This window comes from Protopterus annectens, chromosome 13.part0 (genome assembly GCF_019279795.1).
Source record: "Protopterus annectens isolate FY-2018-M chromosome 13.part0, PAN1.0, whole genome shotgun sequence".
Classification (NCBI taxonomy): domain Eukaryota; kingdom Metazoa; phylum Chordata; order Ceratodontiformes; family Protopteridae; genus Protopterus; species Protopterus annectens.
The window spans coordinates 1,039,907,714-1,039,979,802 of record NC_056747.1 but is presented as its reverse complement, the minus strand read 5'-3'; the positions used below and the strand labels follow the sequence as shown (position 1 = coordinate 1,039,979,802).

Sequence of the window (72,089 nt, the reverse complement as noted above, 5' to 3'; positions counted from 1 at the left end):
AAAACAAATAACAAAAGGAAAAGAGGACATCTCTGTCTGGTTCATCTCTTCAGACACAACTTAGAGAGGAACCTTACCACTTTAATTTTTGCCTCAGAATCCTCATTTATCCTCCTAATTCACCTTATTATTGTATCAGTGATTGCAAATGCTTCCAGTGCCCTACTCATGAAATCCCAGCTTACTCTACTGAATGCTTTCCCTGCATCAAGACCTACCAACAACAGTGATATTTTCTTCCATTCTGCTTCCTCCTAGATCATCATCATTGTTCTGTTAATGTTGTCAAATGTTTGCCTTCCCTCCACAAAACCACATTGATCCACATCTATTAATTTTGGTGACACCTTTGCCATTCTTTTAGTTATTATAGACATAAACATTTTATAATCATGGTTAAAAATTGAAATGGGCCTGTATGAAGCTGGGTCTGATACAGTAGCATAGCTAGGGCAGAGCAAGATGGCAACTGCCCCTAGTGCAAAGTGCTGGTGGGCACAATCAGCTGTTCTGGATCTCTCTTTTTTGCAATACCTGCTTTTATAAGCTGGTATTGCATTTGCGGTCAAACCTGAGCACTGTAGCTCTCTGTGTGTGATCTAAACTGTAGCAACTGCTTATGACATTGCAGCAAGTAGTTTGCTGTAGTTTAAAAGTGAAAAAAAAGGATTTTTTTTAATTAAAATCTGGACAGTGTAGCTCTCTGTGCAGTCAGGGTATAGAATGTAGCAACTGTTGCTACAGTTTAAAGACAAAATGATTTTTTTTCAGTATAATGTGAGGAAGGGAGGTTTGGGCACTGCACAGAAATGGGACTGGAATGGCTGGGGCACAAGGGGGGGAGAGGGTGTGTTGTGCATCTCATCTGGTAAGTGTGCCAGTAGAAGGAATGGTTTAAAAACCTGGTTTTAGTTTTTATTTTTTGCTCTTCAGTTGGAAAGCTAGGGAAGAGCTTGGGAGTGGAGTATGGATCTGACAAGCCATCAGTTTATTACAGTAAAGAGCTGAAGGAGTAGGATGCTGGTTTGTGGAACTGGCACAGGACACTGGTTGAACTAGTGACATTTTGTGGAACTGGCACAGGGAGCTGGTTGAACCAACTACACCTCTGGTCTGATGGGTCTTTACTTTCTTAAGATATTACAGACACCACGGCTTTCTTCAAGGATGTTTGTGCTTCCTGGGATGTGAATCTATTTTTGATCAGATTAAAGAAAAGGGGTTGATAAGACAGTGGTGAATATTTATTTATTTATTTATTTTCATGTCCATTTTCAGCGGAGGCCCGGGGAGAAAAGCTCCAGGTACATAACATTCATGTGAACATTGTTAATGCAAAAAAGGAAGATAGTTGAGTTCTAAATACAATATAAAGATACATCACATCTTGGGAAAAAATAACAGCAGTATATAAAAAAACATAGGTCAGTTACAAATTAAGGATAGTAAGGTAAGAGAAGGGTAAATGATAGTGGTTAATCAGGTTTGGAACAGGGACATTGCCAGAGAGTATTGAGATGGGGTTTAAGCTTTTTGAATTGTAGGAGTGAAGGTTCTGAGGTGAGCATGGTGAGTTCCACATTTTACCTACAAAGTTTGAGAATAGAGAATCCCCAGCAGAATTATTGGCTTTGGTAGTTTGAGCTAATATCTTATTGGAGGAGATTGCAGGTTAATATAGAGGTGAATGATGTTTTTCAGAGCTGGTGTTTTCTCTGGGTGATACAGTATCTGGTGAGCCGTTTGAGTTGGTTGAAATGGAGTTGGCTGGAAAACTCTAACCACCCTAGTTGCTTCAAGTTAGTGCAGTGGTGCGTTCTAAAGGTGGAATTTGTGGCAAATCTAGCTATGTGATTGTAACCAAGTTTGTTAAGGGTTGTCTTGTTTAGGTTTGTAAAGGGAGGCATAGAAAAGAGTTGATAGTAGGTGTGTGCTGGCAATTGTAATTTTAGCGTGAGAAAGTGTTTTACTTTATAAGAGAGACAAGCTTTTATTGACGGTTTTGATGGTTAGATTGAAATGGGTGTCAAATTTAAGGGAGTTATCAATGGTAACACCTAATAGCTTTGTGTGAGCTTCTGGTGATATAGTGATGCCATTGGAGGATGTAATAGAAGGTGGGGGGAAGAGTCTTGTTAGTGGGTGAGAAAGTAAGTAGTTTTGTTTTGTTGGGGTTGAGAACTAGTTGACGACTTGAGAACCATTTTTCTATTAGGTTGAAGGTGTTTTGGGTTGAAGAAGTGAGGTCTGCCAGGTTGGAGGCAGTGCTGATGATAGTCGAATCATCTGCATATTGAATGCATGTGGCATGGGGGGTGATTGTGGGCAGGTCATTAACAAAGATGGTGAAGAGAAGAGGGCCAAGAATAGATCCTTGGGGAACTCCAAGTGTAACATGTAGGCATGTGGATAATTTGTTCTGCCATAGAACAGCCTATTGCCTATTGGACAGGTAGGATTGGAACCATTTCAGCGTGGAATTGCTGAGTGATAGTTGTTTTAATGTATGGAGGAGTTGAATGTGGTTCACCATATCAAAGGCCTTGGAGAGGTCTAAGAAAAGAGCAGATGATAGTTTAGTATTGTTTCTGAAGTTATTGATGGTATTAGAAAAGGATAGTAGGGCTGATGTGGTACTGTGATTTGGCCTGAAGCCATGTTGGGAGTTGACTAGAATTTTATTTTTGGTGAGGTGTTCCATCAGTTGTTTGTGGACACACTTTTCCATAATTTTGGCCAGGGGTGAGAGTATAGCTATAGGTCTGTAGTTGGTTAGCTCTAGTGAGCTACCACCTTTATGGAGAGGAATAATGTGGGACATTTTCCATATGGAGGGATGAAGGCTTCTGCCAAGGTACGGTTTATCCTTATGGAGACCGGATAGGAAATGGCCTCAGCTGCTTTTTGCAGAAACTCAGCTGGGAGAAAAGGTCAGCTGCTAGCTTAGTGGGTTTTAGTTTTTTAAGAAGAGATGTTATAGAGGATATGGGTACTGGATCGAAGGTAAATAGATGATCTGATGTAGTTGTAGTATTCTGCTGGCATGGGTAGTGGAGTGGGGCTGGTTGTTTGTTTGAATTGTGTGGCCAGGGATTGTATAGTTTCTGTGAAGAAACTATTGAATGTGTTAGCAATGTTTACAGGGCACTGTTGTTTGCAAGTTGTTGGAGTGGGGGTGGTTGCCTGGCCTGGGTGCAGGAGCTTGTTTAAGCCTGCCCAGAATTTTTGTGGATTATTAAGGTGTTTGTGTTGAAGGTGGAGGAAGAAGTTTTTTTTATCATTTAAGATCATTCTTTTAGTTTCATTTCTAAGTTGCCGGAAGGTTTCAAAATATTTCAGAAGGTTTCAGAATATGGAGGGCAAGCACTAGGGCAGGGCACTGGGGGAAGAATAGAGAAATATGCAGGATGGTGGTGGGAGGGCACCATAGCTATCCATTTCTTCACAAGCTAATAATATATTTCTACAGAGAATTTGAGAAATATGTATGGGGCATTATTTTTTGACAGGTGCCCTTTTTACACATTTTTGAGAGAGAGGAAAGTTGTGGAAGGTAGTTAGGAATAAGAGGAATAGGTAGGCAAGGTAGGTTATGTAGCAGGTCCAGATGTACAGGCCATAGAAGACTTAGAGGGATGGAGATGACATAAACGGGTGGGGGACACCATGATTGGAGATAGGTAGGGACTTCAAAAGAGCATCCTCATCCAGCATGTGAACAGTGAGAATCAAAACCTCACTCTCTGAACTATCAGAACTGTCTGCTGTCACAGGCACACTGGACAGTGCCAGACACGGCATTGGTTTGGCTATTCTATGTAGGATTTTTTCTGTTCTGTCAATGCTATCGCTGAGGCCCATCTCCATTATCTCCTGTACCAGTCCTGACAGCTCTTGATGCATGATGTAATTGCCACCTCCACTGGCCCTACTTCTGGTGGGTACCAGTGCATGAGCCCTTGGGCCAGAGTTACCTAAAACAGTTGGTGCAGATAGTGCAGGAGTTGTGGAGGCAATGTTGCTAGGTTGTGACCAAGAATCATAGCACAACTGCTTTAGCTGTGTTCCTGCAGACCCCACACATAGTACACCTCACATTGTCCATGCCATCTCTCTCTCTCTCACACACACACACACACACACACACACACACACACACACACACACACACACACACACACACACACACACACACACACAAACAGTTATTCTTCAAAACTGAAGTTTTGATCTACTGGCCTTGGCAGTGCATACCTACTCTGACCCTCATTTCTCTAAAAAAAAAAACAAACAAACATGCACACACACATACACACTTCTTTTGCATCAGGCTTGCCTTCCTGTAAACTCCACCCTGTGCAAGAGGTGATGGCTGTGCCCTGCCCTTTGTATATTTCTTGTCACTTAAGGTTGCCTATGCCTGATGCGTAGAGTGGACAACTAATACTTTCTAAGTCAAATGCTTGATTTCATTAAGATATATACTGAATTTCAGTTTGTTTTAGTCTAAGTTCAACAGTGTTATTAGTTGTAGTAGTAATAGTAGTAGCAGTAGTAGTACTACTAGTAATAGTAGTAGTATAATATTATTACTTATGATTTACTGCTTTCTCTGCCCCTTGTTCAGATGGTGCTGAAATTGCCCTGATCCCTGTTGGGGTATAACAGTAGTAGTATAATATTATTACTTATGATTTACTGCTTTCTCTGCCCCTTGTTCAGATGGTGCTGAAATTGCCCTGATCCCTGTTGGGGTATAACAGTAGTAGTATAATATTATTACTTATGATTTACTGCTTTCTCTGCCCCTTGTTCAGATGGTGCTGAAATTGCCCTGATCCCTGTTGGGGTATAACAGTAGTAGTATAATATTATTACTTATGATTTACTGCTTTCTCTGCCCCTTGTTCAGATGGTGCTGAAATTGCCCTGATCCCTGTTGGGGTATAACAGTAGTAGTATAATATTATTACTTATGATTTACTGCTTTCTCTGCCCCTTGTTCAGATGGTGCTGAAATTGCCCTGATCCCTGTTGGGGTATAACAGTAGTAGTATAATATTATTACTTATGATTTACTGCTTTCTCTGCCCCTTGTTCAGATGGTGCTGAAATTGCCCTGATCCCTGTTGGGGTATAACAGTAGTAGTATAATATTATTACTTATGATTTACTGCTTTCTCTGCCCCTTGTTCAGATGGTGCTGAAATTGCCCTGATCCCTGTTGGGGTATAACAGTAGTAGTATAATATTATTACTTATGATTTACTGCTTTCTCTGCCCCTTGTTCAGATGGTGCTGAATTGCCCTGATCCCTCTTGGGGTATCTGGCTTAGTATGTATAATATTATTGAGCAGGATTACTGATTTTTTGTTTTTGTGCAATACATTTTTCTTTCTTTCTAGAGTTATATTGCAACTCCCTCATTTGTGTCTTAACTACTTATCCTTTTCTTTTTCACTTGTGGGGTTCTATAACTCTGCTTGATCATCTATCTGGTAGATGATGGTTATAAGGTTTGACACCCTTTCGTTTGTCTGAAGTGAGTCTTCCTTGATTTGACATACAGGTTGCATACATATACAGGAGAAATTAATTTTATACATTTTATAGCTTCATAGTTGTTTTGATTTGTCTAGTTTGTTACATCACTCATATAGGTTACTGCTGATACTCCCATATAGTTGTTGAAACCTTGCTTTTACTGAAGTACATTGCATAAGCATAACGGTAAGTATAGCAGTTTTATCACTCATGTTTGTTACTGCTGCTGATAATGCTGTGGACTAGGGTTACCTATGTTAAAATGCTCATAGTAGTCATTCAGTACATGGCTATGTAAATGCTGATAAGTTTGCATGCATCACTGCTACTGTTTGCATGTGTTTAGCTCCTTTTGTTGTTTAATTAAGTAGTGGGTGTGTGCACTACCTGCAGCATTTTAGCCAGGGTCATAGCTTATTATTCACACCTCCATCTGCCATGACCACTCCAGCTGCTGGTTTCTCAGTCATCTGGGTCTGCTGGCTCTGACTGTGGTGTTGAGTACTGTAGTCCTTGTCCTGGGTCTCCCTGCTGCAAATGTTTCCTTTAATATGGCACAGACTGCCACTAGTTTGTCAGAGGTGGCAGGGTTATACTACAGGGCACCTCCAAATGTATCTTGATATTGGAAACATGACTTAAGTACACCAAAAACACATCCTATAATATCCTTAGTCTGAATGTGTTCATTGATGTAACCTTGATCAGTGGGGTTGTGTGAGTTTCTCATGAAAGCCGTTAACCAAGGTTCAAGTGTATATCCTGCATCCCCTGCTATATATCCTTGTGGAAATTCACTCCTAGAAAATCTCAGATGCAGATCACAGATCTGCCATATATGAGAGCTGTAGAAACTACCAGGGTTACCTGCACACACATTATAGACCATACTTTGTACATTACTGACCACCTGACAGTTGATAGACTGATAGACTTTCCTGTTCGTGTACCTCCTTCCCAGTTTACCAGTTGGAGCTTTTATTTGAATGTAGGTGGAGCATATGGCCCCCAGAACCTCAGAAAATATTTTTATGGCATAGCAGTTTTGCATGGTGGTAGCTCTTTATTCTGAGGTATGTGGAAACCAGATATGCCCCCCCAAATGTAGCATTTCATTGAGAAACTAGTGGCATATTCATGAGGTGGAGTCCTGTGAAACTTCCAATGTGTCTTCTGTGCTTCTCTGAAAAGTCCCTGTAGCTAGTATATGCAATGCTACTCATACCTTGATTTTCACTGGGATGGTTTCTTCATGATTCCCAAGGAGCATCATGTGAGGATGGCAGATGTTCACTATTTGCCCAATGGTATCCCTGTCCACCCTGTAGCGCTCTATTATTTCTGTGTCATAAAGGCCATAACAGGTCAAAAGGGGTTTGAACACTCTAGACCTTCTGGGCAGAGATCTGGCAACAGCAGCAACTTGTATTAAAACCTGTAGCACATATAGATTTATGAAGACTGCTGCAGCAACCCCCAACATTTTTATACTTTCCTCATGGCTGTATTCCAGCATGTCTTAGAATTCAGAGTTAAAGGAAGCACAACATGTCGGCACTCATTTCATACATTCCTGAATCACTCTGTCATGTTATTTGCTTCATTAGCATGTAACTCAGCTAGCTCTTTATTTTCTTATTAGCATATTCTGCTGCTAACCATTGTTTTGCAACCAGCTGTGAAGTGTAATGCTGTTTGCTGAACTGCACACAGCTCAATCATCACACAAAAAAATGTAGAGCAATGCATGGGCATTCATGAATCTGGGCCAATGTTTTTTTGAAAAGGCATTTGAAGATGCAATCCCTAAGTGCTATAGCTATCTCTAACTAGAGTTAACAGCTACAACATCTAAAGCTTTCTATTTAAAGGCTTTTCCATTTCCACGTAAAAACATCAAATTTGAAAAAATACCACAAAAATGTAGTGGCCAATGCCAAAATAAGAAGCACATCATTACACTTATTTTTTGGTGAGATGTTCATGTCAGTCTGACATGCCAGTATGTCTGAAAAGGAACTGCGTAATGCTTAAGCTGCTGGTGAAAGGGCCACCAGAGAAAAGCTATACTGTTTTCTACCTCTGATGAATTAGTAGCAGCTATTGCCAAAGTAGCACTCAATGTTATTAAAGGTATCGTGTCTCCAAGTGCTCAACAAATTAAAATGCTGAAGAGGTGTCACAACACTGTAAAAATCATGGAATAGAAGAGTCCTGCTTAGAAATAAAAAAGGATTATAGTGCAGTCTGGTAGGGGATTTATAAGTACCTTACTCAGTATACCATTACCATTTATAATCATTCTTCTGACTAACATATAATTGGGTTCTGAAGACATTAAAAATTGTATGTTTTGGAAACAGATGGGTTTGCTAAGATGCCACATGCTGTCTGCACAGCCACTGTGAAGTGTCATTGAACAATGACTAGATGCTGAAATGCAGGCAGTTTTCCAAAGGGATGAAGTAACTGACTTTGAAAAGGCTAAAATACATGCCCAAATGCTCCAGAGCTCTTCATACTTGCACAGCAGCTTTATTTATGGCACCACATGAAACAAAATCACCACACCACTGCTACCACCATGCCAACATTAGCATGTTCTGACAGAGATAACATTGTCAAATGTATAGTGAAATGAAAATCCACACAGGTCAAGAAGCACTCCAGCATGCTGCTGGATAAAATGAAAAGGGCTGCATATGTAACAACATGAAATGACTACGGTAAACTTATATACCCTGACATCCCCATTGAAGGATCTCATGTGTATGACCTAATTAAGGCCCTCCCTGAAATAAATCCTTCTGAATTACTTCTACCTAACATTCAAAACAGGGGGCTAATTAAAGCTGTTAAGTACAAACTATCTGCAGTAGACAGCAGCAACAGCTAGTGCTAAGATGATAGTATCTGAAACCCCCCAAAACTTGTACCACCATGTAGGGCCAAAAACTCCTCCTTAAAGCAACCTGAATACTTAAAATGATATAAATTTGCATTTGTAATGTTTCATTGTGTATTATTTTTAAATGTGCATCTTTTACAACTCATGCAACTATTTTCTATTCAGTATTTACTAAACATTAAAGTTTTTGTGAGTTCCGTAAAATAAATATTTTTTAATCAGCAGTGCAAGTTTCATTATTTAAAATTGGATCCATCACTCAGAGACTCACACAAATAAATACCTGCGTATAATTAATGAGAAGACATTGCACAAATGTTCATACGTTAAGTATTTTTGCATTTAATGTCACTACAGGGCACTCAAGAAACAATTATAATATCATTTATATTTTTGCCCTGGGATTCAGATGCTATTGCATGTCACAGTAGATGAATTTGCGCAAGGAGTGGCCACATGCATGGAGGATGATAGATTCAGAGACACACATCATCATTATCTATACAATATGCAAATTACACTGTATTCAGATGAAAATGAGCAACATAAATTAAAAGAGCGTAACGGCAAGTCTAAATGAAGGTAAACTATATAGTGGTGTGATGCTACTGCTAAAGTCACCTTGACACGGTTATTAATAGGACGTGCTGGAGGGACAGATTCATCACCTAGAGACTCCCTATGCTGTGGAACAAAATCCCGGTACATGTGAGGCAGGCACACTGGCTGGCCTTGTTCAAGAGGAATCTTGACCAATGGATGGGAGATCGCAGATATACCCCAGGGATTACTTCAGTGTCACTGCTTGACAGAGGCACAGCAAAATAATAGGCATAGTTTATTTCAACTAAAGGGGTGGCGAAAGCCCATATATATATATAGCTAGGCTATAAATGCCCTAGGGCAGATAGCCTAGTATGAACCTATGAACCTATGATAGTATACTAATTCATGAAGTCAAAGGAGACAGATTACAAAGACATGTACAGGTTAACTGCTGCTTTTGTAAAAATGTGTCTGCAAGAGGATATTCTGTCTGCTAGTAATCACAGAGATGTGCATCATTGCCCTCAGTGTCAATACATCATCTGCCTGCACCATGTAGATAGAGGCATCATGCAGGACCTGGTTGAGATATGCAGGCATATGGAATACATGGAGAACCCATCCTCGTGGACAACAAAGTATATGTGGGTTTGAGAAGTCTGGCTACAGAGACCTTTCAATGTCAAACAGTGGACATGGTAGGCATATCCCAGGCATCTGCCTCAAGGATATTCTACCAGTTTCTCATTGTCTTGCTATGGCATGTGAAGAAGCATGACTGGTTCCTCTGCACTACAGAGGAAAGAACCAACATCATGCGGACATTTTGTGACATAGTCCATTTCCCTGAGGAGGCATTGACCATACCGACATTGCAATAAAGGCCCCACCTGAGGATCAGGGATAATGGTCTGCGATCCACAGTGTACTATATACAGAATGAGGCAGGGATACAATTTATGGTTCAATGTATATTCTGACTGTTAAAGGCCTGTTTCCACTGTCTACATATCACATGTGGAGCCCTGCAGTATGACCTTGAAACATGCAATAAAATATTTGCAGCGTGTGCACGATTACACATTATGATCATTTGTAAACAGATACAACAAAACAGAAACATTCAGGAAGGGAAAGCTCCAGAGGCAGTAGCAGAGGAGGTGACTAATTAGGAGTCTGTGCAGGAGGTAGCTAACAGGAGATAACGATGCAAGGCGGAGGTGGGAGAAATACGCCATGGCACTAGCTAAGAGGCAAATTCTGGTTCGTAAGTATGGGCCAAATTAAGTATACCATACAAAAGTAAATATAATGTATGCTCTAATACACCTAAGCTGTGTTATACCATGCATGGACTGGACAAACTCTGCATCAAGCACAGGCTATCTTTGTAACAGAGTTCTGAAGGGATGTCATGATTGTCATCATATGATCAGAAGAGAAGGGCGACTGTGGCAAGTGTCAACAATGGAGAGTGTGTGTGTATGGAGGCAGTGTATGTTAATGCAGTGTGTGGCTGTTTCAGTCATGGATGGGTGAGTGTGAAGATCTAGGGAGACTGAACAAAGAAGAGATCATGTCTCCATTGTGGTATGGCTGGGCAGTAGCGGACAGTGCTGATGTTATCAGCATAAACACTCTATCTGTGACTGCATCCGTGGCATCCCACAGTGCCCTCAACTCTGGATGGTGGTGTAGAGGTGGAAGTGGTGTTGTTACTGGTCCTAGACTATGCCCTCCTCCTGCCATGGTAGACTTCCTCAATACAGATGGAGGTAGACCAGCCATGTTAGAGTGGTGATCATAACTGATAGCTACAGAGGGACATCTGCAGCTTACCGGCTGCCTATGTTGGCTGTCCATAATGTTATACACATGGTCCAGGAACTCCCTCAAGTCAGCATGCAGACCATATGCAACCCTAACCAGCTCAGCTATGGCTGCATTGGTCTCCCCATCTCCATTTACAATGACCCTGCACAAATGCTAAGTAGCGGCTATACAGACATTCAGATTGGGGTCAGAGGATGATACCTATGACCACTGACCTCTGCTATCCTTCTCACCCTCAGTAGAGCTGGTAGCAGCTGAGGTTGACTCAGTCATTGGAGATGAGGAGAGCTCTCTGTACTAATGTTTTGGACACATTCTGTCCTACTCTGTCACCCTGGGTCTGAAGGGTGGTTTTCAAAAACACAGCAGCTGTGCCAATGGAATGGGGAGGGGATAGGTCTGTCATATTACCCACATCTTCCATTGTCTCTGTGACCACTGAATGTGTCATGATTTGGTTGCTATCATGCCCAGATGGTTCCCCAACATCAGGCATGTCTATATCCACCATGGAAGATTAACTACACATAAACATAGCCAAGTCTAGGACTGAACCCTTCACCAACACCCATAGCCCAGTGTAAGTAATCCTATATAACAGATTGCTACCAACCATCTCTTATTAACTTATCTTGAACAGACTGATAGTGGACCTGATGTTTCTAGAACAACAAAGAAGTCTTGCTCATTAGTTATATCACGCTGATTTACATGGATAGCATGGATTGCACCACATGACCACATGATATGATATTTCCACCTGGGACATCACCAACTGATTCTTAAGGCACTCAGTTCAGTTCAGTACCCAAGTCAACTCCATCATGAATATGAGAACTGTCTGTACCCCTAGACGAACTCTGACATTCATGTCCGTGATGAACAGCCTGCAGCAGGATGTCATTCTCTGCCTGGGTGAATTTTCCCTTGTGGTACTATTCACTGTCAGCCATGACAGATTATATTATCAAAGAAGTATACCAGTTTGCTGGTGCTGTGTCATACACAGTATTCCTGTACCTCAGCAATACATAAAAATGCCCATTATTGACTTGACCCACTTTAATTGCCACCCATAATGTGGAACAATCCAAGTGTTTGACTTCCACCTATCTGGCAGCATTATGAATTGTATGCTTCTGGGTGTTGCTTTGACACATGGTGGGAGGGGGCACACTACCCTGAATAGGAAACCTTTCAGAAACACAGGCGTATAAAGCACTGATCATAATTGTTGTGTGCCTGTGTGCCACAGTGACCATTCTCACTCTACATAATTTTTTTATGGATACAAGTTTGGTGAAATGTATCAGTCCCCTGAACTCTGGAAGTGCTACACACCTAATGATGGATTTCATTCTCATTCTTCAACAACTTCCCTGACAATGACATACACTGTAAATGTCAACTACAGTATGTTCACATGCGTGTGTATGCGTGCGCGTGTGTGTGTGTGTGTGTGTGTGTGTGTGTGTGTGTGTGTGTGTGTGTGTGTGTGTGTGTGTGTGGCCCAATAGTAGGCTGAGGCCTACTCCAGGGCATCCCTCAGGACATGTGGGCAATCCCCTACTATTATCCACATAAGTCCTCTAGTCCTTCTTGGGTATGTGTGGAGGGCCCCCCAGTACCATCACAACTGACACAATCCAGATATACAGCACCATATTAAAGAAATAGGAACAGAAAGCCAAGACATGTTACAGAGGCCTTAGGATAATTCTGTATCCTATGATAATCCCTGAAGCAAGCAAGACATTTCTGTCTGCTGCAAACCCAGTGGAGCATTAGTAGGCCAGCAGACTTACTCACTGGTAAACTAACTGGTAATATAATCCCCCATTCTCCTCCATCTCCAGAGGCAAACACACTCTTCCCTACATCTGCAGTCCATAAGTACAAGGTCCACTGCATGTACATCCCTTAGAGGCACAAGTGACAACCTCCCTCCAACCTCTGTCACAAAATTGCAGAAAGTACAATTAATCCGTCAGTACCCCATCAGCAGATGAACATGTTACTACATGGGTTTACACAAGTAACTGCCCATTTGACAAATTTAACCCTCCCTTACATGACACCTCAGCATATAGGGCAGTATATGTGAGTTACACAGAATCAAACAGAACACTTCAGAAGACTTCTGTATCAACAATGAGTGAGACATACACTGCCCTCAATCTAAATAAGGACTTATGTCTCCAGCAGAGTGTAACCCACATAAAATCTTATTGTTTTGCAGTTAATCACACCATGGCATAAACTCACACATGTTCACATTACCCCAGTAAGTATGCAGCTGTAGTCAGCTGAACCCAGTTGCTTAACCATCTACCCCAGCACAGTTTAGATAGTTTGGCACAAAACCTACAGCATATATAGAAAAATAATAAAAAGTAATACCAGTCCCCAGCCATTTACCACACTTGAATGGTTGGTTAAATGACAAAGACTTCCTGCTTTCACACTTTTCCAAAATGGCTGCACATTGATCAACAGCTTAATTTCAGCTCTTCCAGTGTGATAAAAATAAACTGATAGATAAGGGCCAGTAATTTTGCATGTTTTAATAAGATTCAGTTACTGGCTAGTAAGTACACTGCCTGAATGCCTGTAAAGTAGAAACTTAGAAAACCTGAGATAAAGTCAACTAGAAAAGGTGAAAAGAAAACACTTGACTGGGCAGAATCCTGCAACTGTTCAGAAAAAATCAGATCCAGCTCCAGCTTTGGTACAAGAGATGGCTTCCAGTAATTTAAAGGAAAAAAATAGTCAAATGTGTTCAGGACTGATTAAAATAATCAAAATATTGAAGGAATATAGTAACTCAAATAACAAAAGGCTGGAAAATAGAAGAAATTTTAAACATCTATTTAAATGAACTGATAAAACTGCAAACATCAGAGGTTGAAATAAAGAAAAGGGTGACTGAGTATGAGAATGCTCTAGAACAGCTGTTTCAAAAAATACTAGAGTTGGAGGACAGAACACACATAGAAAACCAGAGATTTGTTTGTTGTACCAGAGAAACTGGAAGGATTAGACTAATTAATTTTATAAAAGCACAAATAAGTAACTAGACTGACATTCCACATCGGTATTTGTTAATTGAAAGGGTGCATAATATTTATGCTCCAAACCTAGCCATGAGAAAGCAGACAAGGCCTGTATTAGTAAAGATGCAATCATACCAGCAAAAAGAGTAGATCTTGACAAAAAAAATTGTGGCAGAAGGCTAATGTTTTAAAAATTGGAGAGAGTAGTGTGTTTGTGGAAAAATGAGTAACCACTGTACTCCAGGCAGAAGAGAAGCAAACTTATCCCAGCAATCAGGGAATGAGTGTGAGATTTAAGCTGCTGTGTCCAACTGCCTTCAGAATATTTCTTCCTGGATGATCAAAGTCTTTTTTTTTATTTCAAATTTGTTGAGGGATATATAAATGTTTATCCAACAAAAAGTTACCCACCAGATAAAGGGGACTCTTCTTCTCATTCTTTCTCATGATAATGTCCATAAAGAGACCTTGTCCGTGAAACATTTTATAATGTTCCAAAGGGAAATGCTTGAGACACTGAAAAAAAAACACAGATGTTGACTAGAAAAATCAGGAGTACCTTGGATTTGAACTGGAATCTGGTGTTGGGAGATGAAGATAAACAGGAAAAAGATCAGAAACACTGAAATTAATGAATAAATGCGAGACTTTAAAGCATCAATCACATTTGTGAAATATGGCTTTACAAAAAAAGTGTGGAAAAACTATATTTTTGTTGACCTGTTAAACTTGTTGAGTGAATGACAGGCATATGCCCCACTTCATGTAATTAATGTTTGGAGGTACACTAAAAGATAAAAAAGAGAAACAAAAAAGGTTACTGTAATTAAAACATTTTTTTTAACATTATTTGTTTAAAATATGTTATTATATAAATTGCATGTTATATAGTAAAGCATTTTCAGTGATTGTTCTTTGTGATAAACATACTAAAGTAAATAGGTTTTTTTAGAGTTTTAAGAAATGTAAGCAATATGCTGTAAAAAAAGAAGAAAAGCTGGACAAAAACATATTTAAGTCAATGGGTCATGATGGAAACAAGCTAACTAAAGGTGAAGGCAATAAACTGAATGGTTGGACATTGTTTACTGAGAGAAACATAAAATTAAAAGTTGCAAGGGCAAGCAGTTCAATAAAAAATAAAGTTTGAAATTATTGGAAGTGAATAATAGCAGCTTTTCCAATAAATAAATATGTTAATGCATTTATTTCAACATTTTATTGTATTTAAAGATAGACAGTGTACTTTTTCTTAAGACTAAAGCTTAATGTTTTCTGAAAGCATAAAAGTTACATTTCACATCAGGAAGAGGCTAAAGATAAGACAAGATCAGATAGCAATTAGTGTAAGTAGGAGCATAAGCTGCAACATGCATCTTAGCATGGATAACCTTAATTTTAGGTTAATTAATGCTTGTGGGTGTAGCTGTCAATTTGGGACAATTGTTCCTATCAGGAGGGTTAAACTTCATTATTAGAAGATGTACATAGTTCAGTGTATTTGTTTTTAGTTAATAGGTTCTGGGGGTGTTCTGGGGCTGTGCTTGTCTTTTTGTTTGAGGGTTTTCAATAAAAAAAATCTTGTAAAATGTGACATAGGTTCAAATGGAGATGACAGGAAGCAACTGTGTAAAATATCAACCTTCCAAACATTAGTGAGTGCATATAACACAAAAGCTAGAAATAGACATCTAAAAACTGTCATATATAATAAGTGGAAATAATAACTTCTTATCATAATGGCTACACTAAGCATATTGTTTTGGAATGTGAATGCCTCACAGTTATAGACAAAAAAGTAAGAGTACCGAATTATATTAAAAAATACAGAGTGCAAATACCAGTGCTACATGAGACAAATCTGGAAATAAGTGAACACTTGAATTTGATAATGAAAGGATTTCAGGGCAGCTATTCAGCAGAATATCAGGGCAAAGGAAAAGTGGAGTATTTATACTAATTGACAGAGGAACTCTAATAGTGATAGAAGAAAAAAAAATATATAGTAATGGATGATTTGTAGTAGTAAAAGGCTACTGGAAGGGAGGACAATTACATTGGCATGTATTTATATTCCACCTAAAACTGCTATTATGAAGCTTAAGAAAATTTTAGGAGAAATAATAAGCTTTCAGTAGGGAATATTACTCATAGGTGGGGACTGGAACCTGATTTACAACATTGAGGAGGCATCTGGGGACCTAGAATGGAAAATATAACAAAGGATGGTAGATTTCTGAAGACATTTATGAAAATATTTAATATGGGAAATGTGAATTAAGTAGTAGGAACTCAAGAGAACTTCCATATTATTACCTAAGGTACAATAACTGGGGTAGACTATATATATATATATATATATATATATATATATATATATATATATGGCTCTACTTCAGAAACTGACACGCCAAAACACTGAAGATGAGAACACCGAGACCGGAAGATCGACAACTGAGATGACTGACAGTTTAAGAGCACAAAACTTCATATGCCCGACAAACCACAATCCCGACAATCAACAAAACAAAACAAATATCTTTTCCGAAAAACACACATACAACACAAGCACACCAAAAACCTTACAAACCTACACTAAACCTTACATACACAACTATCTATGCACTAACCTTAACCCAAACCCTAACCCTAAGGTCCGTCACTATCGCAACCACACCTAACCCGCGCCCTAACCCTAACTCACTTAACCCGCCCCTAAACCATAAAGTCTGTCACTATCACACACTTACCTTACCTGCACCCTAACCCTGACTCACTTAACCCGCCCCTAACCCTAAAGTCTGTCACTATCACACACTTATCTTAACATGTTGGTGTTCTCAGCGTCGGGCTTTTAAACTGTCAGTCATCTCAGTTGTCGATCTTCCGGTCTCGGTGTTCTCATTGTCAGTGTTTTGGTGTGTCGGTGTTTTCAAGTAGACCTATATATATATATATATATATATATATATATATATATATATATATATATGTATATATATATATATATATATATATATATATATATATATACATATATATATATATATATATATATTTATATTTATAAATCCCTGTAATTAAGGGACGCAAAAATTCAAGGATATAATTGGTATGGTAATCAACAAACGTTTGCTTTATTTGCAGATATCATTTTGTACCTGATAAAAACAAAAAAATGTTGTGGAACATTCTGAGACAGTTTCAAGCTTTTGGGGATATAAAATTAATGAAGACAAACAAAGGCTATAGCTGCAGCCTATGTACCCACACACTAATTGGTTCAGCAATAACTATATTTATGGGGATACAATAAAATGAAGTATCTTGGAGTATGGGTTAAACATGATTGTGTTGTGGCAGCTAAGGATACATGGAACAGACTAAACAAAAGATAATACAAAAACTGATCAACTGGAAGCTCATGTTTATGGATATATATAGCAAGACATAAGCAATGGAAATGTTTTTCATCTCTTTAGTTTTATATACATCAGGCATATTTTTATTAACCAGAGGAGAAGTTATGGACAGTAATTAAAAAACAGCTGAAGGATTTTATCTGGATCGGGAAGATGGCAAGGGTCAAGTGGGATACGTTGATCCTTCCAACAGATCACGGTGGTTTAGAATTACTTGATTTGAAGGTATATTTTAGAGCTCCACAATTAAGGCTCATACACATAGCACTAACAGAAGGCTAAAATTCATAGTGAAATGGCATGATTATGAAGCATGAAGGGTTCAAGAAATAAGGAGAGAGTGGGATTTTGGATCTAGATCCTTAAGGAGAATAGCAAAAGCCATATAGAATATTATATTTATAAAGTAGCAGAAAGTATTCTAAGAACAAAGCCAACACAAGAATCAAGAAAAGAGATTCGGCCAATAGGGATGACTGAAATTAGGGGTACAGAGACAGGCAAGAGAGGGCTAGAATTTACTGGAGAAAACTGGCAAAGGAACCATAGTATTGGGAGCAAATTACAAGATAGCAAAGTTGATAGAATGGGAAGACACTAAGAATTTATTAGGACTGCATGTTAGAGATTGCCTTCCCTATCAGGGATTGATATCAGAGTATAGGCAAAGAGAAAGAAATAGGGGGTCTTAAACAAAAGACCAGCATTGGTAGATTTTTTAGTAGAATCTAGAACAGAAGCTGCCATTAATAAAGGAATAATTAGTAGAGCATATAAAATATTGCATGATAACTATAAGAATCAATCAGAGGAGGTTAGAAAGGATTGGGAAGAGAGACTGAATAAGCAATTATCAAAGAAACAATGGTAGGATATATGCATGTCTCCCAAATATGCAACAAAATCTAGAAGATTTAGGATTTGTGTATTTTTTTGCATATTTCTTGTATAATCTAATATCTTGAATTTTTGATATTTTGCTAAAATTTTTAATCTCGTTAGTAGTATTGTAGTGGAGCTTTTCTCCTCGGGCCTCCACTGAAAATGGACATGTATCCAGTTGGACTAGCCCGGTAAACAAATGTAAAATAAAATAAAATAAATAAAATTTGGAAATGTTTGCATAGAAATTTCCATACCCCAAATAGATTCCAGAAAATGTTTCCTCTGGCAGACAGCAAATGCTGGCAGTATAACAGGGAGTAGAGAGGTAACTGAGAACATATTTGCTGGGAGTGCAGTGATTTGGTGGACTTTAAGGATTTCCTGCAGAATGCACTGCTGGAGATGTTGGGTTTAGATGATTTTCCTGAGCTATGATACAGAACTGGAATTGCCTAGGTATGGTAAGACCTTTCTTTGTAACTGGGAGTGTGTCAGTGTGGTTTGTGATGTATGCTTGCAACAATGATTATGTCAGTGTGGTTTATGAAGTAAGTGATGGTTTAATAAAGATGTTTCTTGTTTAAAAAAGCAGACATTGAATAATGTATGTAATGTTGTTTAGGTTATATGATATGTATCAATATATGTGAAGTAAAATGTTTGTGTTAATTACAGTGTGATTACTTTTATATGAATGTAAATTTGTCTATGTCACAAATTCAATAAAGGTGCTTGGAAAAAAAAGAGGGAAAGGTAAAAGAATGGGAAGAAGCTAAGAAGACATTTGGACTGCAGGCCAGAGACCGCCTTCCCTATCATGGATTGATATTAGAGTAAAGGTAAAGAGGAAAGACTTGGGGAATCCTATGTGAAAGACCTGCTCTGGCACAGTTTTTAGTTGAGTCTAGAACAGAAGCTTCTGTTAAAAGGGATAATTAGCATGGCATATAAAATATTGCACAATAATATAGGAATCAGTCAGAGGAGGTTAGAAAAGATTGGGAAGTGTGATTGGATAAGCAATTCACAAAGAAACAGTGAGAGGACATATGCATGGCTCCCAAATATGCAACAAAGTCTAGAAGATTTAGGATTTTTGCTCAGAAGTGTTTGCATAGGTATTTTTATACTCCGAGTAGACCCCAAAGATTCTTCCTTGGGTAGATGGCAAATGTTGGCGATGTGATGGAGAAGAAAGTGTTAACTAGTCAAATATGTTTTGGGACTGTAATGTGTTGGCAGATTTTAAAAAATTCCCTACAGAGTACTCTGTTGGAAATATTGGGCAAGAAATGGGTGCAACTAAGGAAATGATTGTTTTGAGCTGGGATAATAGATTCTCTGAATTGCTTAGACTGATAGTAAGGCCTTGTTAAGTTTAATTCTAGTACATGCCAAAAAAACAATTACTAGAAAATATAAATCAAAGTCTAAACCAACTGTATTTGAAGTAGCAAATATTGTTACAGAGATAAAAGAACTGGAAGCTGGATATTTACAAAAGAGTAGTAGCAAATGACAGAAAAAATGAAATGGAAATTGTGGGAACAATATATGCAGAAAAATGTTTTGGAAGAGGATCTAGGTTTAAGGGGAGGCAGGAACTAAGTAATTCATGTAATGTTGGATTGATGATAATTGTATAAAAGAATGTATATGATGTATAATGTTTGTAACTGTGAACATGTTAACATGGTTTGTTTCCGTTTATATCAATGTATGTTTGCCAATGTCTTAAGTGATAACTCAATAAACGTGCTAAAAAAGCATTCCTGCTTTGACAGTGTGTACTCATGGTACAGGTTTCTCAACAGCAACCTTCACAGCAATGGCAGCAGCTGTTTTTTTATGCAGTTGTGAGGTTCATAGCTCACTCATTATGCTAATGAGACTATTTAGAGTGAATTCTATTAAATCATACATTAATCTCATTGTACACTTCACCTAGCCTGTGCTGCAAGTCTTGCTCAACATCATGCATTTGCATGAGTACCTACAAAGCAGTGGGTGTAAGCTTGGGTAAGTCTATGTTCCCCACAAGAACAAAAAGCAAACAGTTGTAATATTATGGCTTGTAGAGGTGACAATCTGCAGAAATGGAAACATGTACGTGTCATGCTGATGTTGCAGTCCTAATGTGCCATAGTTCACACTTTAACACCATTCTGCTATGCCTTCTATATTACTGCTGCTGCATAGTAGCACTGCAACTTGTCACACTAATGAGATGCTGACAAATGTGTCATATATTGCTACTATTAACATGCGTGAATAAGAGTGGGCTACTATTTTTCTCTGGATGTGACTTGCTGCATGGATATAGCTTCAGAAGGTACTGAAAGTAGCCAGGCTATCAGGTAGTGCAATAAAGAGAGTAAAATATTCCTTTGCCTGATGAACAGAGACTGACAGGACCACCTGCTGGGGCCTCTAATGAGAGTCACCAGTATAAAGTCAATGCTTGGTGCAGTCTTTCCAGGCCAGTGACTGTTGCTACTGGCATCAACTGCTCTGGTGAGCAGTGCAGGCACCACTATAGTGATCTGAAAAGCACTAGCTTGAGCTTCTATACCAATACACTATTATGAAATTATAGTTTTCTCTTCCACTCATTATAATCTAAAGATATGAGTAGGCGTGCATGGTGCAGAACCTTATAGATGGCATTAGTCACATGATGAACCATATTATAATAACTTCTAGAAATGTACAGTTTACACAGTGATTCAACCATTTCAACAGCTTGAAATGTACTGTCTGTCTGTCTAATGTCATCCACCGTAATAGGATATTATATTTCTGACAAGTCAACTTCCTGAAGTCCTGTTAAGTGAACAACTTTTGTTAAATTTACAGTATGCTCTGAAATGTTATTTTTCATAAACATTTGTAAAGATGCATTGCTAGACAGTGTAATGTAAAACCCATTTTCATTCATCATTTTATTACTCATGTTGCATGCCAAGCTGTTTTAACAAAACTCCAGAGAGTTAGGCAACCAGCCATTACTCTGCTGTATTCATCTGTGCACTCCAAGGAATCTGTTACATTCTGCTAAGCATAAGTACAATTTTATACTACATTTTGCACTTTAAAACTGCCTGTTTGCTATATTGCTGAGTTTTTAAAACTGTTTTTGCTGATTTGCTGCACTTTTTGTCTGCTGTAACATAGACTAGATTCAGACCTGCTGAATCTGGTTCTGTCTGTTAAATTGAGCACTAAACCAGCTTATCTTTTATTGGAGAGGGATTCCTGCATTCTTGTGGCAGGAGAGTGGAGTTAGGACTCATCTGATTGAAGGTTGCTGGCACAGGGCTCAGTTTTGAATTAAATTTTGGGTTAAATTGTTTAATACAATTTTTACGCACTGTTGCTACATAAGCCCCATTTTTGCTTGGGTTTACACTTGTTTTAACACAGCTCCACAGAGTTAGGCAACCAGTCACTGCTGTGCTCTATTCATCTGTTTACACATAATGCATCTCTGTAGTGTACCGCCATGCAGTGGGGGTAACCATTGGCAGTTATAAACGCAAAAGCTTCAGTGGAAAACTTTTCCCTTAGTAGCTGCCTGTGATCCAGCAGCGAAGTCCTTAAAGTGCACTTAGCTGCTCAGAGAGCACCTCAGCTGCACTTTTGCCCCTTAAACAGTCCCAAAACCACCAAATCTACAATAGTCTCATACCATTTAGAGAACCTCCACTAGTATAGACCCTTCATAGAGCACCCTATTAGTATAGACCCCATTTAGAGCATCCAGTTATACCACACCCCTCCATTTTCTCTCCCCACTGTGAAAACAGGATTTAACCTTGCATTATGGATGGTTAGTTTCCTTCTATTTCTCCTACCAGGCTGGTTGACTTGGGTATCCTGAGGCACTGTAGCAATTGCCTAATGAACACTGACAACCCTCTACTCCTAAATTACCAAAGTACAATTTGTGAGAGATGCATCGACACTGAGAATCCTTCTTGTCTTTTGCACAGAACAGTAACACTGAACAGGTCAGCTCACATACTACACCTCCTTTCCAAACCACACACTCAACACATAAACCATCATATGTGGAGATACTCACCAGAAACCTACCTAAACACCAGAGATCTTCCAGTCACAAACATGCAGCACCTAATACAGTACCTACAGCACTCAATACACATAAAAACACAAGCACCAGTGTCTCACCAAATAAGCCCCTAAGGCAAAGCACAGCTAAACCAAATGTTTAGTTATAGGTGACTCCATTGTGAGACACACAGATGTCTCACTCACTAGGCTGGACAAGGAGAAGGTTATGGTCAGCTGTCTATCGGGCTCCAGGATCCATCAGATCACACATGCACTCAAGTCTCTCAACAACAAGTATTGTTATGACTCCATAATTTTTCATATTGGTGTGAATGGCTTGACGTACCTCACTGGACTATATGAAGAGACAGCTGATTGTACTCTGTAAATATGTGTCCTAGTCAGGTACATCCCTAGCCTTGAGCAGCATTCTACCCTTGCCTAGAATGATACCACAACATAAACAAAAAATGATTGATTTCAACACTTGGCTTAGTTTCTGGTGTCATTCTAAGGAGATCCAGTTCCTGTCAGCCTGGGTTGACATGGTTGATAAATCATGCTGCTTTGTCAGAAATGGTCTTCACCTATCACCTCTAGGCTTTCAGTTACTGGCTAAAGCACTTGCCTCCCCTTTAGTGCCTTTTTAGGCAAGGTCTCAAGAACAAAATTTCGGATGTGAAAATATTCCTTAGAAATAAATTAAAGGTTGTGCTGCTAAACACTAAGAGTTTAAATCAGAAACTGCACTCTCTGGAAGCACTCATCTCCCTGGAGGATGTTGACATCTGTGCAATCACAGAAACTTGGTTCAGGGCTGTAGATCAGATTGCAAGTGAAATGTGCTGTATCTTTAAGGAGCATGTCAAGGCTGTACGTGCACATATAAATTTCAGGTACATGCACTCCCTAGTGCCATTTTGTAAGAACAGCCACATTGAAAGCAAGTGTGACTGCAGTTGTTAGTTTGTATATAAGTTACTTAAGTTAAAGTCAGTAAACCTTTATAGTGATGTGTTTGTATAGAATAAAGCTGCTTGAACAGAACCTAAGAAAATTCTTCTACTGTGTCCAAAATAGGACAGCAACATGGTGTCAGAACGAGGATCAAAGAAAATAAAATCCTGAGCCATGAGGTGCAGAGATGACAGCAAAGGTAAAAATAAGAGAAACAAGCACAAAAAGAGTCGGAAAAGGATCAAAGATAATGGGAATGAACTGTTTATTTGATAAAATAGATAAAACAGTGCATTACAAGGGCACAACTCGCATTACTGAGCAAGCCAAAGGCACAAAAAGTTTGTTGGCTAACAGAATGTTTAAAGTAAAGGTATTTGTTGAAACAATTAACAGTAAAGCAAAATGAGCATGTTTAAAGCAAAATTAGTATGTTTAAAGATAAAATGAGCATGTTTAAAATAAAGTGAGTGTGTTCAAAACCAAACTGGGCATGTTTAGAGTAAAACAAGCACAAGAAAAGTATGTTGGGCATGAAAAGGGCTTAAACGAGCAAAACTAATATAATAAGGCAAAATGAAAAAAAAAAGGCACATTAATCAAAAATAAAGCAATGCAATTGCATGCGTTTTGACAAAGTGCTATGTTTTGGCATAACTATGACTTTGTATTGTATTAAAGGCATAACTAAATTATTCGAAGTATCTCAAAGTGTGTAAAAGTGTTTTTAGTGTGTGCTTATTACTGTGCATGTGTTTCAAAGAGCTTATTGTGTGCAAAGTGCAACTATTTCATAAAATACAATCAGAGTATAGCCATATCGAAAAGTTTATTGTGCTGGGTGTGTCTATTCGCAAAGTGTCACCATTACAGAGTGTTTCCTGAACTGTAAAGAATTGCATAGTAAGGTACCGCCATTTTGGGGGCATTTCAGTGTGCTGTATGCAGTTATTTGCAAAGTGCAACTGCTTCAAAATGTTATTGAGTTTTGGACAAAAGAAGTCAGTTTATTTGGATCCTGCAGTTATTTGATGTTTCTTACACTGATAAGAGGTGATTTATTGCAAAATAATATTATAAGAATATTAAAGTGCCTGAGAGTTTATTTCATTCGTATTGTAAGGTTGTTTGAGATGTTTCTTAAAATGATGATAAATGACTTTAGCATTTAGCCTTCTAAACAATATTACAAGAGTGTTAAACTGTCCGAGAAGTTTATTTCATAAAGTCCAGTTATTTAAAGGTACTACGAGTTTGTTCATTAACATTATTTCGAAAAGCCCAAAAGAAATAAATTCAGATGCAAGTACTGGCATAAGTTTCTGGCATATGTGCATGAGTATATGTTTGTGTTTATTTGCAAAACCCTTCCGATATGTGTTAATATGGCAGATGGACTTCGAAAACCCCTACAACTTGTGTTTGATCAGAATATTGCAGAGAATTGGAGAATATTTGAGCAAGAGTACAATATTTTTATACAAGCAGCTTATGCAGATAGAGATGCATGCACAGGGGCATTCATTTTGCATTAATTTGCTAAACCTGTGTATGCACCTGCAGTATATGAAGGGGAAGATGAAAATCATCATTTTGTTGTACAGGCTGAATCAAGGGAGGACCCAGAGTGTTTGTAGAGCAAAATCAGAGACATGTGTAACCCTCAAACAAATATTACATTAGAGAGGCATTTGTTTCATACAAGAGATCAGAAACCAGGAGAAACATTTGCAGCTTATATAACTGACCTGAAAAACAGAGCTAAAATGTGGCAGTTTGGTGACTTAAAAGATGAGATGATAAAGGACAGGCTTGTGTGTTTTATTAACAGTGCTGCTGTGAGAAAGTTTTTACTTTGCGATAGTGATTTAGCATTGAGTAAAGCCATTGAGATTTGTCAAATCCATGAGGTGACAGAAAAACACACGAGTATACTTGCAAGTGACAAGAGCATGGGTTAAGTTGGCTCCAGAGCAAATGCAGCTAGTATGCAACATGTGGCAGACAAAAGTAGGCCCAAGCACGTGGCAGCTACGAGAGATTCCCAAGGAAGACATGTAGCTTTCCAGCAAGTTCTAAGAAAGGAGTATGCTCTAGCTCAATGCAGTACAAGCATGAATCAGTAAAACCCTAGTCCAGCTTTACTGTTAACTGTGGCAATTGTGGTGCAAATCATGAGTCTAAAAGAGAGAAGTGCCTAGCATATGGTCAGCAATGCTACAAGTGTAAAAATTGGAATCACTTTCAAAAGTTTTGTAAATTAAGTAAGCCTCACACAGTTGTAAAAAAAGGACACACAAAGAAGCAAGTTGATCAAGTAGAGCCAAAGCAGACAGCTTTCTATGTAGATGATGTAACAGTGCTTGATGAAAGAGTTGAAGCAGTGAATTTATTAACAAGAAGTGAGGTGTTTTGTACTGTCTGGAGTAATGGAAAATCCACAGAGCTCAAAGTAAATACAGGTTCAAAGTGTAATGTTATATCAGCAGATGCATTTGCTAAAGTGAGAACTAATGAACAACTCAGCCAGTAGTGCGAGACTTGTTGCTTATGGAGGTGAGGAAATTCAAACCGAAGGTTCAGTGATGCTCTCATGTTATTTGGCTGAGAACTGTTACAGCTTGCTGTTCTATGTAGTATGAAGACCAGTGCAATCTTTACTGGGTCTCAAAGATAGTTTAAGACTGAATCTGCTATCTTTTGCTAAAGACATTCATCATGTAAGTGCATTTCTGAGTTCTAATTTTTCTGAAGACATTTTCTCAGAGTATGCTGAAGTTTTCAATGACAAGTTAGGCAAATTTCCAGTTGTATATTCCATGAAGTTAGATCCAGAAGTCACTGCTGTACTCAGACCAGCAAGAAGAGTTCAGATAGCTATGCATGATAAAGTTAAAACTCAGTTGGATAAAATGGTGAAGCAAGGTGTGATTTGTCTAGTCACAGAACCAACTGAATGGGTATCGTCTATGGTAACAGCTCACAAAAAAGACTCAGACAAAATCAGAATATGTATTGACCCAAGCGATCTGAACAAAGCATTAAAGAGACCGTATCATCCAATGCACACAGTTGAAGAGGTCGCAGCCTTAATACCAAATGCCACTGTTTTCTCTGTCTTGGATGCAAAGAGTTCATTTTGGCAAGTGATGCTTGATTGCAAATCTTCATTTCTACTTTGATTACTCCATTTGGCAGATACAGATTCCTAAGAATGCCATTTGGAATTAATTTTGCAAGTGAAGTCTTTCAGCATGCAATGGAGCACATTTATTCAGGTTATCCTCGTGCCATAATAGTAAATGACATATTGGTAGGAGGCAATGGTGAAGCAGAGCATGATAGAAACCTCAAGAAAGTTCTAGATAGAGCACGTGAAGTAAACTTGAAGATCAATCCTCTGAAGTGCAAATTCAGACTTCCAGAAGTTACATATGTAGGACATTTGTTCATGAGTACTGGCTTGAGACCAGACCCAACTGAGCAAGCAGCTATTCTTGAGATGTCAGCACCAGATAATGTGCAAGCTCTACACCTAGGCATGGTCAACTATTTAGGCAAGTTTATACCAGACTTCAGTGAGTCAACAGCACCTTTAAGAGAGCTAACATGCAAAAATGTTGCATGGTCATGGTTAGGACAGGACCAGAATGCACTTGAATACCTTAAGCAGAAAATTGCCACCCCACCTACATTAAGATATTATGATGTAAAGAAACCAATTATTCTTTCCTGTGATGCTTCAAAATTTGGTCTTGGCACAGTTATACTTCAAGAGGGCAGACCAGTAGCCTATGCATCTAGAACACTAATCCAAACTGAGATGCAGTATGCTCTTGAGAAGGAGCTTCTGGCAATAATAGTTACATGTTCTAAGTTTCATGATTATATTTATGATTAAGCTATTTAAATTGAAACTGGCCACCAACCTCTACTTACTATTCTAAAGAATCATATGTATTCCACTCCAGCGAGATTGCAAAGAATGTTGCTTAAATTGCAAAAGTATAATTTCAAAATGGTCCACAGGAAAGGCAAACTGCATTATTTGGCTGATACCTTATCCAGATCACCCAGAAATATGACAGTACAGCTTGAAGCAGAGAATTTTGACTTTGATGTGATGGCAGTGCAGAATTTTTCTACCACTGGACTCGATGAGTTGAGAGTACACAGTCAGATTGATCCAATTTTGCAGAAGCTCACTCACTACATTAATGTTGGATGACCGTCAAGACAATCTAGTGTACCACCTGAAGTGCAAACCTACTTTCCCTACAGCAATGAATTGTTGATGGAAGATGACATTATTTTCAAAGGTCCTAAAATTGTTGTTCCTGATTCCTAACAACAATATATCCAGATTTTGCAATGTGGTCACCCAGGTTCCGCATCCACTAAGTGAAAAGCAAGATAATTAGTGTTTTGACCTTCATTACCAAAAGACATTCATAAAGTACTTTCATCTTGTTCAGTATGCAGTAGTACTAGACTGCATTTACAAAGAGAACCACTTCAGCTAAGTCCAGTTCCTGGACTACCATGGTCAACAGTTGCAGTTGATATATTTGAGTGGAACAATCAACACTACTTAGTTTAGGTAGACTGTTATTCAAATTGGTTTTAGATTGATCTACTACCTAACCTAACATCCACTACTGTTGTTACTAAGCTGAAACATCATTTCTGAGTTCATGGTAGTCCACACAAACATATTTCTGGCAATGGTACTCAATTTACTAGCCAGCTGTTTCGGAAATTTGCAAAAGACTGGGACTTTGTACATGTCACTAATAGTCCTGAATATTCTCAGTCAAATGGTCTAGCTGAACGTGCAGTATAGAGTGCAAAGCAGTTACTTGAAAGGTCAAAGCATGACAATACATATGTGTTCTTAAATTTGTTTAATCTCAGAAACATACCTTGAGATGATATTCTTGGCTCACCTGCTCAAAGACTGCTTTCCAGACAAACTAAAACTACGCTACTGAGAACTACCAGTTTATTGAAGCCTAAACCTAAGAACAGTAAAACCATCAAGGCTCAATTGGTTAAGAAGTATAATATCCAGAAATCTAGTTACGACAGATGGAGCAGATTACTTTGTCTGTGAAGGGAAGGAGAGATGGTATGAATCCAGACAATTAAAGGTTTTGATTGAATTGGACAGATTACAGGCATCTGTGCTGAGCCAAGATCCAACCTGGTAAATTCAGAAGATGTAGAATATAGGAGGAACTGGAAACATCTTCTTCTTGTATCAGAACCATCCTCACTATCACAACATTGTTTCTGTGATGCAAACTTCAAATCTAAGAGTGAATCAGACACTGTTTCCATACTAGAATTTGTTCAAAATTTAGATTCCAATCCAGAAAATGTTCCTGACATTCCACAGGTCAAACATTTTGCAGAGACAGTTCCAGTTGCTAAATTTAATTCCCAGTTTTATGTCACATGATACGGGTGAGTGTCAAAGCCTAGTCGGAATGTGTTGGCTTTCGCCGCACCCTTAGATTAGTTCCCTGTGCCTCTGTCCAGCAGAGTAACTGAAGTGATCTCTGGGGTAGGCTTTCTGTTTCCCATCCACTCATCAAGGTTTCTCTTGAAGAGTGTTAGTGAGGAGCTCTGCCTAATGTAGATTGGAATCTTGTTCCAGAGCATGGGAAGTCTCTGGGACAGGAATCGATCCCTCCAGCACGTCCTATTTATTCTTGTGGTGAGGTTTAGATCCCTAGAGCATGTGGCTCGAGGGAATATGGTTTTCTTTAGGGTGAGCATGTCCATCAATTCTGGGTTGGACATGGTCTTGTATGTCAGGCAGAGATCACCTCTGAGCAGGTGGTATGCAACTGAGTACAGCTGGAGTTTCTTCAGTCGAGCTGCATAGGGCATCTGTTTGAGGCCAGTGATCCTCTTAGTGAGGTACTTCTGTGATCTATCCAGCTGTTGCAGGTGTCTTGTAAGGTACATCCCAAATGGGGCATTGTACTCTATGATGGGTCTGATGAGTGATGTGTAGAGGGGCACAATGACCTCTTTTGATCTGGATGCAAACACTTTTGTGATTAGGTGGGCCACATAGAAGGATTTTCTAACCACTTTGGCAATGTGATTATCAAAGGAGAGATTACTATCTCCTTGGTCCCTAGATCCCTTATTTCGTCTTCCGTATTTAGGGTGCTACCACCTATGTAATAGTTTGTGGGTACTTTGTTTTTTCCAAAGGGGATGAATATGCACTTTTTGGCATTTAGCTTGAGGCCATGGTTTTGACACCAGGTATCTCTCTCAGTGAGACCCTTTTGGGGGATGTCTACATCAGCCGGAGAGTCAATTATAGCCCCTAGTTTGCAGTCGTCTATGAACTTGGTCAGCCAAAGTCCTCCTGTGCTTGCCTGTACCTCTGAGAAGTATATGCCGAACAGGAGGGGCCCTAGGACTGAGCCCTGGGGAATGCCACTTGTAACTGGTTTAGAGTCATACCTACCTCCCACAACTCTTACCATGTGGGTTCTGTCCATGAGATAGTTGGCAACCCATCTCGTGCCATAGTGGTTTATGTTCAGGCTGGTGAGCTTGTCTATAATACCAGAATGGGGAATGATGTCAAAGGCCTTTGCAAGGTCTAGGTAGGCTGTGTGGACCACCTTTCCCTCATCTATAGCCTTGGTAACTGTCTCAAAGAAGTCCACCAGGTTTAGGAGGCATGTTCTGCCCTTAACAAAGCCGAACTGGGTAGGGTCCAAAGTTTGGAGGTTCCCAATGTCTCTGTTAATGAGATTCATGATGATGCGCTCCATAGCCTTGCAGACCAAGCTAGTCAGGCTTATAGGGTGATAGTTCCCGAGGTCTGTTGTGGCTCCACCTTTGTGGAGCAGAATAACTGCTGCTGTTCACCACTCATGTAATATGCAGCCTGGGGCACCATCTGGTCCCATTGATGCTGTGTTTTTGGCTTTGGAGAGGGCTGTTTTAACCTGAGTGTCTGTGATTTCAGGGGCACCACATTCTTCTGGTATGGTTATGGGCACCTTTGAGGGTGAGAGGGGGGTGAAGTTTGCACTGAACCTGTCTGCCAGGATGTTGGTGATAGCGGTCGGTTCAGTGCATTTTGTGCCATTCTACACTAACTCAGAGCAGATCTGGGAATTGCCACTTAGATTCTTGACATAGCTAAAGAATGCCTTGTGGTTATCTTTGGAGTCCTTGGCAATTTTTCTTTCGAAGCTAGCCTTGGATGATTTTATGAGGGATCGTAGTTTCTTGCTGATACTGATCAGGAATGTCTTCCCTCTTGGGAGTATACTCTTTTCTGTACTAGTTTCCTCCTTCTGTTGTATAGCTTGCTTATGGCAGGGGTCCACCAGACTGGTTTCCTTTTCTTGGAGGAGTGAGTCTTGGTTTGCTTGGGATAGCATGATCCATGCATTCTTGTAGGTGCCTGTAGAGTCCATTAGTAAAGGATTTTGCAGCTTGGGCAGCGTTATCCTTTAGCATGGGGGATTTGAAACTTTCCACCTCGGTCTTAAGTAATGTGAAGTTTGCTTTTGAAATGTTTTTCACAGTGGTTTCTTTGACTAGGGGTGGGGGTGGAATGTGGATATCCAGAGTGATTAGTTTATGGTTAGATATAACCAGCAAGGGGTTGACCTCTGGTGTGGAACACCGGTCGCCCATGTTGATGATGACCAGGTCCAATATGTTGCCACCTCTGGTGGGGGTGTTGACCAGCTGATCCAAGGCGTTTGAGTTTACAAATTCTAGGAAATGTTGGGCAAGGGAGTTAGTACATGAGTAGTTCTCCCAGTTAATGTTTGGATAATTGAAATCACGCAATATCAGGGTGTTTGGTAGGACCTTTATGTTTCCCAATGTTTCCAGAAATGCGGAATGGGGATCCTGGGACATGGTGGGTGATCTGTAGCAAGCTACAATTTGAATTGCAATTCTGCCCATTGTTAGTTGCATGTGGATGATCTCTGAAGCATCGTGCTGTGCCACTAACCTGGAGTTGTGGGTATCCTTGATAAATATGGATATGCCCCCACCTTTTGTATTTCGGTATGGGTTTTGTGGCCGAAATGTATGGTGTAAGTTGTAGCCTGGTAGTGCTGGGGTGCTCTCTGGAGCCTTAAACTAGGTTTCTGTTACTGCACACATATATCGATTTTCTCCACACTGAGGAGTGCCTCGAGTGCATGCATTTTGAGGTTTAGACTTCCGGCATTGCGTAGCATTACCCTTAGTTTTTTGTTACTTGTGCTATTTACGGTGGTGGGTTTGTCTTTTGAGCCTTTCCTAAAAAAGGCACTATGGGGGTGGCAAGAGCCTTGGCCAGTATTCGAAAGCTTAAGGGTGACAGGCGCAAGCCATTTCTAGCGAAGCAGCATGGCTTGTTGAGCATGTCATCCCAGGCTGACAGACACTGGATCCCCTTTGAATGACACCAGAAGCTTAGCCAATTGTTGAAATTGATATTTTTTTCTTTATACCATGGTATCATTCTTGGTGAGGGCAGGATGCTACTCAGGGTCAGGGTCATACCGGCCTGGGCTACATGATCAGAGAGCTTTTCCATGTCTCTTTTCATGTAGTCCAGGGAGGTACAGGCCAGGTCATTCACACAAACATGGACAATGACAAAAGTCATATTTGTACTTGTTCTGGAGTGACCTGAGTGCTTGTGCTATGTGGTGGATCCTGGCACCCGACAGGCAGCTAACAGTAACTTTCTCCTTCTTCAGCCTAGTGAGTGGGACATCAGTGTGCCTGACTATAGAGTCACCTATTACTAGTGTATTTCATATGTTATTTTGCCTTAAGGGCTGTGATTGTGTGGTACACTGGTTTTGTGAAGTATGTGTTTCATGGTTTGTGTTGGGGTTGGAGGTTGCTTGTATGTCTGCTTTGGAGGTCTCTGTTGTTTTTGCAGATTTTTATTTAGAGCCTCCAAGTATGTTTTTGTGTATTTATGTGTGTTTTTTGCCAGTGCTGGTTTCATAGGTCTATGCGAGACTGGTGGTGTGATGCAAGTAATTCCCCTTCTCCTCTTGACTGTCTAGTCCAGTCTTTGGTCGAGAGAGCTTAGCCTTCAGTTGACTGTATAATTGCATCTCTCACATGTATTAGTGGTTGGTGGTAGGAGGAGAGGGTTGTCTGTGTACATGAGGTAGTTGTAGCATTGCCTCAAGATGCCCAGATTCACCATTTGGACCAGAGAGTACACATGAAACTGCCTTTTGGACATGCCTGGATAGGTACAGTGACCTGTTTTACTGACTGGCTGGTAAGGTCGAATAGAGAGCCTTATCCTTTTCTACAGTATAGGGGGGTCTAGTGCTAAGGTTTATTAGTGCTTGCTATGAGTTTTGAGCAAGTGCCGGGCTGAGAAAAGAATGGTTTGAGTGCTTAAGTTGAATGTTTTTCTAGTTCCAAGGGAAAAATTGAAGAGGAGACTTTGTGGAGCCGGGAATAGTTATACCCTAGCTAACCGGTGCTGCCCGGCACGCAAAACCGCGCTAATGCAGATTTTATAGCAGGGAAATGAAAGAGATAGAAATTAGACCAAAATGGCCAATAAACTACTAATTTCTGGGCTGAAACCACTCCTCCGAGGGACAGAGAGGCTGCTCAAAGCTCCCCTCTCTCACAGGTGAACAGAGAAACTTCATTCTATCCAAGTAAGGTATGGGCAAACACAGAAACTTGTAACACAGCCCTAAATTCAGCACTAACCTGAAGACTGGACGATACTAGCTTAGAAAGGTGGGAAAACAAGTATCTTTTTTGGTGGGGGTTTGTTTTTTTTTGGAAAATAAAGCAGATACAATAAAAAAAACACTTTAAATGGACAGAGATGGCTATCACACTTGAGTGTGTAGCCTACAACAGTTAAACAGGTAATTTAAACACAAAAACAACTTTATTAAAATGCAGGCAGTAAAATAAGTATATATATATATATATATATATATATATATATATATATATATACATATATATCGGCACGTAAAAATCAACTACCAATCATTAGCGGACCAGAGTTCCACTGTGGCGACCCCTAACCGGGAAAAGCCGAAAGACACAACATATATATCTATATGTATATAGATATATATATATATATATATATATATATATATATATATATATATATATGGGTGTACTTTGCTTGATTGAAAACTCACTTCACTGAAAGTCAAATCAGTGAGACCAGTTCACTGAAAGCTCACTTCACTGAAAACTCACTTGACTGAATCTCATTTCGTTGAAAGTTATAAATGGCCTTTTCCCCACTGTAGTGCGATCCTGGAGTTAGCATATAAAGTAAGGGGGCATGGGGGGTGTAGCTCCCCACATATTATAAACATTTTAAACTATACACAGTGATACAAGTCCAATGAATAACTGTTTACAGAAGAGAATATATAACTAAAATATGTGGGGGGCTTTGCCCCACCCCCCCCCTTATTATATACACTAACTCCAGGATCGCACTACAGTGGGGAAAAGGCCATTTATAACTTTCAACAAAATGAGTTTCAGTCAAGTGAGTTTTCAGTGAAGTGAGCTTTCAGTGAAGTGGTCCTAGTAATTTCATTTTCAGTGAAGTGAGTTTTCAATCAAGCGAAGTACACCCATATATATATATATATGTGTGTGTGTGTGTGTGTGTGTGTGTGTGTGTGTGTGTGTGTGTGTGTGTGTGTGTGTGTGTGTGTGTGTGTGTGTGTGTGTGTGTGTGTGTGTTTACTTAACATTGTATACAAGAATTACCTATGATTTCTGCATGCTTAATAGACTTACAGTGTCATAAGATCTAATTCTCAATGAGGGAGGATGTAGATCAGATTGCAAGTGAAGTGTGCTGTATCTTTAAGGAGCATATCAAGGCTGTACGTGCACATATAAATTCCAAACATGTGCACTCCCTAGTGCCATTTTGTAAGAGCAGCCACACTGAGAGCATGCATGTCCACAGTTGCTAGTTTGTGTATAAGTTACTTAAGTTAAAGTCAGTAAACATTTATAGTGATGTGCTTGTATAGAATAAAGCTGCTTGAACAGAACCCATGAAGACTCTTCTGTTGTGTCCAAAGTAAGAGAACAACAAGAGCCAAAGAGAGTACCCCAGCCTTGCAATGATACAATGCCTTCCACACTCTCAGATCACAAAATGAACATGTCAGAACCAAAGGAGGAGGAGTATCTATCTTCATCAAAAGTAAATACACCTCTAGACTGGTTAGACAGGAAAACTCCATGGAGTTACTCCAAGTTCAACTAACTGTGAGTAAGACCCCCCCCCTCAAGTCATCGTTAGGTACATGCCCCCTTCAATGAACCAAGATACCCATGCTGTTTATTTGGACCTACTTGAGTCAATCAGATTAAACCAAACACTCTAGTCATGGAAGATTTTAACTATCCCTCGCTTGACTGGGAAACTTATAGGAGTACCAACATGCTCGCACAAGGTTCCTGAATTTTGTTAACACTAATGCCTTGGAACAAATAGTATGCAACCCCACAAGGGACTCAAATATTCTTGACCTGGTTCTCACCAACATGCGTGACCATTGTGCCACCATAAGTATAGGACTCTCACTGGTTAAATCTGATCACAAATCAGTCACATTTGAAGTAGCTATAACACCTGAACCCATCAGGTGAAATCAGGCTAAAAAAGTTCACCAAAGCTAATTATACTCTCCTAAGGGATGGCATAAATAATTTCTAAGCTCTAAGATGGCATTAACAACTATACTAAGGTATACACAAATGCCCTGTACAAACACTTATACAAATGTATTGACACAGCTGTACCTGATAGGATCAAAACTAAATACTCAAGAAAAAAAACAAGCCTTCCTCGTGGACATCTAGCATTACTAAGTTATACAACAAGAGCAAGAAGTTGTTGTCTAAGAATAAAAAAAGAGAGGTCCCAGCACTGGAAGAACACCCTCCTCTGTGTGAACAAACAAATAAGACAACTTGTAAAATCCTCTAAGGGCAACTTCGAAAAAAAATTTAGCAACCATAGCTAAGGATAACCATAAGGCATTCTTCAGATATATCTGTAACCTAAAACGTAGGACCCGGACATGTGCTGAACTCGCTGTGGATGGTGCCACATACACACTGATCCTGTGAAAATAGCTAACCTATTAGCTGACAGGTTTGGTGAAAATTTCACCCCCAACCCCTCCAAACATTCCACAAAGCATTCCCACTACATCTCCTCCACCTTGCATACCCAAAGAGCAAGTCATTAATGCTCTCTCTAAGGCCAAAAACACAGTCTCTATGGGACTGGATGATATCCCATGTTGCATTTTGAATGGTCTAAAACATCAGTTAGCAACTCTATTAGATACTCTCTTCAACCACAGCCTGAGTACTAGCTTTGTCCCTGCTGAATGGAAAACAACAACCATCATTCCCCTTCATAAAGGGGATACAGCAACAGACCCTGGGAACTAAAGACACATATACTTAACCAGCCTTATCTGCAAGGCCATGGAACAATCATCATGGACCTTATAAATAATGACATAAGTGACCTCCAAACCCTTGATCCGACACAGTTTGGTTTTGTCAAAGGCAGCTCATGCCTGTTAAACCTGGTGGACTTCTTTGAAAATGTCACCAGAGCCATAGACAAAGGCAAATCTGTGCATACAGCCTACCTTGCTTAGCCAAGGCCTTTGACTTAATCCCACATTTGGGCATTATTTATATACTCTCCCAGTTGAATATCAGCCCTTATGTCATTAGGTGGGTTGCTAACTGGCTCACTGACAGATCACACTCAGTCAAAGTTGGAGACTTTACCTCAACCAGCAGACCTGTCACCAGTGAAGTTCTGCAGGGGTCAGTACTGGGCCCTCTATTGTTTGAATATACTTCTCAGAAGTTCAGGACAAAACAGAAGGCTGTGACTGACTAAGTTTGCTGACAACTGCAAATTAGGTACAGTCATTGAATCCCCAAACAATGTCAGTATACTTCAAGAGGGACTTATACAAACCAATGACTTGTGCCAAAGCCATGGACTCAAACTCAATCCAAAAAAATACATTACCATCCCCTTAAGTGAAAACGTTATCCCTGCAGACTATCATATAAATAATAATACCCTAAGTAACAACTCAGGAGTGAGAGACTTGGGAATGCAAGTTGACTGTAGCCTAAACTTTGACCACCGTGTGTCTACTATGGTAAGGAAGGCATTCTACATTGCACACCTCATTAGCAAAGACATTGCCTCAAGAGTGAAAGAGGTGATAACATCCCTGTACATGACCCTCATCAGGCCATTAACTGAGTACAATGCTTGCTTTGGTATGTACCTTACCAGGCACCTGAAGCAACCTATGAGACCTCAGGGATTTCTAACCAAACAAATTCAGGGTATCCAGCACATGTCATACATTGACAGACTGAAGTTACCGTCACTATACTCAGTAGCATACAGACTACTTAGATGAGACTTGTGCCTGGCATACAGAGCAATCTTGTATCCAAGCTTATTGGAAATGCTGCACATCTGCAAGCCAAATGTGACAAGGGTCACCTGCTCCAGGGACCTTAACCTGGCCTGAACATAAGTAGGACCTGCTGGAGAGACAGACATGTCTTAGGAGGTTACAACTCCTCTAGAATAGGCTACCAATTCACATCAAACAAAGCCCCTCTATGACCCTGTTTAAGTGTAGCCTGGATGACTAGAAGGGAAACCGTAAATTCCTGCTGGGGATTTTACCTATGACCCTCCTACATATGGGCAGTCATTGCTAACTAATATCTCATGTTTAGGCAAGATCCTTTATATTGGGTTTCTCTAGTATTATACTGGGCACACACAGCTAGGCTTATAAAAATCTTTGGATCAATAGCCCAGTAAACACCTATGAATCTATGAACCTAACTCTTACCACAAGAAAGTAGAAGCAAGAAAAACATATTATAGTGGAAGAAAAAAGGCCACCAAAGACTTTTCATCAAAATATTTTTTTTATTTCTTTTCATTTTTGGGGAAAATATTTGTTTTCAGTCCTATGCATACATTGAAATGAACCCTTGACTTTTAATTGTTTTTGTTTGTAAGAAGTACTTTTTATTTTATCACTATCATAATCATAATTTTATCTATACAGTGTGGTTCATACCCTTTATCAAATGCCTTTTTTAATTTGTAACATACATACTTTACCCCTTACTCTAAGTTTAATTTTTTTTCACTCAGGATTTACGTCCACACTACATTGTTTTCTAGACACCTAAGGAACTGTAAGTAGTTACAGCAAGGGGCCTTATTCTGATGGCTCAGTAATAACTCTGTTCATAGACCTTTGTTAATGCCTGCAATATATCAATATACTTATATCTCTGGGAAAAACAGTAAAATAATATCACATTTTTGTTTTATGGTGTGGTTTAATCATTCCACAATGTAAGCACTGGCTGCATTAGCAGTTGTTAAGTGCTACACATTTTGCTTTTTCAGAAATGCCTAAAAATCAGAATTTAGAAATTTGGAGCCTTGTTATGTTTATAATTTCTTTTCCTTGCATCACCCAGTGAGAATCTTTCTGAAAGTCTCTACAAGGTTTTATCAGCCTTATTCTGAAATGCCTTAGTCCAAGTGTATTTGGCAAGGAAAACATGAATAACTGTTTAAATAAAGTCAAACACATCATTATGTTTTTAAAGAGCTGTCATAGCAACAAGGCCAGTCTGCTGTTCTCCATCAATATTGTTCACAACCATACCTCTCAAATGTTTAGAATTTCACATAATGTCCAAACGTTTGCCTCATATTTTTTTGGTCTGTTCCTCATTAAATTCAAAGTTTTACAGCAAATCATTGAGAACTAAAAACAGTAAATAATGTCAGACAATTGAGTTTCAGTCTTTCTATCTTTCAGAAAATGCACACTAATGCAAAACCTGTATTTTAGCAAGTTTATAAGAGCCACATTTAAAACCTGTCCCTGATTCTGAGCCTCTGCATTTTTACAAAAATGTGTCCTTGCAGAACTGTGTAATGTGTAAGCATCTTGAAAAGATGACAAAGTTGATTCCTGATTGTAGAAAAGCTTTTGTTGCTTTTTCTAACAACATCATGCATCCTAAACTGCCCAGCATTTGTGTGCCATAATATATTTTTAATATATTCCCCATGTTGATTTATGCAGTAGACTAAAAAAATGCATGCCTCTTTACAATGGTTAATGTTTTATTACAATATTTACAGTAGGCAGCTATAATTGCTATGTTACACAAAATATATTATTCAGAGTGTTTCACTGAAAGCAACATACTTGTTAAGTTTCACAACAGAAAAAGCCAGTTATTATAATTAACAAAAAAATTGAGGACAAGGTCAAGTATGTGAATTTTTGCTGATGATGCTTTAAACTGTACCAACAGATATCAGTATATATCGGTACTGTTACACAGACTTGTGCACTTTTGTTTAGCTCTTTAATTATTAAAGTATAACAGTTCTATAGTTTCCAGCAGACTGCTGTGTGTACTCCAGATCAGACTTACTACCTTTTCCCCAAGCTATATTTTAATTCACTCTTCACTGTCTGAACAAAACAATGTTTAGACAGTCTGGGGTATTTCCAAAGCTTTTGTAAAACAGTGTCAGCAGTTTGCACAGCTCTTATATTATTCACAATATGTTTTGCTATTTGATAATTCTTAGATGCATTACCAACAGGTTATGCTTCTTAAACTCTTCTCTCAGGGTACCACAGAACTCCACATCAAAGCTTACCATGTCATGCATTCGCATGTAATATGAGGATGAGCTTCCTTTCTGTATAGGGATTTAAAAATATTTTTATGCCCACCAGTATGACAGCTTCTTCAATGGCTGCCTATATATTTGCACTTAAATGCTTATACATATGGTCAACTTCCTTCCAAATGCATGGCAAACTGATTAAATCTGCCAAATTGTCATGTATTGCCTGAAGTGTGACAAATTATGAGGCAATAGAGTCATGTTTGTTGCAGACACTCACATATCTCTGGAAATCATTGTATTGGTATTCATATGCCTCTTATATACAGCTGTGCTTTCTCTGGGGTGGGGCAGACTCATTTCTACACCCCTCACAGTTTGTGTTGTGTCATCAATTTTTGTAGTAACTCTCCAAGAATGTCCTTTACCAAGCTCACCCTGACAATCCTTTTTGTTAGCATTATGTCAGACACAGCAGATGCACTAGGGTGTGAATCGAAACATTTTGCAAAACCCTGCATGCCTTCTTCTTGCCACACTTCTTTGTTGTTATCATCTGTCAGTAAATAAGGTGCTGGAGTATATACATTTCAGTGTTATTTTTTTCTGCACGCTGAACATATTTGAGAACACCACACAAGGACTGTAAGCTCGCAAATAGTTCACAAGCGCAAGGCATGCGGTGCTATGCTGTCAAAATGAGGAATACTTAGAGAAGTTTAAACACTATTGTTAGCTGATAGCAATGCATGTAATGCAGAATGGCCTAGTGGAGATACATGTCAGTAAAAAGAGTGGTGGAAAGCACACAAAAAATGAAAAATAAATGACTTGTGAAGAATGAATATGGATCTGTGAAAATACTTATGAAAAATGGTAGAAAGCAAAGTCAGCAATGAAATGATAGAATATCTGCTGAAACATGAAGTGGCATTTCTGAGGAGGGTCTTCTACACTGAAAATTTGGATGGTAGGATTTTTACCATTTGCATGACAGGACTGATTTTCTAGGGGTTGGATTTCCACAAAAAATAAATAAATAACATGAGGGCAGTTCTGTGCATCAAACACTATGAACCTTTACAGACACTGTAACTACTGTGCAACAGTTTAGCAGTAGAAATGTCAGCATATACATACATGTTATCTAAAAAGCCAACAAACCTTAGCAGGATTTGCAAGAGAACCTGGAGTGCCCTAGTAAGCATGTAGTAATTCATGATTAAAATATTTACAACAATGAAGCATGTGATGAACAGAATACTTCTGTGCAATGTTTCATAAAATCAGTACCAGAATGTTAAAATTAATAAGATGAGCATGTATAGTCTAGTAGCAATGTGAGGGATCATGACAATTTATTGAAATATATACAATCTGATTGCTGTATTTGATTTCACATGTTGGTAAAGACATTGGTGCATCTAAACATAGGCTCATCTTCTTTTTCATCACAAAATTTTGGAACAGGGCTTTTTGATAGCTAAGGAATTCTTCCACAGAAATTTGGACAGAACTGCACTGCTTCCATATCCCATGATGTCACAGTAGGCACAACTATACTGGCACACACGCTCATGTGCATGCTCCCCCACCTATATCTGCACAAGCTTAGTTAGCTCTTCTGTGACTTAGTTGCTCTCTGATGCTTTGCCTAACTAATTTTCCAGATTTTCTGCCAGACACAAATTGCCAGAGGTATAAGCATATCCCCCTTTCTGCATCACAAACCAGTTAGCAAGCCACTAGGATAACTGGAGATGCCACATGTAAAAGAATTCTGAGTAATCAAAAACACAAATGAAATGAGAGCAATATTACAAAATAACAAGTGCAATTCGTTGTCATTTTATTTATTCACAAGAATAATGTTTAATTACATAATTATGTGAAAGACTTTTTTTTAATTATACACATTAGCAATGTATTCCAAATTAAATTTAAATAGCAGTAACATTGTCTTTGTTAAATAAAAAAAACACTTTAATTAATCTCAGGGGTCTTTAAGAGTTAAAATTGTTGATGCAAGATAACAGTCATCTATCAGGAAATCTGGTCATGCTTCTCTCCCGCACTGTGTGATTACAAGCTCTCCACTATTGCTCACTGCTTTGGGAAATATCTTGAAGAATTAGTTACATGGTTATTCCTGCATAGTCCTCTCTAAACTAATACAATGTTGTACCATTGAAAGAAACAAGATAACTATGAAGAATCTTCGGTGAGAATGTATACAAAATATAACTCACAAAGTAAAACTTTGCATATTCAAAGGCCAAGGTGTACTTTTTTATGAAACTCTATAAAGAAAATATATATTATGGAACAGAAGCTTAGACATCAAAAGCTTTGTTTCACATACAACCAAATAATTATTCTTTGTGGTCACAGTTCAAGTCCTACATAATGCAACAGTTTCTCCCCTGTAGGTCTTAACATTTTTTCTAAAGTTATTACAGTGGTATCAGACATTATTTAAAACAAAGGGCAATGGAATATTAAGTCTTTGTTGATAATTACAGCAATTATAACATTTGTAATATATATACAAGTATAAGTAAGAAAGAGGAATGTGAATACATCAAAGTAAACCCTAAAAAACAGACATATAGATCTAGTGTCTTACTCATTTACAGACAAAATTAAATTTGTGTGTTACTGTACAGCATATGTCCAGCATAGATATTCTAATACATTTGGCTTACAAATTAATATCATACAATACACAGGCCCAGAAAAATATATGTAAGGTGGCCACTTGGGCCAAAATTGAACCATACTTAACTAACTAACCACTTGTCCTACCTGAAACACTATGCAGATAACAAAACTGCTTCTGGCACTTGCATATTTTGGTTGTTTGATTTTTTATGTGATGTACATATGCAATAATACATTTGCAACCAAATTAAGGACTATATGCTATAATACATTTGCAACCAAGTAAAGTACTACAACTATTTTTACATCTTTTGCAAAAAGCAATCCCAAGCAGCACTGTTAATTAGGCAGATTACAGCAATAACACAACTTAATAGTCACATTTCAAAGTTTTTGCCTTTTGTACTGTTTGTAAGTTGTGCTTTAGAAGCTTTTGCATAAAACTGGTGAAGTGTGAATGCAATAACTTTTTGTATTTGAGCAAATGTTAAGGACACACTTGCTAATACTATCATGTACACACAGATGTGTCATATAAATGTCCAATAAGCAAATTTTCTCACATCATTTGATTCATTGTGTAACTTCACTCACTAATAAGCTTGGTATTCCATTTTAATAGTTATGCTCTTTACTATACCATCTCTCCCCAAGTATCTGCTGAAAAGTGTTGCTGACAACTAGTCCTACCTTGTTAAAAATGCATAAAGCAAATAAATAAATGCATACATACATAAATATATGCAATATATGTAATAAGCAGCCAAGCCCAGCTCTCCTCACTTGGAGACAGGTTAAGGGATACATTCTGTTGGCTCCCTAATGAAATGTCAGCACGTGAAATGCTGAGTGCCAAAAAGCTGATGAAAAATGACTGAAAACACAGGAGAACAGCAGATCTTGAAAACTGCTCTTCTCCTTAAAACTTCTTTTTGTAAGCCACCCACACCCCCTAAACTTATATATACCATCTCCAAGATCCCCATACCTCAGAGAAAAAGGAATATTCAGAGAGATGGCATCTCAGACTTGGTATATACAAGTCCCATCTTTTGGCCATTCAGTCTCCTCATTTTGGGACTCACTTTTGTGGTTCCTGTCATTTCAAATGGTCACCGCCATTCTGTCTGGCTGTCACCTGTGAATTAGTAATAACTTCAAGTGAATCAGAGTAGATACACAGCTCTCTATAGCTTCCTCTTGATATCACAGCTGGGGATGAGCATGGCAGAGTAGAAAAAAAGCCCTCTAATCTGCAATATGATGTCAGTCTCCAGCATATAACCTGTTCTCCTTTACAAACAGAATGATAACAAGAGGGAAATGAAAACTTTTCAGTCCCTTGCTCAATTTACTAAAGAAATTTTCAAAATAGGTAGAGCATAAAAGCTAGAGATGACAGGTGCTCATTTTCCGTTGCTTGCTTCACATGTGAGCTAGATTCTAATGCTCTTCTGGTAACATGTTATGTGTCCCAGTATCACAGCTTCCTCTAGAAAGAGTTAGACAGGTATTTCATCACTTGTAAGTGATCACTCTCACTGACATGCAGATAGTAATAAAGTAAGGGGTTAGAGGGGACAAAGCCATGCAAAAGGGGATGCCAACAGGTGTGGCCTTTGAGAATGATTTTTGTATGGTTATTTGCTCATTACATGACTAGCTGCAGAACATCTGCTCCACGAAGTTGTGTACATGAACCAGCCTTTATGAGGTAGTATTGCTATTCTTAGCTCTGATATCTAAGAGAGACATTCTAGATCCAAAATGAAAGTTTGTTATAAAGGGGTTATGCATAGAGTTGGACTAAGGTAAACAAGATGCATAGAGGAACCCAAAAATATATAAAATTTTTCAATTAATAAATAACATAACTTAATACATTTAAAATATAGATATCCATAAAAATAACTTAAAATATCAGTGTTATTGCTTTTATATACGCTTATAATAGTTTATATATATATATATATATATATATATATATATATATATATATATATATATATATAATATTGCATAAATACTACTTGCTATTTTATCACACTAATACGATAAATAAGAAAGCTAAAAAATAGAGTATAGTATATAAATATTTTTCCGAGTTTCCTGACTGGTATCTTGCCCACAGACCTGCTGCTATTTAGGGCACCTATGCTTTGAACACCCAGGGGGCTGACATAGGAGGAAAGGAGGGAAGGGAGACAATTTAAGAAAGATTCAGTGTCATCATTTTGTGAGATTTTATTAGTCTATGTGAATCTCATTCCTTGACATTTGTTTTCCACTTGTAGCTTGAAGAAAATGTGCAGAGACTTTTTTTTTCATTTCTTTGCAGTTAGGAGTTTTCTCCTAAATTAATTTCTTTTGACTCTGATAAATCTATGACCTTAGGTGTCTTCAGTTAAGCAGTGTTTACAGTTTTCTTCTTAGCCCTACAGCTGGTCTTATTTCAAGTCACATTAGCAACAAGGGACAAATTATTAAAATTAACTTTACATTTAATACTTCATTGTCACACCTCACAGAAAACAGCAAATGGAAATCTCACCTCATTGAATGTTCATGTTATTACGTGCACCTTTTCTCTGAAAACATTTCAAATGAAAACATATTCAGATATTCACAGTCACATAATCTCCTGATATAAACTCTTAGGTAATCTAAGCAAAATAAGCAACAGCCTAAGTGCTGTGAGTGACTGTGCCTCCCGTCACCTTTTACTTATTTATTGTCAATTCCAAGATCTCGATATTGCAGATGAGGGAATTCGTGAAGCCAATCAAACACACTTTGCTCACAATACTTAGACTCATAATATTATGTTAGGGCCGTTGTAATTCATTACTTCATACACAAACATTGACAGAACACTATTAAATGCCTTTCGCCACTCTACCATTAAATAAACGCTACACTACCACACACATATGTTACACATAACAATCAATCCTAGAATAATTGCTAAGAATATTTAATTCCAAGACATTATTCCAGTGCATGTTGGAAAATTCTTTACTAGTTGAACTGATACTGAAATATCTCTTGTTTTACCCCTGACATTCTGTATACTAATGTCATGTGTAGCATGGGAGATTATGGGAATAAAACAGTTAAAAATCTTAGAAGGACATCTAGAATTCTATTTGCATGTACAAAAATACATATCTGTGCATCATGTGGTTTTACAAATTCTAAGTGGACTATACTTTAAAGTCTCAACATGAAATTATTGGCATCACTCTACACAATTATTTTGCTGGTCTAGAATAGATTTGTACCACCCTGACATTACTATCTGTTGTCACATTGTGAATCACAGATAAAAGTCACATGGATAGTCATACCATTCATGTCTGCTTCTGACGGGATGGCAAAATCCTAAATTTCATTGTCTTCTTCAAGCCCACCCTCCCCTAATGCCAGGCTTCCTACTACCTTATGATATATTAAAAGTTGCTTGTCACAATAACAGTATGAGTTATATATCAACATACTGGTTATATCTACTTTTATTAGTTCTATGAGAACAATTTATCAACTCCATAGCAATGCAATACAGAAATCAGATGAGAATAATGTGCAGTAAATTTACTTCTAGTTTTATAATGACAATGTGTTATCAGTCTATGGATAACATGATAATGTCTTTAATTGGTAAAAGTAGGTTCTACCCATCACTATAGGAGTTAAATGTGAACTGAAACGTCCATACAGTTATTCGTTTGATAAAACTATCATACTTTTCAGTAAATGTTAAAGTCGGTACTCTTCTGTCATAAATAAAATTGTGTAAAACTGAGAAATTCAGTCTCACACCATATCAACTCCTAAAAATTAAATGTAATTAAAAAATAACAGTTTATACTTCTTATTTTGAGCACCTAACTACTTTTATTTTGCTGTCACAATTATTGCAAAAATCAAGAGGAAGCCAAAATGTGAAATCATTTGGCATATTAGTGTTTCAATCCCATTCTGAACTACAAAATGTCTTTTTACTAAGCCAAAACATTGCACATTTATTCCAGATGACTGTTTTGTAAACTGCACCTCCAAGTTTTGTCTATGATCCTACATAGCTCAAACGTAAACTGCATAAAATTGAAACTTCTCACATTTTTAGGCTGTGTAATGAAAATTCTTAGAGTGTTATTATGAGATTAAAAGAGCTGGCTCTCCAAATACAAAATAAATCACAGGCAAAAGCAGAACAAGGCAATGCGCTAAGATGCCTTCATCTGACATACATTGTGAAAATATATTGCTTGTCACGTATTGCTGTCCTCAAGCAAACACATTTTGTTTTGCTTGGATAGCAATGTTTTCTTTTGTCCACTGAGCACCACTGAATAAAGCAGACATGAGCCTGCCATAATAAGCTAAACTTTCAGATTCAGATGTGAACAATATTACCACCTCATGTGTGTGTGTGTGTGTGTGTGTGTGTGTGTGTGTGTGTGTGCGTGCGTGTGTGCGTGTGTGTGTGAGTGCGCGTGCGTGCGTGTGTGTACGTGCGTGTGTGTGTGTGTGTGTGTGTGTACACGTGTGTGTGTGTGTGTGTGTGTGCGTGTGTGTGTGTGTGTGTGTGTGTGCGCGTGCGTGTGTGTGTACGTGTGCATGTTTTTTTTATTATTATCATTATCATTGTCTATTATTTTATGTTTTGAATATTCATCTTCCACTTATGTTTTTCACTCCACTACATTCCTGCAACAGCTGTTGCAAAATTCTAGCTGTCTAGTCCATCCAGGACAAAAATGTTACAAATCCATACATCAAAACCGTACTAAAACCTTTAAGATATTAGAAAGAAAGTCAAATTTTGAAGTGATTACTGACATAAAATACTTTCAGAAATGTAATACAGTGGTTCACAACCCTGAAACATTTCATGCCAGTAATCTTTTGGCCTACATATAGCACTCGGCCAAGCATGTAATGTCATCTGATAATTTTCAAAAATTCTGTGATTAGACATAAAAACATATTTTTATTCCAGTGCAATTTCCTAATAACAAAACACTAATAAATAACCTAATAAATATTAAATAAATTAGTTAATAAATAAAACAGTACTTGATTTCCTTTCCCTTGGACACACTTTGGAGGATATAAAGAGAAGGTCTAGATGTGAATAAGCAGGTGTTGTGACTTTTGATATGCCCATGTCCAAGGGAAGGATGGTTCATTTCAATCACTGTTTCCTCCTAATGGTCTTATCATACTTGAGTCACCATTAACATGAAACAGAACCATAATTTGAAAGACACACAATTTCAGTATGGCGATACATGAGAACTACCAAGGCAAAAGTTACACAAAAAAAAAGGATTTCCGATTATAGATAATGTAAACAAAATCAAGCAGCAAAACCCCATTAAAATGCCACAATGAAATAATATTCCTATGTAATAGGAATACTGTCTTGGTCTTTCAGATTAGAGCTCTGTTTGCAGCTATATGACTAAGGGCAGGTAATATTTGGAAGTGTTCTTATCTAACATTTGTTTTGTCTGTTGCAGAAATCAAAGATTGTTTTTGTTTTGCATTCTACTTGATAATTCCTCAAGCCTTCAAGTTGTTCCAGTTAGGTGCTAACATTGAACGCACTGTTTTGACTGCAGAGCTCTCATAACAGTCTCCAAGAATGCTCGAAAGTTGGACAGGATGATGTACTTTACAATCGACATATCTTCAGTAGGTGACAGGGTTAGGGTTGACAGGTCTGTGTTAGGGTACATCACCATGGTAATTCCCAACAGTGTCATCTAAAAGGGGGGAAATGAAAAATCTTATAAGAGTAACATTTATACAGTATGCATAAAATAGACTATGTGCACATATCTCTTACATATATATATATATATATATATATATATATATATATACCTAGAAGGAAACACATTAACACTCACTCACACACATTATTTATTAAATATGCAAGAATACAACACACAAATACACAGGATGTTCTTAGCACTCAGTTGGCTAGCAATGAGTCTGCATTACAAATTAGAGGTAGCATTTGTACCACCAGCACATGCAGGTGTATGTGCTGGTGGTACAAATGCGACCTCTAATTTGTAATGCAGACTCATTTGTTTTACCTACAATCCTTTTTCTAAATTAGCACAACATATTTCATGCTGAATATTTATGCTAACAATCAGAAATATTTGTTACGATGTAGTGCACTATAAAACCAGTATCTTAAATGTAAATATTAAAATATGTATAAATGATAGCTCCCAAATAGGGTAATAGTCATGAAAAAAACAGTTTGAGTGGCACAATGTAGCAGAAGTTAATGCTCATGCTTCCCAGTGTTTCACTTGTGATTGGGGTGTCTTATCTTTGAAGTGTGCATATTAGCGAGGTGTCCACAGGTGCACTGGTTTTCTTCCACATGCCAAACACACGCCATTGGTTAACTTGTGATCTTCTAAACCACCCATATGTGCATGTGCCACATGTGAAACAGTGTATTTGCATATTTGCATATGTGTGTGTGTGTGTGTGTGTGTGTGTGTGTGTGTGTGTGTGTGTGTGTGTGTGTGTGTCTGTGTGTCTGTCTGCTTGTGTGTGTATTGTGTGACAGACTGGTGTCCTGTGTGACAGACTGGTGTCCTGTCCAGAAGTAGTTTCTCTGCCCTACATCCACTGAATGCCATGATATGCTAAACCTCCCCTTTCACCCCGATAATTATTCCATTAATTATTATACAGAGAAGAAGGTAATGGTTAATCATTCCACAACAGCAGTGAGGTAATGAAATTGTACCATAGTCTGGAACTCAAGGCTATTAACAGAGAACTATCGACAAAATACTAACTCATAAATGGAATATTCTTATACTGTACCTGTTGTCTGATGTTGGCACTTAAGTTGCTAATATCCGTTACTATTTCAGCTGTCTTTGATGCACTAGCAGTTGCATTTGCTAGCAAAACATGATAAAATTTCAAGCCAATGTCAACCTTATCAAGACAAGGAAACTTGAGGTTGGGGGAGAAAGAAAAAGAAAATCATTATTAATTACAATTTTCACTTTATTTTTATGTTTTATCACTTTATGATTTATCCATGAATTCCCTGATAGTACATTTCTTCATTGTCGGTAGTACTAGGTGTTAATCTGTGATATGTAAAACACTACAGATGAAGAAACATAAGACACTTGTAAAAAAAACAGAAACTGCTCCTAACACTACAGTACCTGAGGTGTAACAGACTAAAGATGGAGGCAAGTACCATTCATGGCAGATGTTAGGGAAACATCCAATACCTGCACCAAAGATTAACTGATGTCAAGAGCTTTCATAAGTTACACAGAAACATTTTAAGTATGCTTTGGCTCCCAGTTACATTTCTGTTCTAACAGTGTTGAGGCATTAGCCAAGGTACTAAATTAATATTGCCATACTAACTCCAATCTCTTCATAAAGGACTCACTCAGATCTACTGCCAATTATACCACTTCAGCATCTATTAAAATTGCTAAAATTCAGTACCGAAACTTTTTGAGGAAAAAAATTGTACCTACGGCCTTATCCACCCAGTTAGAAATGTTTATTAACTTTGTGTGTGAAACATTGTAAAGATGAAATGCAGGTGTCTCCCTCCTCTCCTCAGGTTATAACAAACCAATTATCTAGTAACAAAATAATACTGCACTTCAGCATATTCAACTTGAAACAGAGCACATCCATACTCACCAAGTTATCACTAAGCTATACTATTTGTATGCAGCATGTTTTTTAGTTTATATATCCTCCCTGTTTTTATTCCGTTAAGTTCACCTCCAATCTCAAGCATCCTGCCTATATCCTCCACCTTTTCAGATGCCCAAAGTGGCACACGTGTTAACATGATAGATTTTGCCGGGTAAACCATACCCCAAACCATCTCAGAATGCTTACTTTTTACTTTATTATCAGAATAGGACTCTGTTGTTTTATATCATATTAAGGCGTTTCAGATGTAGTATATCTTGGGAGAATACCTTCATAGATATCTCCTTTTTTCATTTATTTATTTACTTAATGACATTTGATAACCAGGAAAGTCCCATTAGGTAGGTGCCCATTTACAATGTGAAGGCCCAGGGAGAAAAGCTCCACAGTATTACAAAAACATTTTAATAACAATAATTTTACAATCTTCAAAAATAATACAAAAATATCTGCAGTTTAAACAACTATTAAAATTAGACATAATGTGAAAATGTTGATTAAGAATAAATATAACATATATGGCAATGATTTAATATCCAGAGAAATTTAAGTTAGTTTACAGAGAAATTAAAGATAAATAGTGTAGTATAAACAGGAACTGCAATATAAAGTGAGAGAAAAGCACAGGGTTATGGCATGTTTAGAAAGAGAGTCTGGGAAGAGAAAGGAAGTGAGTGAAGAAGGGAGAGCAAGGAGGTGTAAGGTATGAATAGATAATTATTCATATTTAGATATATAATTTATCTGGGGTTAAGCAAGAGTAGAGACATATTTTGGCTAGGAAGTCTGTCAGAATAGTTTTAAAAGACAGGAGAGGGGGGTATTGACCAGGTGGATACAGGTAATGAGTTCCAGACCATAGCAACATGGTTTGAGTACAGGCAATAGCGTTTGTTGAGACTTGAAGTGTTCTGTATGTTATGTCATGGGCCTGTATTATGGAGTATTCTTTTAGTTAGGTCTTTTTAAGACACAGATGCTTTTCTACTGTCTCTGAGGACAGGTTGCTTGCAGTAAAGAGGAACAGTGTGTGTTGTTTCAAAAGTAAATTATCTCCTGGTGTTTTCTAAATTTACAATTTACAGTAGGAGATGGGGCAAACCTCCTCCACTTGGAGTACAGAAGATTGCATCGCCTCTGAAAATTTACATTATATGTCTTATTATAGCATTACAAGTTACAGTAATTTGTCTTTAGACTGTTGGCTATTTTAGACAATATATTATTTTTTTCTGCCTTGTGCTTGGCAACCATTGAGCCCCACTCAGATATGATGCATTAATTCTCCTGTCTGGGAATTTTACCTGGGATCAAGGTGAGAGCTGTCCAGAAGTGGCTGTCATAGAGGCAGCCATCCATCACCCCATTTTTCCGATTTTGCACATGGGGTCGGCATGTCACATCAACATGACAATCATCTAGAACCAGTGTTCACACAACTGGGCAGCTAGGACTGTCATAATTATACAGGCAGCCATGAGGAAATAATTTTCTCACCAGAATTCTGGCTATGTCAATTGTTATGCCCCCCCCCCCCAGCTAGGAGGACAAAAGAGCTGTATCACTACAGAGGCTCACAATACTTTCCCCAAAAGGTTTCATGCACCCACTATTAGGGCTATAACCATTTAGTGGCTTGGTGAGCCTAATGTCCATCCCAGGACTATGCATCTGAATCTCAGCCCCTCCTCCAAGCAAATCAGTGCTGTGCCTAAGTGGTTTAGACCTGCCTTCCCCGCCAGGATGGGCAGATCCATCCAACCCTGCCCATGTTATCAAACACCTATGCCACTAATCTCCCTCTAGTCATCTCGGTTGTAGCCACAGAGTTATCCCCTCTATGCCACTAGCACTAGATCTTATGATATTATAGTTAAGTTTCAGTCTAAAAAATACACTTAATGTTTCACTATGAACTTATCAGATCTTACTATAGTAGTTAAAAGGGAGTTAGAAATTTTATTTTATCTCCCAAATAGGACATGTGTTATTTTTTATGTTTCTTCAAAGTACAAAGTGTACTAAATCAGATATGAACTGCAAAAAGGTAGCAACCAAAATCCTGAGCTTTGTCACCTCTAAAATCCTTTCTGTATCCATATTGATGAGATGTTCTACCAAGGATCTCACAAATGCACATACACTCTCACTGCAGGTTAGCTTAATCAAACCCCTGTGTATCTAGTAAGTACCTCTTCCCCAAAGTATTGGTGAGTCATGTGACCACCCCCCAGCTACTGAAGGTTCTTTTAAGCTGGTTGTGCAATGACATTAATATGGCTGACTACAACACATAGCCATTCAAAAACTGTCAGCTGATGCCTCCAGCTTAGTCTAGTTACTAACAAAACTTCCCTTCACTAGGATAGGCAAAAATGTTCAGTTTCATGAGAACTAAAATTGCACCCAAACATAATGGTTATGCACCAGACCTTCACTTATCGATGTTAGTGATTAAATGTGTAAAATACGAATCAGCAAAAGTTTTACAAAAATAATGCACTGCAGTGTTTAAAATGTTAGCCTTGACAAAAATCAGACTAATATATGATGTGCTTAAAAGGATTTATTCAGTACAAATGCCTGACAAAAAGTGAAATATTCTGTGCATATTTATTAGATTCTATTGGGTTGCCCTCATTAAATCACTAAATAATATGCATTTTCTAAGAATGGCAGCTCTGCTGAATTCTAATTGACAATGTAAATGCATTTATCTGCAAGGTCAGTTTTTCTTCTTACTCTAGAGTTGCCAGTCATCAACCAACCAAACAAATTTGTTAATCAAAGCTGGAATTTTAGAAAGTTTACAATACACTTTTCCAGCCTTTTCCCAAAGTGTGAATGTTGTTTTTTGCAGAAATTCTGATTTTTGTACTACAGTTCTCCCGTGTTCCAAACACCTTGCTCATTTGTCATGATAATCATTCAGTTTTGCAAATGAACACAGTATACACACTCTTGCTCTCCTCTCTCTCTCTCTCTCTCCTCTCTCCCTCTCTCTCTCTCCTCTCTCCCTCTCTCTCTCTCTCTCTCTCTCTCTCTCTCTCTCTCTCTCTCTCCTCTCTCTTCTCTCTCTCTCTCTCTCTCTCTCTCTCACTCTCTCTCTCACTCTCTTATCTCTCTGCAACTAACTTAAAAAATTGTAGAGTGAAAGCACTGTAAACCCATCATAACCTGTATGCTTTCATAATACACACAGAAGAACATGAGTGAGTCCCTTCTCTAAGTATGCATATTTTCACATGTAAATATCAATATTACTAAACTATGTTATTTTTCAATACTGTGGCATGTCAAATTTGTCATAGCTGCAAGTAGTATTACTGTATATCTTTTCCCTAGAATGTGCACTTGGAATTTGTATACCAAAGTGTATTGCTGTTAATATTCATGTTTACTTTGTATATCAAACTGTATTATTGTAAAGATTTTGTATACCATTTATTTTCTTTAACAAATTATTTGCTATAAACTGATTTTACTGTACAACTGCATGCAGATTGTGGCTGAAAGGGGTCAATAGACCAGCAACCTAACCAGTTATCCAATTGTAAATAAATACATTCATTTGTTAAGCTATTTGTAATTTCCTTCATGTTAGTGTGTTATTTTCTTATTTCTGTTCTATGTATACCTTCATTGTATCTTGTATAAATTTACACCCAGGCTAAACTTGAAAATGGTCCATCTGGATCAATGTTCTACACTGGTTATCAAATGGTAAATAGACAGAGAGATGGAGAGATAGATAGATAGATAGATAGATAGATAGATAGATAGATAGATAGATAGATAGATCAATAGATAGACAGACAGATAGATAGATAGATAGATAGATAGATAGATAGATAGATAGATAGATAGATAGATAGATAGATCGATAGATAGATAGATAGATAGATAGATAGATAGATAGATAGATAGATAGATAGATAGGTAGATAGATCGATAGTTAGACCGAAAAATAAAGTCACTGATTTTCCCAATGTAATGGCTTTATAAATATGTATAAATAAAATTCCAATATGTGTACCACTACAAATGTTGCCCACACTTAGTCACTGGTTGTACAGTTATAAATTAATAAAGGCTCAGATGTTAACTTACCAGCTGGAAAGTTCTACTCAGGCATTCTTCCAAGTGAGGGAATGAGATATTTAGCTGTTCCTTGAAGAGCACAAGCTGTTCATCTTTACAGAAAGGACACTGTAGGAAGAAGAAGAAGAAATAAATTATTACTTTTCATTTCTTTCTCATATTTAGGTAATTTGTCACAGTTCTCCATTATTTCTCCTCAGCCTGTTTTGCAATGACGACATATTTAATCTCGTGCAATTTTCTATATGAAGCATTTCTCTTTTAAACAAACAGCAGCACATTTACGTAATAAGGCACAACAGAATATGGACTGCTGAGAGATTTACCTATGCATTAATTACTGCATCTTGGCACATACCCAAGGGAATAGACTGCACAAGAACAAACAATCTGCCAGCAGTCCACAATGAATGCAACATACAATTAGGACCTAAGCTTATTGAAAGATAACGAATCAAATGTCAAAACTTATAATGTTGTTACAACAACACGACAACAAAACAAACACAAATTTCAAAACCTGCTTTGTCAACAAACTTTGGTCTACAAAACAGATGCTCAACAAGTGTGTGAGACTGACAATCCTCAAGGAAGGGGGATATATATATAATTAACAGGGTGGGTGTGGAGGGGAAATAATAGTTTTATTTTGTATTTTTCAAATTTTGTCTCAGAGCATGCACATTAAGGTGCCAATCTTTTTTCTTTTCTTTTTTTTTTTTTGTAATACATGGATATGTATTGGTTAAGTAAAACAAGTAAATGAAATGATTCTGTTTTTTTTTTTTCAGACAACAATCAATGCAGACAAACTCATAGTATACACATATCTCTCAATATCTTACCTCAAGACATTGGTGACAAAGATAATCAAATACAAAGTCCCAGCAATCAGGAATACTTTTAAAGATATAGTCACTATTCTTTAAAGTGGTGGACAGAGTAAAAGCATTAAAATGTATTGTCTGAAGAGTTTGAAATCTTTAATGGCAATGTCTGGCATAATTTAACAAATGTAATTGTCACTGCATTGTCAAAAGATTAGAAATTTTCTAAGGAATGCAGCATATTTTGTAGCCTATAAAGGATAACTGAGATATATTTCGTATGATACTTGTTAGACCTTCATTATTTAATGTAAGATGGCTAGTGTAGCTATTAAGAAAAATGTCTACCTGTTAACATTAAAACAAGGCTTATGAATGATAACTTGCCTGAAAAGCCAGGGCCTGTGACATAACTACTGGACTTAAACTCCTAAGCTTTCATGAGTACAATGATTACCCCTCTTTGCCCATAGGAAATAAATTTTCACTTAGATGAATTGTTCAGGCAAACGTGTTCATATTGTCTTGACAAAAAAAGACTGTCCCCATAAAGTGTGATATATTGGTTATAAGACCTGCTTTCTAAAAGAATATTAAAACAGTTCATAAATATTTAAAATCAATTATAAATGTGCTAAAATGATAACAAAATGTTTATAAATGCCATATGAACTTCTGGCACTTAGTAAACTATGAGATCAAACTGGCTGGTATGATTTTACTGTAGCTACCCTATCACCTCCACCACCTAAAGTAGTAGACATGACTAATTTAACACAACTGCCAATATATTCCATAAAATAATTTAAGTTATGCGAACTGTTAGAGGAGGTAGTTACAGTAAAACTTTGCCAACTGGCTTAGTGAATACATTTTCCTACTTTTACCCACGGTCAACAGTCAAATTTGAAGAAATGCCACCTGCTCTCTCTTTGGTTAGATTACTAGTCAGTCTGACATATTTATATAGAAATCTGTTTCCTTTACAGATCAAATTAAAGCAACTCAAGATTTAAAACCTCTCTAAAAGGATGAAGTCAAGACAGAACATGACACCTGGTCCAGAGAATACTGCTGTTCAGAGATTGTAGTCCTACTGAAGATGACAACTGACCTGCAGTGAACCATCTTCTACTACAATTTAATTCACATCTAAACCTAGGAAGCATGGCATAAGCATCAAAAGTGCAATAAATTGAACTATTCAGCTGATAATAGAAAATCAGTTTCTCATTGGTTCATTGCTGTAGGCTGTGGCTGCACCAATGAAACAACAGAAAGCTGAGCAATAATGGTGGCTTAACTACTGCAACTCCACTTTGAAACTTCAAAACTATGTTTTTTCTTTCTTCACATTCTGTTCTGCATTCATATATCAGAATGCTTCTTGTTACGTTTTGATATCCCATAATACTAATGATCATAATAGAATCCGGCATACCGATGTGAACTTCTTTTCTACCTCCTCCAGAATTAATTTTCGTGTCTCCTTTATATGGCTCATGCTAGACAAGGGGAAGCAATGTATTCTCTCTCCTCATTTAGATTTATTTTTTTCACTTATGCACAAATGCCTTTTTGCTTTGCATTATTCCACCTATATTGTTATATTGCCATCCACTGTATTTATTGCATTATAACAAATTAATGCTTCATCTATACCAGAATAAATGAGTATAGTATGGCAAAATTAGTAGTTTTCCTTAGTGATGTGTCAAAACTGTAGCACTTCAAAAAGAGCAGAACTGCAAAGCTGTGGAGAAAAAAGCTCTACTGCACTGAAATTGTAGCAAACATCACAAAACAAATGTAACAAGAGGCTTGCTACACTTAAAATACCTCTCACAAAGAGCTACAGCACTTTGGCTATGACCACAAATATAATATTGCCTTTCACTTCTGGATGACTCATGATCACACAATCTTCATCTAACAATAGCACCCCATAACACCTTGGGCCCTGGGCAACCAGTCTCTTCACCCTGCCCTAGTAACATCTGTGTGCTGTGTGGTCTCTTCAGTCTACTACCACTACAAAAACCCTGTCACTTAAGACATGAAATCTCAGTGTGGCATTATAAATTGTATGTGACCACATGCATAAGACTAAAACACTATTGTCACTGCTTTTAGAATGAAGCTGTAGTACTGACTGTTGCAGATGTTAGGTACTACAAAGTGAACCTGTGCAATGAATATCCCTTTTTTCTTCGTTGTCAGATGTCTGCAACCAGAAGCTGTGTTTTTATATTATTTAATAAATCATCACAGAACTGTATCATCTGCTCTAGTAAAAAAAATCATACCCTGACACCTCCATGCTCTTGCAGGTAGTGTAATGTATCATATTTGCTATGTGTCATAGATGACTCCAAGCTGTCACTTTGTCAACCTTTTAGTGCAATAAATCTGTTCAAAACTGAAAATAACGAGGGGACAAAGACCTAAAATGGGGCAAATTTTAAATCTTGGACTTATAAACTTAGAAAATTGCTATAATAACAGGTTTTGCAGTAATATACATTTTTCTGAAGGATATGAAGTCTGAAACTCAAATGTCTGTCATTATTTGGTGATATCATTCCTTAATGATTTACCAGAAAACCACACATTTTATTAGAAAAAAAATCTAAACAATTCCAGACAAAATCTGGACATTTTGTGAAAATATGGACAGTTGAGAGGTATGAAAATAAGGATGATATACTCAGTTTTGCAGCTTAACAAATAAAATCAGCATTTACTGGCTAGAAATGATAGTGTTTGCCAGTTTTGTTTATGTAGAGATGCAGTTGTCAGTCATATCACGATTTCTCCGCAACTAACTCTTTGGAAAATTAGTTTCACTACAGTTGTTTACAGCCTTTTGTTGATCTCAGCAAGCCAGACTCTTGATGTAACATTGTGGGTGGTGACAAACTATTAACAACTACAACACTTCTGCAGGCTAACCGTACTGAGTGAGACGATTTCCTTTCTGAGACATTGAGAGCTTTGCGTAAGGGAGAAATACTGGAACTGCATGGTTTGTATCAAGGAAACTGTTGGGGAAAAATACAAGGCGCTGAAGGCTTCCCGAGAACCAAAGAAAATCTAAGGGATTACTATGGGGGAAGCAACTCCGTGAAAGGTTAGTAGCATCGGAGGATGGAATTGTCCATGCTGGTATGCCTTTCTCTGCTGGTATGCCTTCAGAGAGAAGTTTGTGCTTGTCCTGGTATCCACATTTTTGCCATATATTCCGAATCATCCCCAAGTTAAGACGCGTTATGTGACACTGCAGACTGCCATAGGGGTTCGTGTCACTTGAGCGCCTGTGTGTTTTGCGGTGGGCTTGCGCACTTTCAAATACTGTTTGATTTTCCTCCTTGCGAATAATGAGTGCGGAGTTGCACTTCTGCACACACCCCAACAACGAACTAAATTAAGGTTATAATCAGGGAATGAATGTTGTAATAAAATAAAACTGAGAAATCGCTGTCCTGTGTACATTTAAATTAATGCATTTAGAAGCAAGAAGTTTTAACAGTAGTTTACAGAAATTCATTTTAAAACTGGCTTTTCAATATTTCTCAAAAATGCCCCGAATGTTGTAGAATATCCCCGACTTTACCTCATATTTTGTGTACCTCTCCTAAATGTATTTTTTTTCTGGTAAACCGCTGAGGGCTTCATTAGGTAAACAACGCCAAAGTTTAATGCTTCGTATTGTTCAGAAATATGTTGTTCTATTATATTTAAAGAGTTTAAAATATTATCTAAAATGCCTTTGGTTATGATATTTTGTACGCCATTATCTTTGGCTTTGTCCCAAATTATTGAACAAAAAAATGAGAGGTATGTAACCGGTTATTTCTATTTAGGTGTAGGAATATTTTTATTTAATTATTGTCTATATCCCACCCCAACTTCAGTCGACCATCACAGCATCCCCGTTTGCTATCCAACCATCGTCCAGAAAAGCCAGTCGCTGCTGTTCTACCTTCGCCAGTCAAGGTACCTGGCTTCAGGGAAGTAAATGAATGACGTCACGTGTGCATGACGTAGGCGTCGCCGTCACCTCCCTACCTCTAAGATGTTGCTCCGCACGAGACAGGGGTAGTGGAAATTATTTGCAAGCCTTCCCTTCAATCCTGTTCCACATTGCATTCTTGTAGGGTCCTTTTAGTGGTTATTACATTTTGTTTCCATAAATTGACAGTTTTCTTCAAACGAGTTGGCGTTCTCACGAGTTGATCATCAACTTATTGTTAGTGACAGTGCAGTTTTATTTCAGACAGACTTCTGCTTTATGCTTTACAAAGTATTTTCTAATTTATACGGAGCAATGAGCAGTGGTAATCTGTGTGTTGCTTCAGTACTGTGCTGCTACTTAGGGATTTAACAAAAAACGACAAATCGAGAACAGATCACGTGTGAAGAAAGCTAAGGGTACTTACAGTAACGTTCTGCTCCGCTGCAGCTAATTTGTACATTTTGTCTGATAGTTCCAAGTTGTCAGAAAGAAACTTCTGAAAGTCAGGATCTCCAATTATGACTTCAGCTTCTCCGGAAGATTCGGGCACGGGAGCTGCTTTCAGCAGTGTGCACAGCAGTAGTAAAATCCAGATGCAAGAGGCAAACATGACTGTAAAACAAAATGCAGACGGAGATTATCAAACCTTGCACTTGAGCATATTAAACAGTTGTGTGTAAAGTATTTTTAATTTAAATCTGTTGCATTTATATAACCAAATCTTGGAGTCACTGGCCTCTAAACACAGTTTCATATAAAAAAGTTGTACTTTAGAAAACAAATATGCAATTATAAATGTATCCTTTACACCTTTAACAAAAACATGAAATAATGTCTCTAGGGTTACCACCTGTCCCACTTTGCGAGGGGCAGTCCCTCTTTGGACAGTTGTGTCATGCAAAAAAATTGAAAAAATGGCAAATGTCCTGAGATTTTAAGACAAAAATAGTTCTTACATTTTATGTAATAGTTGCATAAAACAGTTATTCTGTATCTGAAACATCTAAATGTTATAAGAAACAGAATAAACAACTAAAATGCTACAAGAATAAGCTTAGGCAAAAAAGTGAAGTTATGTCCTTTGTACTGGGTATGTTTCGCCCTGCAAAATCTGATATTTGTACCAAAAATGTCCTACTTTGGGCATTTGAAATGGTGGCAACCCTAGACGTCTCTAGTAAGATACTATGCTGCTAGGGAATGTTTAACCGACAAGCTAACACACCAAGAGGACATTTGTCCATGAACAGCCTTGCTAGGAAGGCCTGTGAGGAAGGCCATTAACAAGAGAAGGTTGTGATTAGGGCTGTGAATGACAGCATGATGATTGTTGTGCTGAGGGCTGACACACATTAGTTGAAACTGGTCTCTGAAATATCTGATCCTTGTTGTGATTAAGTCAATTCCTGTTGGCTTCAATAATAATATTTAGATGATACTTCACTCTTAACTGCCACAGACTTTCTAGGTGCATAAGAATATTTGCTTTAAACTAAAGAATGAACCTGCCTAACTACATATATTAAATCAAGCTCTGTGACTGGCTGAAAGGGTAAATAAACACCCATAGTTCTGTCCTATCTGTGTTCAGCTATACTACCTTTTACGCCTTACAGAGAGAGAGCTACCTTAGGACAGTTAAGCAACAATAATAAGTACATATTAAGACAAAAATGAATATGTTTATCCATACTTAATACTTACATGTTACAGAGTGCATTCCTTTGTCCAGTCTTGATGAATGATAAAAAAGTAGAGAATAGCTAGTGTTCAGTCCTAAAAATGTAATAATGATTAAAGTAGGAAAGTGTTGAGGAGACAATGTTCAATCTTAAGAATGTAATAAATGTTTAAGTTTGGTGCCTTATATTTTGGATTTTGTCTCCTCCTATTTGGAATTCACCAGTGATGAAATATGCACAAGAGCACAGTGACATCAGAATGACTATGCAAGCCTTTTTCTTATCTGTTTGGTCATATGGGGGAAATGGCAAATGATTTGGAGCTGTTGCTCAGATGCAGTAGGCAGGGGTTGCGGTCAAATCTCCTCTATTTTTATTCTGTCCTATCACTCACAAGGAAGTGATGTTATCATGAACAGTTTGCTCCTATACTAAGGTTTACTTGAGAATGGGCTATTTATTTCTTGGTCTGTGGAGACTGGGCATTTCACATCTGGCCAGTAATAATTTCCATTGGGGAAGAAAATGCACCATTTCTGGTCACATTAGTAGCCTCTTTAGTGTTCCACCAAACTTGCTTTCTTCTTGACAGGGTTTTCTAATGTGGATGAAGAGGTATAGGAAGAGATAAACACAACATAAATAATCCTCCTGAATGATGTTTATGTGCTCTTTGTTCCCGATCCCACACAGTCCTACTATTTGTCTGACAGCAGAAGGAGTTCCTTGTTGGTTATGAGGTCAAATATGTGCCCTTCTTAGAAGAGCCAGAAGGCTAAATGGTGCATTAAAGAACTCTTCCACTTTTTGCCTGCTCTGGTGTATGTGTATGTTGGCAGAGTGAAGTATGTGTTCATTGGCCTTCTGCAACAGTAAGTTTATTTGCCTCAAGAATATTCAGTGGAAATTACTGGAGATGAATTAATACTAGACTAGATCAAGCTCCTTACCATACCTCTGCTCTTAGTGCATGGGATCTAAACAAAGCCTAAAATGGTAGGGGGACAAACCCCCCAAAATAGGGGCATATTTTAAATATAGTTCTTATAAACTTAAAAAAAACGTTGCTAGAACAACAGGATTTCTGTTAGTGTACATTTTCCAAAGGATATGAAGCCCTAAACTCACATGTATGTCATTCTTCAGTGACTTCAACCCTGAGTTATTTGTCAGAAAAAAACACATATTTTAGGAGGAACAGATCACACATATAAAGTAAAAATCTGATAATTCTGCAAAAATCTGGACTGTTGAGAGTTATGACTACTGAAGCCACATGCTTTATGAGCAAAATTTGTATAATGGAAGTGTTACAGTACCAGGATGCAGCAGTCTGTCCTTACAGACCTGCTTTTCTGAACACATCCTCCTTCTCCTTAGGTTGGCATTGGGTAAATTATTTTCTGTGAGTGTGTGTGTGTGTGTGTGTGTGTGTGTGTGCCGTGTACCATAGTGTGTGCGTGTGTGTGTGTGTGTGTGTGTGTGTGTGTGTGTGTTTATATATATATATATATATGTAACACAAAGGAACCCATGCGCATCTATCCCAATGCTCTCTTGTACATATCAAACGATTTTTTCCCTTTTATCTCGTCTCCTAAAAAGGTTTAGAAGAGCAGTACGGGTACTCGGGCACACAGACTGTCTCAACGGTACCGGTCATACTACATTCAAGACACATGGGAGACAGACGATCATTTTAGCCCACCCCCTACCACGCCCTTACTGCTACTTACTTAGAGGTTGCAGGCTCAGCGCACAGTGGGCGAATATTGTGAGGCTGTGCGAGCACAGCTACCGTCAAATCCAGTAGTCGAGTAAACGTCGCTAAGGATAAGCGTAGCCTTCAACCTTTTAGTGCAATAAATCAGGACAAAGCCTAGAATAAAGGGGAACAAAGACCCCAAATAGAGACATCTTTTAAATATTGCTTTTTATAGTGCTAGAATAACAGGAATTGTGTTAGCGTGCATTGTCTGATTAGTATGAAGTCTGAAACTTATATATGTCATTATTTAGTGACTTTAATTCTCCGTAATTTGCTAGAAATAATTATGAGCTACAGATCAAAAATAGGAGGCAAAAGTCTGGGCATTCTGCGAAAATCTGAACAGTTGAGGGGTATAAGATAAGGCAATATTTAAAATGCAGCGCCTGCAAGGAGATCAGAAGATTCATATACATTTATGCCACTGACTTGCTGTATGCAGGCCCTTTTTAATTTCAATGCTGCAATTTTGATTAGAGCACTCACGTGTTCATCTGTCGTGTTTACAAATCTCTAGCACTAGAAAACTGTTTTGTAGTAGGGCTCAATTGTATGTACATCCCCCTTTTCTTACAAATGACCTGTTAAACGGTTTGCATTCTGTATTCACAGGCTAATATTGCTGTCTCCATCCCACCTCATATTTAAAACTTGTGCACGTCTGTACAAACGCTGCCCATGCCATTTGAACATGCCATGCAATTTTTACTTTTGGTTTCTGTCTACAAAGCTCAGAGAAAGTTTTCTAAACGTGTGCACCGGTGTTTAAACAACCAATCCTTCCACCCTAAACCATTTTCTCCATTTTGCACATGGGGTCGGGGTGTCACTTCAACAGTGACAATCATCTTGAGCCAAGGTTTATACCACCGGATGGCTAGCCCTGAAGTTCATTCGTACCACTCACTCGCACACACGCACTCACCTATGACCAATTTAGAGTGCCCATTCTACCTACTGCAGATATTTGGAATGTGACAACACCAATACCAGTATAGAAATCAATGAGGCAGTCACTGACTGTGCACAACATCCCCCAAGTTTAAGCCATGCTGCTTGTGAGAGCTGCTCCTAAATACGTACACAGGTGAGTACAGACAGTGAGTATACCTGGCTACACTCACAGTGGTAACAACCATGCCTCTCATCTGTCCCTGATTTTGATTCAAATTTTAGCACCATCCCTCTTAACCCCCCCTAAATCAGGTGACTTTTGGAGAAAAAAGATGGCGAATTACTTTTAAAAAATAATGTTAATACTTAAAATTATGGACTTCTTTTACTTGAGAAAATGTATATTAATAGACTTTATGTTAAAGCTTCGCGTTAGCAATACAAATATTTCAAAAAACGTGTCTAATTATTTCTGGTTTTATCCCTGATTCTGTTGAGATTTGTCCCTGATTCATTTGAGAGCCATGGTAACAACAGTATTCTGTATAACTTTGTTATTTGTGTTGTACTTATTTTACATTATTGAATTGCATTTTACGCAAACGATGTTTTCTCTTCAACATGAACGAACAAAATATAATAAAACTGCTGTGCATATTCCTGAATGAGGGAAGTAATGCGTATGTTTATTGAAAGTTATAGAATAATGGGTGACATGGAGGAAAACGGTTTCACCCGAATAAATCGTACTTCTTTCTAATTTTTTGGAAGGGGGTGGATGGGGGGATGTTGAATAGCTCCCACAGTTTTGTAAGACAGAGATGCTTGATTATGCTTATACATTCTGACCTGCAAGTAGTTTTTGCGTGTGACTTTTTCTTTTTTTATCGGGAAATACGGATAGGCAAGCATGAGTGTCAAATAAAATTGTATACTGTGGCAATGAAGGCGAAACGAAATTAAAATAGTATGGTATTTTCCTTGCTAATTTCACGTCCTTTGTTAGCGATACATGCAATGAAATTGGACTCACATTGTCGTCTGTGTTTTGTTTGTCTAAATGGCATATTATCTGCTTATAAGCTGCTGGGCTGTGTCGCTTCTCTTCAAACCTAGAGGGAGGGATGCTTCCAAGTGTTATTCATCGATTCCCAAACTGTCCCTTCCAAGGCCAGGATAATGAGAAACCTCAGTGAGAGTATATATTATTCATACTGCAAAAACCGCTATTAACAGAGAAAAAACTCAAGGATCACAGCTCTCAACCAATCAGGGCAAATATCGACAGAATCAGGGAGAAATTCAAAAATAGTCAGGGACACTTTTAAAATATTAGTACTATTAACTCTGCTGCATTAACAGATTAAGAGAGTGTGAATCAACACGCATTTTCTAAAGTAAAAGAAGGCTGTAACTCTATTGTCATCATTTATTAAGTGTAATTCACGACCCGTTCTCCAAAAAAAAAAAAAAAAAAAAAACAGATTTAGGAGGGATTAAGAGGGACAGTGCTAAAAGATCAGGGACGTTCACTGAAAATCAGGTAGAGTTGAGAGGCATGACGAGGATGCATTTTGAGTCTTTATATACGAATACTTTCAAGTTTCTTTCAGATTGAATTTTAAGCTCCGGTACACTGCGGGGCGGGACTGTTCATTGTTATGTATAAAACGGAACTGGGATAATACGCTTTAACATTTAAAAATAATAAAAAAAACTGTCGAAAACTTACTGATGATATGTCTTTTAATTGTGACAACAGTATAATGGATAAATGTTTTTGCAAAAGCGTAATATTTTTTAATAGTTTAAGAACAAGGTTACCGCCAGGTCCACTTTGTGCTGGACAGTCCCTACCCTATTGGGGCAGTTTGTCCTGTGAAGAGGTGGGGAAAAGATGAAAAAGTCACAACAACAAACAAATGTCCTGATATTTTTGGGCAATAAGTATTTTCTAAGTTTCATCTGAGTATTTCATAAAACTGTTGTTTATCTAAAGCACTTCCGTATGATATAAAGCAACACAAACAGCATCACAACTTAAGGTGGTAACGTCATGTATAAATTAGGGCATCAATAAAGAGCTCGTATCTTTTTTTACTCAAGAATCACAGATAAAGCCAAAAATAATCGAGGGGGGGGGGGGGTGATAGAAGAACGAGTTTTACAGTAATGTGTATTTTCAGAACAAGGATAAGTATGAAACAAATGCCTGACATTACTGAGAATGTAATCCTCAGTGATTTACGCAAAAAAGAAAAAAAATCAAACATTTTGTGAGAGACAGGGAAAATATTAGGCAAAATTGGATATTTTGCAAAACTGGGGGGTATTTGAGAGGTATTCACACAGTACTTAAACTTCCTCTTTGTTAAACCACACAGCTTTGGGGATATGTTGCTGATTAACAAACCACAATAAGACAAGACTTAGTTTTCTTGGCAAAAACAAAGGGCCAGTGAACATTTTTCATTATGTTTTAATTTGCATACTATTTCATAAAGATGCATGAGAAGTAAGTTATGTTTAACTTACAAGGCATTGAACAATTCTTCTTTAAGAGAGGAATTAAACCTTAAAATGATCCATCAATATCCAGATATAGCAGATAAAGGACCATGTTTTAAAAATATGTAGAAATAAAACTATTAAAGGGATTCTTATACAATTCAAATGATTCTGACATTATGGAACAAAATATCTGATGAAGTAAAGTACATCACTTCATTAATACAATTTAAGGAAAGATTGAACAATTGTATGAGAAATAATAAGAATATTTCAGGACTGTGTGAGTCTATGACTAACTGATCGCTTGCAGCATACACTGAACTGTACATTTATTTGTTTGTTTATTTTTATTTTTTCTTTGTTGACTGGGTTAGTTCAACTAGGCTAGTAGCCTCTTTTCAGGGGAGAACTAAGGCAGTATTTATATTACCTTTATAGCTAAGTACTAGGCAATTAATCTGCAGCCCATTACAAGCTTAGCAAAAAAAAAAAAAAAAAAACATTCAGTAGTTTCCTCTATTCTCAAGGTGGGCAAAACAAGATTGCTCATCCAATTATCTAGGCTTTCCTTGATGGTAGCAAGGGTACTACTGTGTTTGACATGTAGTGGAGGTTTGTTCCACAGATGAGTACATTGGGATATGAACATATCATGCCAAACTGGCTTATTTATCTGTTGATTACAGCTTAGTTTCTTTAACTGGGTATTTCAGTTATCATCTGTTCTGTGAATAAATAGGAGGTCAAAGAGGGCTGGATTTTTCATGGATCAAAAGACTAAGCACACCTCTCCATGGAGGAGTCTATAAGAAACAGTACTGAGAGAAGGCTGCCAGTCTGTGTTGATAACCAAGATTTTTGAGGCCACTAATCTGTCTAATTATGCATCTTTGAGGTTTCTCAAGTTGAGTGATATGTTTAGACAAATACATGCCAAAAGGTGAATTATATTCAGTAATGGATGTGAACAAGTTTAGAATGTTGCTAGAATAACATAATTTGTGTTAGCATGCATTTTCTGATAGATATGAAGTTTTAAAATCAAATGTATGTCAGTATTTAGTGACTTCAGTGCTCAGTGATTTGCCTGAAAACTGCAAATTTTATGAAAAATATGAGGCAAAAAGCTGGACAGTCTATGGAAAACTGAACATTTGGGAGGTATGGGTTTTATTAAGGCGCCTTTGCATCTAGTGGAGATGCTTTTGGAAATCAGAACAGGCAGATACAAGGCTTTCTGTACTACTGTGCAGACACGATGGTTAAATGATAAGGAACTGAAAAACAAAACTGCATAGATCCCTTATGATACTGTCTTATTGGATGGGATGTGTCACCAATATAGTAGCTGAAAATGTTTTGTTTACTAAAATAAACTACACTACATTTCTTCACATTTAATTTAAGGCCATTGTCCTTAAACCATTTGTTAACATGGTGTAACCCATATTGGAGCAATTATAAGTTAGTAGAAAATCAAATAACTACACACAATTTACAGTTGTCTGCAAACTTAGATAAACATAGGGTAGAAATGTTGGCCTGGAAGTCTGAGAAACAGATGCTAGGCTCGAGTCCTGTGGTACAGCAATGGTAACATATTGCTTTCAGAAGTGGCACCTGCAACTCTAACCATATGGATTCTGTCAGACATCCAGATAGCAATCAGCCTAACAACATAAAGACCTACGTTCAGATGTAACAGTCTGTCAAAGGCCTTGACTAGGTTGAGGTGGGCTCTGTGTACTGCATAGCCACTTGTCACTCTGCTTTTGTTACTTTTTCAAGGAAATGAATGAGAGGCAGGGTCTTCCCTAGACAAAGCTGGATTTATGAGGGTCCAGGAATAAGAGATTTTCAATGTCTAGAATAGATTAATAAGGTCTGAGATAATATGTTCCATAGCTTTACATATGTGGCTAGTGAGGGTTATAGGTATATAATTACGGGGCTAGTGAAGGTAATAGGTATATAATTACGGGGTCCTTGGTTAAGCTACCCTTGTGTAATGGCTGTTTTCCAGGTTTGATGAATGTACACAGATGAGAGGCTTAGATTAAAGAGATCAAGTAGGAGTTCCAATAGGCCATATTTGGCATTGATAATCAGGCAGCCTGGTAACGGATGATGTGTTCTTAGCTTTTGACAGGGTTGAGACAACTTCCTCCATAGTAATTAAAGAGGTTGCCTGGGACTGTAGAATCTGTGGAATTGCTATAATTGTGGGTAGTATAACATTTGCATTAAATATGTCATCTAGGATATTAACTATTTCTTTTAGGTCACAGTGTGAACTGTTATCATGGAATAGCTCTAAACATTGTTGGCATTAGTTCTTAACTTCCTGACAAAGTTAAAGAAAGATTTGCTGTTATTTTGTTTTTAGTGACTATTTTAAGCTCATATTTAACTTTGAGCTCCTTAAATAGTTCTCTTAAGCTCTGTGAAATATGAACTTAAAATTATGCCTTTGAGAACATACTTCCTCAAGTGGTTTAATTAAAGCAAATCTCAAGTGTGCTGGGTTTTTGAAGAAAGATTGTGGCATTACAAATGTGACTTGACTTCACAGTTGAGGTCACGGTTCCTCGATATACTACAGTCCATGAATTCTCTGACAGTGAACCCATACTCATAAATGCCTCATTGTATCTTTCAATCAATAAATTCTGATACTTTTTTCTGTTGCAGCTTTGCAAATATCAGTTTAGCTAGGCAGGTTAAGACTGCAGGCTGTTTATGAGTCCCACCCTGTTGCTTTGTCTTTGAGTTCCTCAGTTTCTACTTGAAAACGGTGAAATTCTAAACAGCTCACTTGTCCTCCCAGGTTGCTTCTAAAACGGGACACTTTAATTAATAAATATACATAACTATAGACAAATAATGGACTACTCAGATTGTTGGTCTTTTATTTCCCTATAATGTCTAACATGAGGGGGCATAATTGCACTTTTAAAACAGTCTTTTTCTGTATGAGTGTGTGTGTACATGTGTGTGTGTCTGAGTGTGTGCTTATGCATGCACTTTGGAATTTTTATTGTGTTCTTATTTAAAAGATGTTTTGTTTGTTTTAAGTCCCTTTCCTTGTTTACTTACATTGTTTATAGTAGAATATTGCACATATACATTTAGAAACAGTCATATAATAGTGGATTGTGTGTGTGTGTGTGTGTGTGTGTGTGTGTGTGTGTGTGTGTGTGTGTGTGTGTGTGTGTGTGTGTGTGTGTGTGTGCGTGTGTGTGTGTTCTTGGGTTTGTGTAAGCAAGAGTACACATGCATGCATGTATGTGTGTTTGTGTGTGTCTACATGACTGTGATTATATGTGTTTTTAATTCATTTTAGGATCATAGGAGGTTGATAGGCTAATGGCCCTGGGGCCTTTACAAGCCTAGCCAAGAGTTTATCCCCAAAAAAGAAACCTCAGTCAGCACCTGTCACTCCTGTCAATGAGAGACACAGGTGGAACCCCTGGGACAAATTTATGGTTTCCCATCTACTCATCAAGGTTGCACTTGAAGAGGGTCAGCGAGGTGTTCTGTTTGTCATGTATGAGAAGTCTATTCCAGAGACAGGGCAGCCTCTGGGAGACAAACCTGTCTCTCTGGCAGGTTTTGTTAATGTTGCATATTAGATTCAGGCCCTTTTGAGTGGGTAATGCGTGAGTAGTTAAACTAATGGATGTGGAGCATCTCTAGTAGGGCAGGGTCTGAGATTGCCTTGTAGATGAGACACAGATCACCCCTGAGCATTCTGTATGATACCAAGTAGAATGATAGTGATTTGAGCCTGTCTGCATAGGACAGGTGTTGGAGGCCATGGATTCTCTTTGTGAGGTATTACTGTGGCCTTTCCAGCTGGTGCAGGTGTTTGGAGAGGTACATACCAAACGGGGTGTTGTACTCAATTATTAGCCTAATGAGAGAGGAGTACAGAGAGGTAATAACCTCCTTTTTTCTGGATGCAATCCCTTTACTTATGAGATGAACAAAGTAAAAGGCTTTTTTGACTACTACCACCACAAGAAAGTAACATTTGTCATCGTAGCATTTATGTGACTGTAGCTGTGAAATTCTGCTTTACAACTTATTAGATAGAGCATTTAGTTTAGTAACACATAGCACTAATAATAATAATAATAATAATATCATACGTAGGCCCACTGGACACAAAGTCCCTTTTCAGGGGCATCCCCGGAGTAATGTCTGGTTAATTGACTTGCGCAAGGTCACACAGTAGGCAAATGAGGGCTGCGAGAATCAATCCTTGAACCACAGAAACTGCATCTCACAGCCTTAACCCTCTACTGTGCAATCATATCTGCTGCTTTGAAATCCCCAAACTTTAATACTTTTATCAATTAATCTTGCAACCCAACCAACTTTGATAACGGTATCTATCAGTACCATAAAATCAACTGGCAACTGCTAAAGAAGCTGTATCCTTTTTCAACAGTACTTTTCTGGATCTACAAAACCATGCCCCAGTTAGAGTGGGAGTGGTCTGAGTAGAGTTATACCATTTTTTATGGTACCTGATAATGGCAGACAAGTAACATGTTTTTAAATATTTCTGGAAAACACCATTTGGCATTATAGTGCTTTTCATCTGGTCTGCAGCTGTGACACCCTGTTTTGCATTTTTTGAGATATACCTGACAATCTAGTACTATTCTGTGGTAATAAGTGCTGTACCTGAACTGTACTTCTTTGCCAGGAGATGTGAAGTGGGAGTGGATCATAGTGATTGCTTTGTACTTCATAGCAACCTAAAAGATATAGTAAAACAAAGTATGCATTTATGCATTAATTGGTAATTCCAGAACTAGTAGCTAACAGTGTTTTTTAACATTTCAATTGTCATGGTTTGACAGCTGGCAAAAACAAAACTTCAAACCAGTCAAAATAGCTGTCAAAGAGTGTAACATGCTTCTTGAAGTTTACTGACATGATTATAGAGCTAGTAAGTAGCTTCACAGTAGCGCAATTTCTCAATTTCACTGTGAAAAGAGTCTGTATTGTCTCTTCTTTTTTTCAGACTTTATAGAGAATTAACTGTCTGGCACATTACGTGAACCCATGCAAACACAGACAGGAGATCCAGGATCTGATGTGAACGTGTCCAGCCTTGAACCAGATTGGGCAACCAAACTCTGGAATGCAGCAACACTAGCCATTATATCACCCTGTCACCCTAATTACAAGAGTATTCATCTCCACAGAAGATTAATGGTATAAAAAATGCTGGGGCGTTTTCATTGTTGGCACACAATTTTTTTTTCTTATACATTTAATAATTAGGAGCAAGATTTTCTGACTAGCTGGGTTTATGTATTTTCTTTGTTGCCTGCCCATTCAAATAAATGTTGCATTTTTGTTAGTCTTTTATAATGTTGTGCTATCTCTCAAGATTGTCAACTCAACTTTTGTTATGTGATGTTAACTAACACTGAATATTTTCACGCTTTGATACACATGCATTTTAATCCCACCTAAGCTACTTTTATATGCTTACATTTGAATTTCTTTTGTCCATATAAAGTGTAACAGTTTTTTTCTTACATGCTAGCTACTTGCATAGCCTACAATTTACTTATGAAATGCACATTTTTCATTGTTTCTTTAGGACTGGTCTGTTTTGTTCAAATACATCCATACATTGCTTCATTCAGGAATTAATATATCAGAAGCTAACACCTTCTTCACTTGGTACTTCATTACAAACAGAGTGAGAGAGATTACATTTTGCCATTTCACTTTGTCTTGTTAAAATAAATTATAATATACAGATTGAAACATCCTCTGCAATTCATATAGTTACCTACGATTTTCAAAATCAAAGCCTATAAAGCACCAAGAGGGCACTAAGAAATCAAAACTGAGACACATGAACTAGGTATAAGGAAAATCCTTTAATCGCCAATTCTGAACTTACCAAATTGCAATGGTTAAGTGCTTTCATCAATTAAAATTATATTTCATCAGATCCTTGGAAACATTTGATTCACCATTTATAACAATTACAAAAAAAAACATTTAGTAAAGTTGTTTTGCATGACTGTTGATATAGGTCACGCCTTGTTTTGGGTGACATTAATGGTTTTGTTGGAAAACAGGTCACTTAGAAATGTGAAAATCCTCAGTGATATACACCGTGAAAAAAAAAAAAATCAGCAACTTTGAACCAGTCATCTGAAAAAACATCTTTTTCAAACTCAGAGGGTCCCAACCGGTCAGAAGGTCTTGTTGAATCAGAGCATGCCAATCAGAAGAAGCCAAAATGCATATTTAATTGGTTCATTGAGGTGTGGCTATGCTTCAGGTAATGGAGGCCAGCTGGAATCATATGTATATATATATATATATATATATATATATATATATATATATATATATATTTTTTTTTTTTTTTTCCTGACTACATGATACACCCAGTGGGTTTCTTTCCTGTATATATCGGGCCTATCTGTTCTTCCCTTGAAGTGACAGCTAGAATCATGCATTTCCCAGAGAAGGTTAGAACATTATGGCCCATTCATGTTCTGTCGGTGGTGAGAACTGTCTCATCCTTCTCATTCCCCTTGAAGGTAAAACATGAATGCTATGAATTAGGCCAGTCCACCAATTATATTGACCACTCCTGCCTACCTAACTCCCTCCCACCATGCAGCTATGGCTTTTGCCAACACAGCACATAAGGAGAGCAAGTGTGCAACCCCGTATCTCTGGCTCTTAGCAGTATAGCTCAAGTGTGCAGCACTTTGCCGTGATCATATAAATAGAGTCCTGAACCATCAGCCAAGCAACTAGCCAGATTATCTTCCTCTCCTCAAGTTGGGTGATGAGTTGGCATCACTCAGTCACTCCCAAAGTCCCATTTTCTGCTGTAGTAGCACCTGTGTCATTA

At 37.9% G+C, this 72,089-nt stretch overlaps 1 protein-coding gene and 1 long non-coding RNA gene across 2 annotated transcripts; one reads left to right on the top strand and one right to left on the bottom strand.

Moving 5' to 3' along the window:
• Window positions 1-46,269: 46,269 nt before the first annotated feature.
• Window positions 46,270-60,151, bottom strand: LOC122788100 (myelomonocytic growth factor-like). The gene is made up of 5 exons (XM_044055036.1): window positions 60,035-60,151; window positions 58,755-58,942; window positions 53,498-53,596; window positions 48,515-48,649; window positions 46,270-47,421 (listed from the first exon to the last, which is right to left on the bottom strand). The coding sequence occupies exons 1-5, from the start codon at window positions 60,048-60,050 to the stop codon at window positions 47,248-47,250; spliced, it is 612 nt and encodes a 203-aa protein (XP_043910971.1). The 5' UTR covers window positions 60,051-60,151; the 3' UTR covers window positions 46,270-47,247.
• On the top strand, window positions 57,243-70,570 carry LOC122788101. The gene is made up of 2 exons (XR_006362607.1): window positions 57,243-57,445; window positions 70,221-70,570. It is a non-coding gene; the product is annotated as an uncharacterized LOC122788101 (long non-coding RNA).
• Window positions 70,571-72,089: the final 1,519 nt, after the last annotated feature.

Bases quoted from the DNA above. Each gene is read 5' to 3' on its own strand.
- LOC122788100 (XM_044055036.1), bottom strand. The intron at 53,597-58,754 runs GTAAGTACCCTT...TTCTTCCTACAG, and splicing joins CAGCGGAGCAGAACGTTACT to TGTCCTTTCTGTAAAGATGA. The intron at 48,650-53,497 runs GTAAGTTAACAT...CCCAACCTCAAG, and splicing joins TGAGTAGAACTTTCCAGCTG to TTTCCTTGTCTTGATAAGGT.